Source organism: Protopterus annectens, chromosome 15.part0 (assembly GCF_019279795.1).
Source record: "Protopterus annectens isolate FY-2018-M chromosome 15.part0, PAN1.0, whole genome shotgun sequence".
In the NCBI taxonomy this organism is placed as follows: Eukaryota; Metazoa; Chordata; order Ceratodontiformes; family Protopteridae; genus Protopterus; species Protopterus annectens.
Window position 1 is genome coordinate 157,558,756 of NC_056749.1, and position 72,089 is coordinate 157,630,844.

The window sequence follows — 72,089 nt, forward strand, 5'->3', positions numbered from 1 at the left end:
CAGAAGTGAGAGAGAGAATAGAATGAATTTGTTTCAGAGAAAGAGAGTCAATGAAAGATAAAGACACTTTAGTAAAAACTATCACTAGTGACTCAGTGATAAGATAAAGAAATTTTAGTATCAAGTTTCACTAATGTCTGTTAACATTATTCCTAGTGTGTAGAAAGAGACTCTATGGAAATAATAAGGCTTTCTGAAACTTCTTTTTGAAATAACTTTAAAGAACTACCTAAATACAAAAGATATTGCTGGTACTGAGTAAGGCAGACAAATAAATATGTGATACAGCTTGGAGTTACTGGAAGTGTTAAGAAAGATTTTGCGCATTGAAAGTTTTGCAATAAGCTGGTTACAGGCTGAACCCGTAATGAAGAGTTGCTAATAGTGAGAGATAAGGGACATCAGGATGGCATTACTAGACTTTACTAATGAATGTGAAGCTGGATACAAGCATATTATAATGCTTATTGCAGACTATGAAAAAATAAACTAACAGGAAACTAGGATGACAAATTACAAAGCCTTTATCACACAGAATGTTGACATTCATTGAAATATGGATAGATGACAAAAGATTTGGCAACACAAAAGGTGGTTTAGGTATTATGACCAATATAAATCAAAATTGATTGACACTAGAGCTATTTACATCCTAGTATTAATAGCATATAAAGATGATAAGTTCTGATTACTGAATGTTTACTTGCTCAAGTAGTAAGAATGTGAAAGAGGACAAAAGGAAATGGAAACGCATCCCACTCCAGGTAATTAGACTGATGACACCGCAGGGCAGAATTCAGGGGGTGCTGCAATCCTGACTGCGTCATCCTTCACACATATGTGTGAACTGATGGAAGCCCAGGTGGATATAAAGTATCCGATAGCATCTATCAAAAAGAATGGGGGCCCTTTATTTTATATGAATTACAAAATTTACACATTTTGCATTATTTGTAACTATTTTTTCAAACTCCTGAAATACACAAAAATTGCCGAGACGTTCCCCGACTCTTGTTACAATAACAATAATCTTTACTAGAAATATCTGCAAGAAAAATACATCTTTCGGTCTGGCAATTCAAATATTCCAAACAACTCCAAGCACATTCTTATCATTAATTTTAACACTTTTTTTCTGCTAAACCGATAACAGCAATGTAAAATCATATTCATATCAAATTACTTTTACATTTTTTATATCACCAAATGCAATTTTGTTAAAAATTGCTCTCACAATACAAAAATATGTGTTCTATTATTTCTGATTCTTTTCAAAACAAGCAGAATCTTTGAGAAATTATTTTATACAACATATTTCACTTCACCATCAATGTATGTATTCCCAACCAACAGGCATAAAAAAAAAAATAAAAAATAAAAAACGACATTCCATCAGATTCCTAACTCTATTTTCCTTACTTTAATTGCATCAATAAAAGCTTCACTTAACCCTTCCCAGGGATTTACTGCATACTGTATTCACACTATATCATTATACCAACTATTCCCGAGTATCCACTAAATTTTTCTCCCACAACCTTATTTTTGTCTGATGCTCAATTATTTCCCTATTCATACAAAACCTTTTTCTCTTCATTTTACCTTACTCCCCCAGCCCCCATATTTTGCCTCATAACCCTATCCAAGAATTTGTTTCCTTCCACTCTCCCTTTCTCTTAATACCCTAAATAAACTCCTAGATGCAACATATGTTACAGAATTAATTAACCCCTATCCCATTCGTATTCTTTCATATGTAACACATCTCTCATCATTGGGTTCAACTTGGACCCCCACAAATAAGAAAAATAATTGTACTACCTCTTTCTCTATATTACTTGTAATCACAAATACTCTAGCTAAATAGCCAATCATGCCAAAAAACACTGAATTATATCAATCGACTTATTACAGTCAGATCCACCCCACCCAGCTCTTCCACTGATGAGTAAAAACAAGAAGATCTGAAGTCCCTTTCTATACCTACATTCAGAAATGCCGGCACAGAAAGAATGCAGGAACTGCTCTCCCCAGTAGCACCTCTTAATACTTTGCAAGTAGCACTGCAATGGTGGGGCTAAGCAGACTGTTGCCCTGGGTAGAAACAGTGGAAATAAAGTTCCTCCACAGTATTCCTGGGATCACACTCCACAACAGCTGGGATCATAGTGTGGAGTACCTCTGCTTTCAGGTTGACAGAAGTTACTTAAGCTGGCTTGGGCATATAATGAGAATTATACCCTGATACTTTCAGAGGAGATGTATGACAGATGGCTCTCTGTGACAAGCTCCAAGGGCAGACTAATAAAATGCTGGAGAGACTATGAATGTCAGCTTGCTTATGACATGGGGAATGTCCAGAGGATAAATAGATGACTGATTCTGGGAATATAGAAGTCTATACAGTGTTCAGCTTGCTCTACTGTGATCACCATCAGAATGAGCAATTAGAAAATGTATGCGTGGGTGCATGGATGGATGGATGGATGAACAGACAGATAGGCAAGCATATTATAGGAATACATGAACTGTGTCATTTTATAATGTTTAACAATGCATTTTCTCTGTATTTGTGAGCAAATTTAGGTTTATAAACAGGTCTTATGAATTTTCAGTTAGTTACTTAAGAAGAAAATAAATCTTAGACTTGAATGGACATAAAGCTTTCATTAAATTATATAGGAGGAAACTATGACATTTCAGTTACATCCAGATACTTAACTAAACCATCTCATTATAATATAATTTATGTTTTACTGAAACAGCTGTAAGGAGTAATTGCAGATTATTTTGTATTTCTTATGTGTCTTATTATTTGGGAAGATGTGTAAAAAGGATTTAATGATATTATATTTAATGCAAGCATTTCTAATGGCGTTTAGCCATTTAGATTAAAATGTATAGCAAAGGGAAATAACCACAAATATCTGAACTAATGAAAACCTGACTATAGTCACAAAAAGCACTTTGTGGAATTTCTGCCCTTTCTTCTTTTTCTCCTTTGGTTATTTTTGTTATGAATTAAAGCAGTAATACAAATATAAAACATGAGCTTTCCCTGTGCACTTCCCACTGTTTCAGTTAGTCATTTCCTGTTAGCAGTATGACAGGCTGAAGACAATGCTTTCAAGTATCTCTGATTAATAAAGATGTGTCACTAACGTCTGAGCTTTGCATTGCTTCAGCTGAAATGTCACCCAGAATTATAATTGTACTACTGAGTAAAAGAAAGCCCCAAGTCCTGATGAAGGATTTATGTGTGTTAAATAAAGATGCATGACCCTGCATTGTCAGACTGGATTCTGCCATATATCTTTAGCGTAAGTTCTTTTTTCAGCGTTATTGAAGCCATTACTATCCTTCTGTCTAGCATAAGAGGCTCTGTCCGTTCTATTTACTAATGCGTTTATCACACAAATAAAATTTCTATCCATTAAGATTTGACAGTTTTGCCAAATTCAGCATTTTGTCCTCCAGAGCCACATTAATTTTACAATCCGTGGCATGCACAGTACAGTAATTTATGGCAATGATTTACCTTCTCTTTAAAATGTTAAAGTTATAAATTTGCTGTCACTGTCAGTCACGTCATCCAGTAAAATGCCATACAGGATTTTGTGATGGGTATATTACCATTTTGCAGTTACTTCATTTCATTGTATTTCCAGTCAATAACTGTCTTCCTAAAAGTTATTCTGAACTTTCTGTAGTTCTCTAAACAATTTGAGGTTACTTTATGCAAAATTAGATCACAGCTAGGCCACTAGGTGTAAGTATAGTACTCCAAGTCACAATTTTAACTTTAGAACATAATTCATATAACTGCATTGTCAAGCCTCACTGAATATACAAATTCTGAATGCTAGGCTGATTACAGCTTGAAAATGTAATATAGTTCAGAAGTATTTTGTGACAATCAAAAGTAGGCAATCCTGTACATTAACATACTTGCTTCATTTGAAATGTGCATCCCTTCAAACTCCTTTTTTTTAAAGAGGAAATTCACAGCTTTAAAATGAGGAGTTTGCTACAATGTATAAAAATGCATAGATTTCTTCCAAGAAAATGCATTTTCTAAAGAAAACTTTATAACTTTAATTACAAATGTATGGTTGTGACCAGAAGCAGCCAGAACAGCTGTCAGACAAAATACTCTCAGTATTAAATACCAGCTACAATTAGTAATGAAGGGCAATTTAAACATAACTTATTTTATTTACTTGTTTATCCTTTGTTGACCAGGTTAGTCCTGCTAAGCTAGTGGCCTCTTTTTAGTGGAGGTGCTAAGTGGCATTTATAATTCTAGGAGAAATTTGTCCAGGGCATCAGGGGACTTCCCCTACTCTTTTTTTGATACCTTAGATGGATGCAAAAGATCTCACAGCATCTGCCACCAACTCAGGCAGATAAAACGCAGTTTAATAAAACCTCCAAAGGGCAACACAGGAGTGCAGAACCCCTCATATGCTGCACTGCAGTGTCAGCAATCCATCTGCCTGGTGTGGGAATAGAACACGCAGCCTTTTAAACCAAGGTGGGTGTGCTACCTGTTGCACTACTGACACTGTAAGTGTTATATATATGTAGGCTGATCTACTTCATATGTTCGGCACTTCAAAATGCCGAATTTCATATAGCTGAGACCATATGATCGACATTCGAAATGTCGAACATATGAAATACAAAAGGAAAAAACACTTACCTAAACACTGCTAGCAGGGTGGCAAGCCCCCCTGCACCCCCCCGTAACTTAAATATACCAACTTGGAGATCACACTACAGTGCAGGAATGGAGATCTTTCCATTCTCTACTGTACAGAGATGCCGGTTCCGCATTGTCGGCATTTCAGTTTTGATCATATGGTCTCGGCCATATGAAATTCGGAATTTTGAAGTGTCAGCAATGTGAAGGGGACCCATGTAGGCTTATACTAAATTAAATGATGGAGTTGTACACTACATGTTTCTATATAATATGAGGCATTTGCACTGACAGGATGCGATACAAAGCTCACACTGCATATGGATCAGCATTTAGGAAGTAACCCAAAATGGAAGCAAAAGTGTGAGAGTCAGTGCAGTGAATTAGGCTATGATCTGCTAATGATATATATATCATGCAATCCTTGGTGTGAACACCTCAACCTCCATTTACCTACTGCACAGCTCTGATCAAGTCAGTTAACCAGACAGTACTCACAGCTCAATGTTGAAAAGAGGTAATTACACAAAGTGAGTTTAAACTAAAAAAAGTAAAAGAATTATGTGCAGGGAAAATACACAGAATATATTCATCATCAGTATAAATATTCTTAAGGCACAAAACTATTACTGTCAGCAATTTCAGCCCTGCACTTGCAAAAGGGAAGCTGTGCAGGAACCTTCTAGTTTGAATGTTCTACTTACCAGGCAATCTTAACCAAACTTGCCAAGTTACTAAATATTGCTAGGCAACACTTGTAGATATCTCCATGGAAAGACAATGATGTAATGAAGACAGGTTGGTAATCTTAGGTCTGCAGAGAAAAAACAAATGCTGCAGGCATGAGGGGAGTATCTCACATTGTTAATCTTATCTTTAACCAATAACCCACGGCTGGGTGTGGGTAATGCTGGATTTACCCATGGTTGGTATGGTTTGGTCATGAGGGCAAAGCCCAAGTGACCAAACAAAGCCAACCATGGGTAAATCCAGCATTGTCCACACCCAACCATTGGTTATTGCTATTTTACAATGACATTATTTAAGAAAAAAATACTTTTCTTAAATAATGTCATTGTATAATGCCTCCATGCTGTCCTTCCACAATTTTCCAGTATCCTGGGACATTTCTGATGTACCGTGCATGCGTAAGGAACTTGTGTTCCCACACTTACACAGTACATCAGTGCTGTGCAGAGACAGCAATGGAGAAACAAAGATCTCCATTGCTTTTTTAAAGATATCTCGCTATGTTATACGAGTTCTTCAACTCATATAACATAGCAAGATATCTTTAAAAAAAAGCAACATATATATTTGTTTCTCCGTTGGTACCCCTGCAGAGCAAAAAAAAAAAAAAAAGTAAAAAAAATCAGGATATACACTAATGGAAAAAGTCTGGGCAACCGGACCTTTTTCCGTTAGTATATTCTCATATTTACAATGCTGGTTGGGCTGGCCAATCAACATGCTCGTTTTTGAATACTAATGGCCAGTCATTGTATAATTAGTAATCAACAAGCATTTATGCAACTTCAGATAATATTGCAAATTCCATGCCCTATTTTACTTTTTACTTTCTATTGTGACAGGCTAAATGTAACAGAGACTGATGAAAAATCAGTGTACAGGCACATACAAATCCCCTACAAGTGTAGACAGCATCATTTGTTTTTCCAGGTGGTGGAATCAGTTGATATGGCATATCCATGGGTACATGTTCCACCTCTTAGATCAGACAAACTCCTGAATGTCCACTGCTATGAACCCTTCTGTTACACTCACATGTTGGTACAATATGAACTCTTGCAGGAGCAGTTACATCTTGGTACACTCTGAACTCATGCAAAAGCACTCACATGTTGGTACAGTCTGAACCCTTGCAGAACCACTCACATGTTGGTACAGTCTGAACCCTTGCAGAACCACACATATGTTGGTATAGTTGGAACTCAGGAACTCACAGAGGAGTGTACACATGTTGATACAGGATGAACTCCTACAGGAGCATTTACTTGTTAGTAGTCTGAACTCTTGCAGGAGTGCTCACTTTAGTACAGTCTGAACTCCCACAGCAATGCTCACATGTTGGTACAGTCTGAACTCCAGCAGGAGCGCTCATGTTAGTACAGTCTAAACTCATGCAGGAATGTCTGCATGTTTGTAAAGTCTGATCTCATGCAGGAGTGTCCACATGTTTGTACAGTCTAAACTCATACAGGAGTGTCCACATGTTTGTACAGTCTAAACTCATGCAGGAGTGTCCACATGTTGGTACAGTCTGAATTCTCACTGCAATGCTCACATATTGGTACAGTCTGACCTCCCACAGGAGCACTCACTTAGTTAGTGCAGGCTGAAGTCATGCAGGATATGTTAGTACAGTCTAAACTCATGTAGGAGTGTTCACATGTTAGTACAGTCTAAACTCATGTAGGAGTGTTCACATGTTAGTACAGTCTAAACTCATGCAGGAGCGCTCACGTTAGTACAGTCTAAACTCAAGCAGGAGCACTCACTTGTTATTACAGTCTAAGATATGATCACTCCTGCATGATTACAGTGTCTCCAACATTGGTGTTTCACACCGTGCACCTCAAAAAAATGTAGATCTCTCAGTTATGAAAATACGAACATAAATATTAAAATACGAATAATAAGTGGCAAATGAAGAATAATTTCCCCACTGCAGGACATCCTAAAGTATCAGTTTAGGAGTCATTTTGTTTATAACTCCTTGCCCTTTCTAATAATGCCTAGTACTGGCAGGTAAGTCACCTAGTTAAAGAAACCAGTCCCAAAAAAGTTATGGACACAAAAAGGAGGTATGAGTGTGAACTGGAAAGTACAATAAAGGAGTTATAGTTTTCAATGACTTAAAATGGAATTTATTACATATAAGCATTTATTTAATTGTTTTACATTTGTAGCAGAACAGCTATAAACATGTAAATGCATTAGTAAACATACCTGTATTAAAGTGGGAGCTAAACAAGATATCCAGGTTGCATTAGCATAGTGTACCTTTTTAGGAGGCAGAGTAGTGAGTAAGTTATGGCCATAAAGATGATAGTTGTGGACATTAGTGTAAGCAGTTCTAGAGAAAGTATAGACATTGAATATTATTTTTAAGAACCAGAAAGGAATGCTCCAAGGTGTCAGTCATATCCAGAGAACAGGAGTTACTAGGATCATTTATTTTTTTGTCACATATTATAATTTAAGTGATAGCAAAGTTTGTAAATTAAACAAAGTCCTTCTTGTGTTGGTGGAGATTGCTTTTCCAGAAGAAATGATTGGCAGGCTGGAGGAGGATCCTCGGACATTTATTTTGGCTCGGTGGATAAGCAGTTAAAAACATTACAGGAGCACATTTTCAAATATAATAAGATCCACTTGGATAATGCATATCTGAGGGAGTGTTTGAGGAATGAATTAGTTCCAAAAGGACTGCAGAGTGGAAATACCCGGCCAGGCTCGTGAAGGACTTCGATCTCCACCGTGAGTTACTGTCTCTTTTTTTGTAGGCATGGTTGTGAGTTGCTTGAGGTCCTGATAAGGGACAATGATAGGAGAATTACTTTGTTATCTGAGACTACTTTTAGGCTTGAAACACTTGTTTGTTTGGACTTATTGTTTAATGTTAAAATTGAAGAATATAAAGCCATATTTACTGAACTAGACAAAATTATGGTTGAACTTAAAGCCAAAAAGGCCAAAAAGTTATCAAAGGACAAAAAAGGACTATGAAGCTGGTGTGGCCTATCCAGCTCCTCCTATTCATGCCAACAGACTTAATAGTAGGGTCAATATGGGGACAGTTGTTGTTTCCAATAATGTGGTAGACACTAATGGTGATTTGGAAAATGGGGATGATTCTGATGATACCACTCCTTTAGAAAATCCCCCTCTGAGGAGGTCAGAACAGCTGAGGAATCAGAGAGAAGGCAAATGGGGGACCTCTGGGGAGGAAAAACTTTACTGGGTACCTATCATTTGAGGGGCAGGAGGAAGGGGCAATGCTTGGTAACTGCAACAATGAAGGATGTGGCATTATAATGAACAGTAGTGGTGATTTTAAGATCTATAATTAAATACTGATTTGGCTGTATCTTGTGCCTGGCCTAATCTATTTGAAAAGGGATTAACTTTGGTTCTATCAAGGAGAGCTAACATTGATGAAACCCTAATCAACTTGAAATCGTATGTAAGGAAGTTCAATTTTGATTGTCATTTTTTTACAAGACAACAGTATGGTTTCACATTTATTAAATAGATGTAATAGACCAAGCACGTTCAATCCACCTTTGCATCCAATAGTCCAGTTGTTTGAAAAAAATGTGTGAATACGATATTAGGAGGTTACTCTCTCTCCCCATGGTTAACAGCTATAATTTAAATGTGGATGAAAGGAAGTTGCTTAAGGGGATTACAAGTAATAGGCAAATTAGGGAAATGAAACCGGACCAGGGTGGGGCCTTGTGGTGATGAACACCAATGACTACGTCAATAAAATGTTCATATTGTTATATTCTGACACATATGAGGAAGTGTTCATTAATGAAATGAATATAGCATTTTGAAGGTTAGATATGTTATTGGATGATCTCTCAGTAAATGGACAGATAGATGAGGCTGAATTTAACTTCCTCAGAGTAACACACCCAGGGACTCCAACCACTTCTGGGATTCCTAAAACCCATAAGAGCTTGATTAATTCACCTCTTCACCCTATTGTGGATGCAAAAGCCTCAAACATTTCCTTTTCTAAATTTATCGATTTTCATGCAAAGGGGTTATTAGAAAGACATCTGTTTATGCTTAATGAATCATGGGATTTTCTATCAAGGGTAACAGATTTAAAGATTATTTACTGTTTGTAACCATTTATATTAAAGATTTTTTCGCTGTTATCCCTCATGAAGTAGGATTAGGATGGTTTTATAGATTTTTGCGTGATTATTCTGATATGGAACACACTAGAATTTTAACCCTTATATTTCTGATGGAAGGAATTTTGCAAAAAACTTTGTTTGAAAATCAGTTGTTTAAACAGCAGAGTGGGGTGGCAATGGGGGCAGCATGTGCCCCTATTTTTGTCAATATGGTTTCGGCCTACTGGGAGAAGGCCATGCTATTCACCTCCAAATTTTCTGGTTGTTGGTCATTATATGGCCAATTTTTGGATGATATAATTATTTTTTGGATTGAGTCTAGGGAGAAGCTAGAAGATTTTTTTTCCACTTTTTAAATACATCTACTAGTTTTTTGGAATTTACCATGGATATACAAATTTAGCCGGTTAATTATCTTGATGTTTGTATTATTAAAGACAACCTAAGAAGTTTGAATCAACCTTGTTTGGGAAGCCAACTTATTCTAACACATTGTTGCATTTTAATAGTTGGCATCCTTTTCACCAGAAGAAATCACTGGTGAAAGGACAATGTGGCAGGCTAGCCCAAATAGTCAGCAATGATTTAAATTTTAAGATGGAATGCAACAAGCTTCAGGAGATGTTGGTACAGAGAGGTTACCCACAATTGTTTGTTAACATCCTTAATGAAGTTGAGGTTAAGAGACGAGCAGGACCTCTTTATTGGTGATGGTGGTTAGGGCTAATAATACAGGCTATGGGAATATGACATCAAGTAAGGACAACCACAACTCTTTTGGTAAGGCAATGGCGTTACCATTTAATTTTCATTTTGATCAGGTAAGGTCTATTATTTGTAGAAATTGGAATGTTGTTAGGATGGGCCTGGAGAATATTAGTAAGGCTGGGGAGAAGTCAATCATTGTGTATAAAAAAGATATAAGTTTCAAAACTTTGCTTGAGAGATCCATCAAAAATGAGAATAAGGGGGAAATGGCTAGATGCGGTCATTGAAGACAATGTAAATATGTTTTGGAAAGGACATGTATTCCTTTGATGGGCTATGGGACCATTGAACTTTCCTGGAGGTATTATTGTGATAGTAATGGTGTTATCTACATGGCCAACTGCCAAAAATGTGAAGGATTCTACACTGGTAAGGCAAAGAGATCCTTCAGGGATAGAATATACTATCAGTATAGTATTAATAAAAAAGGATGATAAGAATGCATTACTCAAACATATTAATATTAATTCCACTCATTATTATAAATTTATAGTTCTAGATCATGTAGATATGGGACCCGGGGAGGGCTTAGGATAAATTTTTAGAACTGAAAGAACTGAGGTGGCAGCTTAAGTGTCATACCACTGTGTTCCCTGGATTGAATAATGTGGTATCCATTAGTAGTACTGATTCAAATCCACCACAAACAGACCATAAAACATATAGAAAACACAGGAGAAGACTTTGGAGTACTGAATTGCAAATAACTGCAGTTAATACAATACCAAGTTTATTAAAAGGTTAAACGCTTTCGTCAAACAGTATATAGGACTTCTTCAGAACAATAACCATGCTCAAATACTTGAATTAAATATACCCTAAAACCCTCCTCTTAATTAAATTGAACCAATTAAAAAAAATTTTTAATTATCTTAAACATATACCACCAAACCAATGTGCACACTAGTAAACCTTCCTTTTCCCATAATAATGACATACTTGTAAAACAACATAAAATCAAAGCTTTAAATACAAAACATAAAAACAGCATATAATATACTTATTTATATAATTAAAAATATCTCCTAATAAAATTACTCTACAGTAACCTAATTTAAATAAGCAGGAAAAATGGATTATAAAAATGTCAAGAAAAATAGTAAGCAGCCTTCAATTTCAATATACTGCTAATTGATGTGTTCTCATTAAGACCAAGATATACAGTTGCATTTGTCCTCACCTGCCATCTAAATTCAAGAAACTCAAAATAATCTCCGCTTGATCCACAACTGGAGAGTGGCTACCTAAGGGAATTCCTTCATGTGGAAAGAATACATAAAGGACTGTGAACATGGAAATATCCCACAAGACTGGTAATAGACTCTGTTCCGCATTGTGAGTTCCTAGAGTTATTTAATAGGCACAGATTTGAATGATGGAGTGCGCATTGTTTTGGTGGTATATGTTTAAAATAATTAAAACGTTTTTTAATTGGTTCAATTTAATTAAGAGGAGAGGTTTAAGCTATATTTAATTCTAATGTTTGTGCATGGTTATTGTTCTGAAGAAATCCTATATACTGTTGGATGAAAGCACTTAACCTTTTTAATAAACCCGGTATTGTATTACTTGCAGTTATTTGTAGTTCAGTGCTCCAAAATCTTCTCCTGTTTTTTTTCTGTGAGGTTTATGATCCACTAATAGTGTCTTGAAGCTTAAAGCAATGTCTGCTCTGTAGAAATTCATTAAAAGCTGCTGTGTTATGACATTTATTTTATTAGATGTATATTATTAGTTTTTGTAGGAATGAAAAACGTTTCTATTTTTATGTATTGGATTTTCGTTGTAGTTGTGCTTTTATCATGAATATTTTTATTCAGTGTGTGTTTAATTTGGTAATTAGTCAGTCATTGGATTATTTCAGTCTTTATAAGTGGAAGGATTTTATTTGATACGTATTCTGAAGAAGTCCTTAGTACCGGGACAAAAGCGATTAATCAAGTAATAAAGTGCAGTCAACAGCTTAGGTTCATAGGTTCATAGGTTCATACTAGGCTATCTGCCCTAGGGCATTTATAAGCCTAGCCAGAGTGTGTGTGGCTTTCACCACCCCTTAGGATGAGAACACTATACCCATTAATTTGCTGTGCCTCTGTCCAGCAGTGATACAGAGATGATTCCCGGGGTAAACCTACGATCTCCCATCCACTCGTCAAGATTTCTCTTGAACAGAGTCAGTGAGGGGCTCTGCCCACATGGACTGGGATTCTGTTCCATAGTGTAGGGAGTCTCTGGGTGATGAATCTGTCCCTCCAGCACGTCCTATTTATATCCGTGTTGAGGTTTAAGTCTCTTGCTCTCGTGGCTCTGGTGGATTTGGATTTTTGAGGTGGAGCATGTCCATTAATTCCGGGTTGGACATGGCCTTGTATGTCAGGCACAGATCACCTCTGAGAAGACGGTATGCGACTGAATAGAGCTGGAGTTTCTTCAGTCGGGCATCGTATGACATATGTTTGAGCCCCTTTATCCTTTTGGTGAGGAACTGTTGGGGTCTTTCCAACTGCTGCAGGTGTCGGGTAAGGTACATTCCGAATGGGGCGTTGTACTCAATCATTGGTCTGATAAGTGAAGAGTACAGGGGTACAATGACCTCTCCTGATCTGGATGTGAATCCCTTCATGATCAGGTGGGCAATGTAGAAGGTCTTCCTAACCACTTTGGCAATGTGAGTGTCAAAAGAGAGGTTACTGTCAACATGGGTCCCCAGGTCCCTGATAACTTCTTCCGTGTTTAATGGATTACCACCTATGTGGTAATTAGGGGTTACCTTGTTTTTCCCAAAGGGTATGACTATACATTTTTGGCATTTAGCTTAAGGCCATGGCTCTGGCACCAGTTATCCATTTCTATGAGACCTTTCTGGAGGATGTCTGTGTCTGATGGAGTGTCAATTATGGTGCCCAGTTTGCAGTCATCTGCAAATTTTGTCAACCACAATCCCCTATGTTTGCCTGCACTTCAGAAAAATAAATGCCGAACAAGAGGGGGCCCAGGACTGAGCCCTGTGGGACACCGCTCGTGACCGGCTTAGAGTCTGACATGGCACCAGCAACTCTAACCCTGTGTGTTCTGTCCTTGAGCCAGTTTGCAACCCATCTTGTGACATATGGGTTTACATCTAAGCTGGTGAGCTTTTCTATGATGCCCGAGTGGGGTATTGTGTCGAACGCTTTTGCTAGGTCAAGGTAGGCTGTGTGAACTGCCTTACCCTCATCAATGGCCTTAGTGACTGTTTCTAAAAGTCGACCAAGTTCAAGAGGCAGGATCTGCCCTTGACAAAGCCAAATTGGGTAGGATCCAGTGTCTGTAGGTCCCCAATGTCTTTATTTATGAGTTCCATTATGATCCTCTCCATAGCTTTGCAGACAAGGCTCGTCAAGCTTATGGGGCGGTAATTTCCAGGGTCCGTAGAAGCACCGCCTTTGTGGAGTGGGACCACAGTTGCCGTATGCCATTCTTTGGGTACGTATCCTGTAGTAAGGCTAAGATTAAACAGCAGCCTTATGTGTGGGTTTAGTTCCTCATTGAGTTTGTGTAGCACACATCCGGGGACACCGTCCGGTCCCATTGATGCTGTGTTTTTTGCTTTAGAGAGAGCAGCTCTCACCTGGGCATCTGAGATGTTTGGGAGGCTAGACTCTGGTGGGATAGATATTTCTCCTTTTGGGGGGGAGGGAGGGGAGAAATTTGCATTGAACCTGTCTGCCAGTGTGTTGGCAATGTCTGTGGGTTCAGTGATTTTTTTATCATTTTGGACCAATTCTGAGCATATCTGGGAGTTTCCACCCAGGTTTCTAACATAGCTAAAGAAGGATTTATGATTGTCTTTTGTGTCATTAGCGATTTTTCTCTCAAAGTTGGCCTTGGATGATTTTATGAGTGATAAAATCATTGATTATGAGTGATAAAATCTCGACCTCCTCCTTATTTTTTGTTTTTATTCGTTTCTTTGGTGGAGTCATTAAAGCACAGCTATCTTCTTTCTTCCCCCTAGTCTCCCCCCACATAACAGATTTGATAGAAAGCCAATGATTTTTTTTATTTTTTTATTAACCTGCTACCACTTTTAAAGGGGACATGCCTCAATATGTAGAAGAGATTAGTACAGAAATGCAGTCTAGTACCTTTATATGGCAGAGGAAGGCAGGCTCTTCTTTTATATTTGCACTTTTATGAATGTCATTCTGTAATGCCATCATCTCAAATATGAAGAAAGATGCATAAATATGTTAGACTACCTATTCATCAAGGAAAATATAAGGAAGTGAAATACCTCTCAGCTGGATTCAAGGGATATAACTCTGTTTCAGTTACATTTATTTTCAATCCTTTGTGCTTATAGTAGTCTAGCATGATAGTATAAATGGATTATACACTCGCATGTAGATTTATAAACAATTAGAGACAGTCATCCACAAATATAACAAGGCTAACTTCTTAGAAAATTGCTAGCTAGATAGTGGAAGCGATATAGTGATCCACTGAGCAAAATAGGTGGTTTGGCCAGCAGACAGAGTGGTGGAGAAACAACATCATTTTCTTGAGTCATGGAAGAGCAGGAATGGTGGGAAACAGAGGCTTTAAGTGCTGTAGCTAAAGAGAATGATCAGAGAGACTGGACTGGACTGCACTGCTAAGGTGTCTAGGAAAATAAAATGTCATTAGCTTTTTCCATAGAAATTCCTGCAGAATTTGTCAATTTTTTTAGATCAACAATTAAGGCTGATATGAGGTGCTGAGACAGCATGGCGGACTGGATGATAGAAATTATGGTTTCATTATTAATCAAAGGTCTATTCTCCAATGGATAAATCAAGAAAAATAAAATCACTGAAAACTCTTTTTGTAGGGGGGACCACACTGCCAACTCCTCAACTTGCTTATATGCCAACAGTGAAGAAAACGCAATTCTGCATGTTTGGTAAAACTATGAAATTTAACGCAAAGGTGCATAAGTTTTGCACACCTCTGCCCATTATCACCACCTTGTGCTCCCTGGCAATTTGTTGATAAAAGTTGGCATATTCCTTTACTAAATAATAGGCCTGATCACACACAACACAAATACCTCAGGGTGCTGAACTTTCAAGTCCTCCTCCAGTCCTATTATTGTAAGACTGCCTCATCTCAAACTATTTACCAGAACATATTCTGTGCTCATTAGATTTCTTAAGATAGAATGCATAGTCCTTACCTCCTCTTCTTATTGCTTTACTTTGTATTCGAATGCACTACGGAGCTTTTAGTTGTGCCCCTCTCACCTTCAGCTTTCAACAACAATGCTCCAAAGTCAGTTGCAATGTTGCTGAGCCTACCAGTTCTCTGCTTGAGTTTCCTTTTCATAACAAAATGCATAACTACTGTCCTATGACTTGGCAATGGTAACTCCACTTACAAAGATAAAATGCATAATTTCCACTGCCTTCCAAAAGTTCTAAGTCCTGTCAAATCCATTTTTAATTTCCATCTCGGTCAAAGCTCTTACGTTATGCTACCATTTTCAATAAAACACCACACATACCCATCAGAAAGTGTTCAAAATGATGTGAATGCTGCTTAACAGCAACATCAACATGATCATAAATTTATCAAAGTAAAATAAGATGATACAAAGTTTGAAAATGTATAAACTATGAGACAAGAATGCAAGTCAAATTATTCGCAAGAAATGCTGAGAATTAGCAAGCAAAATATTTGATTTAATGGAAAAAATGTAGAATGCATTACTATGTCTGAAAATACTTTTGAAGCAGTGAGGATGAAAGGCAGCAAAAAAAAAAATAAAAGTATAAAAGTATGTGTAATTTACTTCATGACCTAAAGGCAGTAGGAAAGTGATTAGACTAAAAGCAGCTAGCTTTTACAAAATCTGAGAATGGTAAAACCAAATTCCCATTGTGAAAGAAAATAGATAACACATTACCTTGTACAAATTGAGGGACTGTCACACAGGTACAGAAACATTCTGAATACTGTCAGAGTGATATCAGTAACATCCTTAATGACTATGCTGATTTATTTCTAGGTTTAAGAACTTTATAGGTTAATAGGTTCATAGGTAAGTACTAGACTAGCAGGCCATTCTAAGCCTAGCCAGTTTCCTTTTTTTGTGCTTGAATTAACCTACTATAGCATTTAGTTAAAGAATACCTTTACCCATCCCATGGTAAATAATTATATATTACACCTAATGAGGTGCACCCCCCGCACCCCCTGCTAATTATATATACCAACTAAGAGACCAACAGTGGAGAGGGGGCAAATTCCCATTTTCAATATTATGAGTTTTAGATATTTTGATTTTCATTCCTTTGAACTTTTGATCTTATGACATAGATCTACCTAGACAGATATATGTCAAAGGGTGCATTACAATCAATGGCTGGCCTAATAAAGGCTTAGGACAATGAAATCTCTAACTACCATAGATAATGTGAGGGGACACGCATGGTATTAAGCATTTAGGAGATGCTTCAGTCCATTAGTAGTGCAGGTTTCAGTTCTGGGGTAAATTTTCTGTTTCCCATTCATAGATCCAAGTTGATCTTGAATGTGGACAGGGATGAACTTCGGAGTTACAGGTATTTCTGGCAGAGGAAACTGCTGTTGTGGAACAGACACACAATTCACATAAAACAAACCATTCTGTTGATGTTGCAGAAGAGGCTTAGATCCCTAGACTGAGTATTTCTGATGCCATTTGACTTGCTGATGTGCAGTAAATCCAGCAGTACTGGCTTAGAGGATGTCTTGTATGCCAGACACAGGTCACCTCTTACATGTCTGTAAGATACCATTACCATGTATAGTGACAGAGCACCTAGTCGGTCCTTGCAGGACATGTTGATTATGCCTTGTATCCTTTTAATAATGTATGTCTGTGGGCATTCCAGTTGTTGCATGTATCTAGAGATGTCTGTGTCATAAGTTCAAAAGTTCAAGAGACTGAAAATGATAATATATAAAGCTCAAAATATCAAAAACATTTTTAATGCAAAGACAAGTCCCACTGCACCCCTCATGTGGGTAAGTCTGCACCTTCCGCACCCCCTGCTAATTATATATACAAACTCTGAGATTGCACAACAGTGGAGAAGGGGCAAGTTCTGATTTTTGATATTTTGAGCTTTAGCTATTTAGATTTTCAGTCTTCTGTATTTTCGATCTTATAACATACACCCTCTTAAACAGATATATGCCAAAGGGTGAATTATGATTAATGATTGGCCCAAAAGGGGGACAACGACATCTCTAGCTCTAATCACAATCCTTTTGTTTATAAGCTGTGCAATGTAAAAGGAATTTCTTATAACAATGGGCAAGTTAGTCAAAAGTCAGGTCATCATTTGAGTAAGTTCCAAAAGCCCAATCAACTGTGTCAACTCTTACGGGCATATTGTTAATGTGATAGTTCCTTGGAATAGTTGACTTCCCAAAGGATTCAAGAATGCATTTTTTTGGCATTTAGTTTCAGTTCACGGTTTAGGCACCAGTTGTTTATTTGGGTCAATCGTTTCTGCAGCAAAGCTAAGTCATTTGGTGATTTAATAATTGCTCCTAGCTTGCAGGCATTTGCAAATGTTTTACTTCAGAAAAATATTCTGCTATGTCATTATTTCCTCCTGTGAAAGTACTAGAAGGGGAAGAAATAAATATTTAAGACAGATTTTGTCTATAATGCAGGAAAGAGGGACAACAAATAGCAAAAATCAAAACAAACTTCAGACAATTACTGCAGAGAGTAAATAAAGCATGGTGTGTCATTAAGTGGTCATTAAGAAGCAATTAGAGTCAACAAAATGGATGATTAGTCTGGTTAGTTATAAGAAAGAGGCCGAAGAGCAAAGTTTCTATCTACACTGAGCTGCAATGTCTGAATGAAGTGTTTAAAAGAAAGTATTGCCCATTGCTTAGACATGAGGAAGAGGTTTAAGCAATGCAATGCAGTTATATTCTGTAGCAGACAGCAAGTGCTTCTTGCAGATAACACTAGATGAGATTAGCACCAGGCTTTGTACTTTTAATTCTCTGTTAGGAAGGCAACTCAGTGATGTAGTCAGAGACAGTTGCTAATTACACCATTTCCGAAATGTTGACTTCGCTGCATGGCATCTGCGAGGAAGTACAGCTACTGCAGGGAGAGGAGTATATCCTATGCAGAATGGCACAACATGTAGAGACTTGCAGCAGACTTGCTTTCTGGGATTAGTGACAATCATGTTGGCATTCTTTGCTTGATCTACGAGGATTCTGGGAAATGTCCACCATGGCCACATTTTATGTTGTCTGTATGGTGTACTGTTATAACCCAGGAGTATACACACATCACACATTGTTGCACAGACAGCATCACTGTCTCTTTCCAAGGGGACAGAAACTCCCTAAAAGGTTTGGGGAATAGGTGCCCAATTCTGGGGGCATGATGGTGTATACACAAAAACTTTTTCTTTTGATAGTAGCACAGATGTCTGTGGCTACCAAATGGGATAGTGGACAGTGCTGTGACATTAGTGACTCATAAGGAGAGTCTTGCATACTTTTCTGTTTGTTATTTCATCAAGAGCAGAGGTGTCTCAGAGCAGTACCACTGGTAACTAAAGACATACTAGGTGCTGTAAACATAACAGGTGATCTCTTAGCAGGGGATCCCATGCAAAATAAAACATAAAAAGAAAATGATTCAGCTTCTGAATACACTAAGAAATAATTTCAGCTTTCAGTTTAAATACGAATCAATTTAAAGTAAAAGGGTCAAGTCAGACGTGCATTGGTCATATTCTGAAATCAGAAGCGTTCATGCATGATAGAGAAAGGCCAAATAACTGTGCAAATCACAAAGCCAGAAGACAAGCCAGCAAGAGTTTTCTAGGAATGATGGATGCAGTATGCTGAAAATGTTGAACCTAATATGCCTGATATATCCATGCTTTGAAGGAACTTTGTGATCTAGGTGTAACATGTAAATGGGAATTTGGAAAGGAATTAAGTTTTTCTAATGCTTAAGAGACTATATCTGAAAATACTATGATGTGAATTGGCCAGCTGTGTTGCAAATTGCTCTATGTTAGAACCTAGGACAGAAAAACAGCACAATAAGGGAGTGCCATAACACAGACATTCACAACATTGCCTATGCAGATTTATGCAGAGAAGCAAGCCGACCATCACCCTGCCCATGTGGGGGCTTGTGCCCTCCACACCTCCTGCTAATTTGTTACTTTTCTATATATATATATATATATATATAGAGAGAGAGAGCACTACATATAGGAAATGGCAAAAGCCTAAATCCATCTGTACTGCGATCTGACACAATCACCCATTTGCACTCTGTGATCTTTTTATGTTCAGTGTTACACCACTTCAGTATTGTGCTGTTTTGCTGTTTTTGGGGTTGATGTTATAAACATTTAACCTCCTAACTGCAACCTGTAGCAAATATATGCTTCATCATCCTGCACCACATTACTCATATGGGCTAATCCTTGCCCTACCCCACCCTAACCCCAGCCCTACACATTACAATACTGACACCCTTCTCCCTAACAGTACCACTAAAAAAGGTAAACACTACCACCAAAAGCAGGTTTCATTAGGCTAACTACTTCTAAAATTCACAATCAGGTTCATTAATCAAGCTTTGTTAGTGTGATCTGCTTAACAAACCAAAATGATAGCTTATACAGACTAATACCTGTATTACATGATCATTGACCTTGTATGCAAAAATTTCCTGTACATGAAAAGCATAACAATTCAAACAATATATAGAAAAATGAAAAACAGTAAAGAAAATTAGAACTTTATTTAAATGAAAGCAAAAGTTAAGTGCCCTTTGACGGGAATACTTGTACAAAGTAAGGTACCATCCATCGTAACAAGTAATGAAATAGACGGTATTGTAGCAAACTCTTTGATGTTTTAGTTAAGTCAGAGAAAAGTGTGAACACATTCTTCTGTCCCTTCTGCTGATTCTGATTGTAACCTAACCCATCTCTGCATATTTGGAGCATGTTTTGAAACCATTACTTGTGTTGGTTCCAGCACAACTTAAAGATAATGACTTTATGGTTCAATTGGAGTTATCTACAATGCCATCTCCTTCATTACTTGTTGAAGTGGCTGTCACCACTCTTTATACAAGTATTCTCCATCATAGGAGACTGGAGGCAGGATACTATTGAAAAAAATGCTCTAGCTATAAAACAAGCTATATACATTTCATTTTGCACCTTTTGGAAATGGCACTGAACACAAATATCTTTTAAGTTGATGGCCATTGCTTCATACAAGTAAAGGGATTGCCATGGGTGCAAACTTTGCCTCCATCTATGCAAACCCTTTTATGGGTTATTTGAGCTCTTTTAAGTACCCAAACACAATACTATACTTAGTAAGAGCTTTTGTCTCCTGTGTGAAACTTCTTCAGACTTAAATATTTAGCAACAATTAAACATTTGAATAGCTAAACATTTCAGAGTTAGAGGCATTTATGCACTTTTTGAATCAGAATAAATGGAATATCCATGGGGCTGTAATGTCTACAGTAATTTACAATCTATTTTCTAAAAATATACTTTTGCATGCTAGTAACTCCTACCCTCAACACATGAAAGACAACCTCTCAAACTTCCAATATTTGAGGCTCAAGAAAATTTGCAGCACTGATGAAAAGTTTGAGCATGAAGTGAATCTGTAGGACAAACACTTGGCTTTACAGGCATATAATCAACATGTCCTTAATACTTCCAAGTCAGTACTACGAGGAGGATCTAGGTATAATCTTGCACACGGTAACATGGAAAAATCTGACACCAGTGAGTCTAATTCGCTAAGGTTTAACATGATGTGGTATTCATTTTTTTAAGCTCAGGAATGTTATTTCCCTTTATTGGCATATTTTGAGGGGGATACATTTTTTTGTGTAGTTACGTATCCGATACATGCAGATTTAATTTATGTAAGGGCCATAAAGTTGATCATTCTTTCACTTGGTAGGGGAAACCAAGTGTAAAACCATTGAGGATGAATGCAGATACACTCAGGGGATGTTACCCATATCATAATTGCTCCCATTGTAGTAGAGTATGTAAAAGAGACCATTTTACATCTATCAATACTTCTAAAACTTTTGAAATCAGACAGCTGATCACCCATACAACCAAATGGGTAATATACATGGTTGTTCTTGCAGCGGTACATTTTATATAGGTCAGGCATGAAGACCATGAAAAAACAGAATTTCATTGCACATAAGTGATGTTAACTGGAAAAAACAAAGAAGTCCATTGTACAAACATTTAATAAAGCATAATACAACCATCTATACCTTCATAGGTTTTACACTGATTACAGAGGGCTTACCTAAAAGTAACTGGCTTTAGCCAAGAAGTGACATATGGTGGTAGCAAATGTATTGATTACTTTTGTTAGGCTTGCAGATAGTAAAACAAAGTTTTTACTTTTGTTTTGCAGAAACAGTTTCTTCAGTTATATTCTCCCTTGGAATAAATCATTAGTATTTTATCTCCATCTTTAATATGTATTGCTGGAATACTTTGGGCTTGTTAAGCAGGTCACACTGATGAACCTTGATTAGTGAAACTGGTTTGAGAGAATTTAGATCCAACTGACCTAATAAAGCTTACTTTTTTGAACATTATTTTGTGTGAGAGATCTGTTTGTTTTTGGATATCATTTTTGTATCCATGCACAAGTCTAGAAACATTTGCATCTTCTATGTTGCTATATGTTTGTGTGCGTCTGTGTGTGTGTGTGTGTGTGTGTGTGCACGTGTCTATGTGTGCTTGTGATCGCAGGTCCAAACAGCAAATGCTCATATGAGTGAGTGCTATTTCAGGCTGTGAATAAGCATGAATGCTTATATGAGCAACTACTTTTAATTGACATTTTGCTGACAGCCTTTTGTATGGGACCATGGTGCAATGGGATAAGGGAACTTGACCTCAACCCTCTGTTGTGCAGTCTCAGAGTTGATGAGTATAATTAGCAGGGTATATTAATATATTGATATATTAATATATATATATATATATATATATATATATATATATATATATATATATATATATATATTGGGTATTATAATTAGTGGACTGCCCCCTTGCAAAAAAAATAAAAATTTAATTTTCATTTGCAATCATTTTAGATTTGATCTAAAAAGATCAGTCTTTCTGCATTCACTCTTATAAGCATTCCATGTTTGATGAAGAACTCGTATCTCTCTCGCTATATACTATATAGGTATGTGTATATGTGAATATATATATATATATATATATATATATATATATATATATATGTGTGCAGTCTGAGACTTAATCATGATCCTAAAATGAAACAATTTATTAATTTATTTATTCTGTAGTTAACTGCTTAACTGAATTCAAGATAATGGAGAAGATGAACCATATCCCATCATTTATTCAATTCAAGACAAAGACTTGGACACAAATAAAGGCAAGCTAGAGTAGACACACACATGTACACAAGGATACAAGTAGCTTGGAAGATTGCCAGTTCAGTTACATAGCATATATCAGTTTTTAAAAATAAAATTTATTGAAGCAAAACCACATCACAGCAATGCATGGAATGATATCTAAAGGAACCTTTCCCTAATAAATACTCTATCCTGTTACATAGATCCAAGTTTAAAAATTATTTTTGAAAGCAGTGCTATCTACACGTTTACTATCACCATGAGATCTCCAACATCTAGCACAACTGCATAGCACCAAATAAAAGTACTTATGTGGGTACTCCACCTTATATTTGTATGTATATATTATATATACATACACACATTCTAAAGTGGACAGGTCCATCTGGATTCAGCCTTGGACAGAGAGAGTAAAAGTGGAAAAGTGTGTGTTTTCATGGAGCACATTACCCTTTCCTGCCATTTGTCAGCATTGTTCTAGCAACACATACTGTGACCAGCATATAGGGGATCTCATACCTCCTACATTATATCTTGCAGTATGTGTGCATAAAGCAAAGTTTGTCTCCTACACAGAAGGACAGTAAAAGTCTTTTAAACTGATGCCTGTTCCATGTCACGGGTGAACCACCCCAAGCATGAGCTATGGTCTCTGTTAGCATAATTCCTCATCCAGTGGGACTGTAACCTGTCATGTTATCTACTCTGTTCCCTGTAGGGTTGAGACCCTCCCACATCCCCAGAATGACTATTACTTATCATGCCATTGTGCTGTGTTAATACACATGCTCCACTGCCCAGTAACTGTTTCTGTTTCTTTTATGCACCCCTGCGAGCATGCTGCAGTCATAAGGTTGATATGTTGTCTTATCTTATATATTCCAATTCCTAAGCTGCTGTCATATAGTAGTCTCCAGCAATGTGACAATGGCTAGTTTTATTGTGGTAAAAAGGGACTAGTTGCCAATAAGTACATTAATGTGCTTTAATGGTAGTATTTATGGGTGGCACAGTGGTGCACCGATTAACATTGTAACCACAGCAAGAGGTTCTCTGGTTTGTTTCTTGGCTGGGGTGTCTTCTGTGTGGAGTCTACATGTCATCCCTGCATTTGCATGCATTTCGTCTAGGTACTCAAGTTTTCTCCCATATTCCAAAGACATACATGTGGACCATTTCTCCCTGGACTCCTACTGAAAATACGCTCTGTCCTAGTCGGACTTTCCTGCTCAACAAATGTTAAAATAAAATAAAATAATAAATATACAACATTTCTGAATCAGTGCTATAATGCAAGTCATTATTATCCACATTCAGCATTACCATGCTTGTTCCGCCTATGCCTGGGATTGTGAGGTCATGTGAGGAGTACATTTGTACATGGACTCTGTGAAGCTGCTTGTGCTAATGATGAGGGTTTCCACTGTTTATTACTGCTGCATAATGATGCATATCAGGCGATGTCCATTACATGTGCTGTGCACATGGGGGTGCCTTTTACTCTTCATTCTATTCTGTAGAATGGATATCATCTCTTCAGGTGCTGGATGCAGCAAGACACTCACTTGTTGTCACTAGGAGATGGAAGTCTCTCTCATATTGATTCACAAGAGCTATAGGGAGCATGTTCTAAGGAAGTATGATGCCCCCTGGACACCATTGCTTTCCTGAACACTGAGTGATGCCACTATGGGGACCATTGCCAGCACAGATACAGTGATCTGAATGGGTGCCATTTTGACTTCCTCCATAAGCTGAAGGCAGAGAATAGTGAGATGGCTGCAACTCACTGTTGTAAGAATTGCAGTATATGATTTGACACTGTCCATTCTGAATGGCATCTGTTGTTGTCATTTCCTTCTATTGTTCAGAATATATTTGGATTGACTTTTGTTTTACACAAGTAGAAGAGTTTGTGTTTAATCATGTAGCCCAACCAATGAGAATTGAGAGATTCTCCAGATGGTAGAATAAGTGGACTATGTAGATCACTGTACTGTGTAATTAAAATAATATTGTACTGATTGTTTGCTCTTTCTACATCAACTGCTTCGCTGCAGGATTGTGTGTAATGTTAGTCACCTAGGTCTGCAGTTGCTAGTCACCTGTTGTTGGGTTACCAGTAGTCCCCTAGCCTGCCTTCCTGCAGGGGTGATGAAGGTCATCATATGAAAGAGGACTTGGAAGGTTCACTGGTTGCCTACATAGTTACCTGTCAGGAAAGAGGAAGATTAGTTCTGCTCCTCAGAGTGTTCTGGAGAAGTTCTCCTGGATAATGTGACAGCCAATATGGTGACTGATCATTTCCAAAGTGGGATGGCAGGTGGATTTATGCCCTGTTACCACCCTAGAATGTCTTCTTTATGGCTGATGTAGTCCCATGACTGTCTTGCCCATCCACTGGAACACCATAGTTTGTTCCTTCTAGTGATGTCAGCCACAGAGGTGAAAGACATCTGGGTGCATTACCCTATCACTTGGTCAGTCAGACCCTCCATATTCCCCTCTATCCTCCATCTTTGTGTTCCCTTTCATGTCATTCCCCTTACCCTTTATGCTGTCCATTCCTGCCTCTGTATTGATCTCTCCAGTGTCACCTCATCACGTCTTCATTGTAAATTTGTCTACTATCCTATCTCTCCTATAACCTACTTCTTTCCCACACATGCTTCTTGCTAGCCTTGACCTTTACTCATCTTAAAAAATGGGATCTGTAACTATAAAAAATATTTACTACTACTAGACAGTCTGTTTTCCTTTGATGTTACCCGTTCATTTGCATCTCTTGTTCTTGCCCTATTTCTGTCTTTTCTCTCTCTCCATCCCTTTTCCTTGCACATCATGAACTGACTTGGCACTTTGCTGTGGTAGCCTCATATGAACTGCTAGTAGTGTCCATGTTGCTATAAGACACGTCATTGTGTGTCTAGACATGCTTATCATTGAGCTGGCAACAGGACTAACATGAGGAGTGCTTCGAAGGCCGATGAAATCTGCTCCCTGACATGTCAGCAATATGTTGCCTATATTTCATGCATAATCAGCTCTAGACCATGTTCCACTAATCCATCCAAGTTATTTAGCATAGCATCATGACATTTTAATCTTTTTGCATACATGCCTTTTCTTATCCTGATGTAGCTCAAAGAAAATAAATTATTTTATAATGGTTTACAATAAAGTTTCAACTTGGTTGTACTGAGATTAAAATTAAATCTTGGACAATTAAAGCAAGTGGTAGTGAAACTAATATAAAATATATGCTGCAAATGATCTACTAAAAGAATTTTCCATTTCTATGAAAGGCATGCTCACATCTGGAAAGGTATTCCAACACCAGTGGAGTATGTATTCTTCTTAACTTTTTCATTGGTAACAGAGAGTATGATGCTTGCCAAAGGTTGTCTCTATGGAGAAGTACATTACTCAGTCTTTATTTTCTTTGTGAGTTCTGTTTATAGATAATATCAACGACTTTATTTAAGTAGATCAGATTAAAAGGTGCTGATGACATCTAATGAAATTAACATTTATTTCCAAGCTCTAATAAAAGAATACACACATGCCCAGGAATGTATTCTCAGTTTTGAATGCATACACTAAATCATACACCCATCAGGTCAAAGGCAGTCCATAATAACACTGCAAGTCTTTATGCGATTTTGCCCCGCTCTAAGAAAAATGATCACTGTGTAAGGCCACCTTGCACTGTATTATAATCTATGATTAAAAAAGCATTTTGGGTCTTACAATGCTTTTGCTGTGCTTAAGAATGCACAAACAGCAGGAGTTTGTGCTATATAAATGAAGATCAACACAGTAAAAATGTCATGTCACAAGCCTACAATCATTTCATAGATTATTATATTTTAAAGCATCCATTGGAGAATTGCAAATTATATGATGATTTTATTGATTATGTGAATGGAAGACAGGTAAACATGTCTTTGACTTCTAAAAGTAGCTATCATTTTTATTTATATTAAAATATTGGTCTACTAGCATTAAATAAAAAATATTTTAATATGCCGCTTTAAGCATATGTCAGTTGCTACACTGGGCTGTTATAATTTAATGTTAGCAAAATTTCACCATAATACTCTGATAATAATCCATTACATTTGTTTAAATGTTATAAAATGTTGCCTTGAAAAAAAACTGTTGCTTTGAGATATTACATTGTAACTAAAAAGTTTAAGCAGTTATTAACTTGTTTTTCTCCATGTATAACATTTAAATAAAGACCCAGTTACTGTTGCAAAGCCATATTAAAACTGACTTTTTATTATCATTAGAATGCTTTTTATTAAAATTGCTTTCTGGTTCTGTCTCATTCCTCAATGCACAGAGCTGTCCAGGGTGCTGAAGTACTGTGTATTGTATGATGATTGGTTCCCACTGGTGAATTACTTTTGTAGTTTACTTTTTCACACTGGTGAATTAATCTTGTCTTTTACTTAAAGCTAAGAAGCAAAAAATGAAAATATAAAAAAGATTAAAAAAAAAAATCCTTTTTATTCAGTCGCTCTGAAAAGTAAAAAATAAGGAAGAGTGAAAATTTTGCAAAAGAAGCACAGACAAGCTGATTTCAGAAAAGCATTGATTTTGCTCCCCTACTCCCAATTTCCACCCACCCTCCTCCTACACTATAATTATTTTCCGCACTACTCCGCCCATTATTCTATTAACAAATTCCATCACTCCATTGTCACACCAAAACTCAGTACACCAAATTCCACACTAAAACTTTCCTCAAATACACCACTCAAATCTCATTTTACATCCATCACTAACATTTTCGCCTCTCCTGTTTCCCATACTGCCTTTTCACTTGCTTATCTCTTTCCACTATTTTATACCCCTTTCATACTTCTAAATTGATCTGTCACTCCAGAAAACAGATTAACCATAAATCCCCTTGTATTGCTCATCCCTACAATCACCAACTCTAAACATTCTCTTTTAGTACTCACTCACGGCAATATCTCAGATGTGCTGTTCCCTCACACTTACCCAACTTCTTCCTTCCTACTTACACCCTATCAACACCCCCTACCCAACAGGTATTTAGTAGAAAACATACTGTCCCCACATGTCCGAATAACAGTCACTACAACTTCACTATAGTCCCCTCACATTTTTACACATCAAATATCAACCTTTTTAAGAATACTCTACTATCCCTGAAATGATTTGTTGTGCTATCTTTGTTTTTTTCTTTTTTTATTCTTGTTATTCTATAGTGAAGTTGTAGTGGGTGCCAGCTTTGCTTTTTTGCTAGTAATATACGACAATTCCTTCATTTGCAAACCAAACATCAAACCAAAGCACAAATACAAGCAAACAAACTCCTATACTTTCTTTTTATGCTGTCTAAAATCTTATGACGATATCAAGCCTAATCCAAGTCCAAAACTAAAAAGCATTCTTAAACACAGGAATTCAACTAAACTCCACAATACGTCTGCTCAACAACCATTGCTAAAACATCTCACTAGCCTTCACTTATATTCAGGTAACCACAAATGTATTCATGACAAATTCCCAGAATTGCATGCCTGGATAGCTTAGTACATTCCAGACATAGTTGTCATCACTAAATCCTGGCTCACCCAAGATATAATAGGATAAGAATAATGAAATCATTCCAAGTGGATATAACATTATAAGGCTTGACAGGATCAGTAAACAAAAAAAAATAAATATTTCCCAATACCCAATGAACTCATGCTATAATGCTCAAATATCTATGTTGTCTTGTAGGAATAGCTCTTTTAAATGCTGAGGTAAACAAATACATGCATTACTGTTATTGTTAGCAATGATTATCTTTAATATTATTGGTATATCTATTATTATTATTAATGACATTGAGTATTGCATGCAAATTACATTTGTTACTATGTCTTTATTGTATTTACTACATCTGCTTTCTTATATGACTATGTATTAATCTTGCTATTTCCTGGCATATCATATAACAAAAATATTGAAAAATATAGGACATTTAAAACATACCTCCTGGCTTCAACAAATGGCACACAATTAAAGTTTGTTTTCTTAGCAAATATGTAACATACCTTTGAAACACAGGGCCTATCATCTGCCTAACATCTCAACTGACTATCCTATCCTCTGCAGAGTCAGAAAGGTACCATATACACATAAACCTACATGAAACTAGATGCCACTCTGTCTCTCATATATTAAGGTAGCAAGAGGTGAAAAAGGGGTAATAAACTCACAGGATGTAAAGAATCTGGGCAATTCTCTCCTCTTTCAAAATGTGTTATTAATCAGAGATATAATGTAATCTAATAAGATAAACAACTAACTAAAAGGCTGGACAACTACAGAGACTGAACAAAGAAATTGTAAAAAAAACCCTCTGTCCTGTAAAAGCATATAATGCAGTTGAAGTAAAGTCAGGCATTTTGAGGCAGCCATTTGTGAGCCAGTCATTTTGGGTCAGTAAGACATTCATCTTCTTGCTGCAGTCATACTTCAAAATATCAGCATACACCAACACAAAAAAAAAAAAAAAACCAGCAAAAAATACACTCCAAAAAACACCAATAATGATGTCAACAAACAGAAATACAATAACTTAGAAATGCTACTAAATCCAGATTCCAATTTAACAAAAAAACTACTATATAAAATTACAAACAGCAAGTCAGAACAACCTTAAGATATTCTGGTCCACTATCAGTAAACTCCTGCATACAATCTATGTGACCAACCGCATCCTAAAACAGATACACCAGGAGACTCCATCGATAACTAATTTAGCTCACACTTTTTAAATTCTGTTACCTCTCTCTTAAACCCACACATTTTCTACAATGAATATAATGTTATGCCTCCAGACCCCAAAGCTTGCTCCCAACCTCTCAAACCTTAACCCATCCCAACCACCACTATCAGAAAACTACTTAAAACTTTGAAACCCACCACTCTTGCTCTAGACAACTTACCAGGTATACATGAAATTAGGTGGAGATAATCTCACAGATCCTGCGTCCACCTTAATAAACTGGTCTATAAAGGAAAGCTAGGTCCCCGCTCTGTGAAAAAAAAAATACACATAGCTTCCTACATAAGAGTGGAAACTCCACTGACCTGTCCACTTACCATAGCCATCCTGCCTCCACTGTCTAAAATAATTGAAAAGTGTATACAATCCTAAGTGCTTACCTGCATCACTGAAAAGTCACTACTTCCCTCTACACAGCATTGTTTCCATCTGTATCACAGCACCATCATTGCACTACTAGGCTTCCTTTCTCACAGTAACCATGGTAGGTCTACTCCTTTTTAATATATTCATTAATAACCTGTATTCAGCAACCAGTCAGGCTGTAAAGATAACCCATCAGCTGGCAACCCTCTATAGATCCAACCCTCTCTGACAGAGCAAGTTGGGATAAGCATTGCCTTATCTCTTCTCAGCCCTACTCTCCTATATGCAGCTCCCAAGATCATCAAATTACGATCCAATCAACTTTCCTTACTTGACCAGTGCTATAATAAAATTACAAAATATGCTGTCAAAGGCACATCTTTGTCTCAAACTAAAGCAACTTCAGTGGCCGGAATTAAGGCACTATTTCACCTGCTCACAACATGTCACAACACATAAGCTCATATATGACCCAAAGAAATGCCCAAGTCTAAACAATATTCTCCAGCTATACAGTCCCAAACATCACTATGCTGGTATAAAATGTTATTAACTGTAGCTAAATCATACTGCTGGAGGCACACTATACTCCTCCTGTCTCTGTCTAAAACATGGAATTCCATACCTGTCTCTCTCTCAGAATATTAGAAAACAGCAAGGCTTTCAAACTATACTTAACAAGGCCCACCTAAAAAATACTTGCCTGTGCTCTTGCAACTCTCAAGGGATAACCTAAATACTGCCTCTGTTTCTCTCAACTTCTTTTTCTGGTCCTCTCTACTCACCGAATGGCTGTCATACACATCCTAGTATATAACCACAATCTGATTTACTGCTCTTAATACTTTAAAGAACCTCCAACATTTATTGTCAACCTCCCAATTTACAAAAAAAATATTTCTGCGATAAAGCTTTGTAAAAAATCGCATTCTATGTCAATCATAAATAATGTTTTCTTTTTTTTTCTTCAAATGCAAATCCTCATATATTTCACACCTCATATTGAAATAGTAAACAGTTGAATAAAAGTGTAATACAGACTGTAACTAACATATACTGACCTAAATGCATTTATGTTTATTGCCTTAAAACATTAAAAGGAATAAATTGTAAGACAATAGCTACTGTAGAGCTTCTCTCCCCATGCCTCTGCTAAAAAGGGGCAGTTTGTCTAGTCATTCAGTCCGTCCTGGCAAACAAGTGCAACAAATAAGGATTGTTCGGAACAAGTTTTAGACAAAAGGAAAGTTTGGCTCAGTCTTGTATTACTTTGGGAGAAAGGTATTAAAACGGCAACTTTGTATCCTGCATTTCCCCGATGGCTCCCATATCTTTCATCAGTCATATAACACTCATTACTTTCTCAAAGAAAAATCTGCCAGGGACACACCAGATAGTATGGACTGTTCCTTCTTCTTTTCTTGAGGGAAAGGTCTAACAATGGCTTTTTACTAGTATCTTCTGTCCCGGAGATGCCCAGCACATTGACAGGGGATGTACACCTGGTTATGACTTTACACAGCCTGGCAAGACAACAGAAGCTACAGTTCCTTTCTTGTTACAGTATATTAATAATAGAAAAGGGTATGTGCCTGACCCCAAGGGTTATGTGTATTTACTATGTATTGTAGCACATTGAACTGTAGTTGTCTTTTGTTCAGATTCAAACTACACAGTATAATGTATTGTTAGATAGTTCTATGCTTCAAGATCAAGCATTTATTTTGCTTTAAGATCATATACTAGGAGTCTCATAGCTATAGTTGCTTCTGTCATTTCTGGTTGTCTCAGGGCTGAGACTTTAGTTAATATCTATTTGCACCCAACTATGAGAGTTTGAGCTCCACATCATAAAGCAGTGGTTGCCGCACTCAGCTGCAAGCAGTGGTCAAAGAAGGCTCTGACGTTAACACAAACCAGGGTGTGGACCTGGAAGTTGACTGGAGAGAGTTCAAGGAATTACTCAGCACTTCAAGAAGAGGAGGAAAGAGGTGGAACTGAAGAAGAACGGCAGCACCTACAAACAGCATGTGTGAGAACCACAGAACAGACGTGGCTGAGCCACGTATAGAATAGGGTACATAAGGAAAGCTGGTGGTGGAATACAAAAGTCTACAAAGTCATCAAAAGAATTAAAGAATGTGCAGGAAAAAGTGGAAGATAGAAAAGATGGATCAGGCTAGGAAGGAATACTGCTCGGCCAAGAAAGAAGCTAGGAAAGCAGTTGCAATAGCAAGGACCAGGGCATCAGAGGCACTGTACCCACTTCTGGGAAGTGACTTAGTAGGCAGCAGAAAGAAACTATATCAAGTTGCAAGGCAAAGACAGAAAGATAAAGGAGATAGTCAGATACCCTTCATAGGGAACGCCAGCAACAACCTGCTCACTGGTCCACATGACATCAAAAGCAGATGAAATGAGTACTTTCATCAGCTTCTGAATAATGAAAGCTTCACAGAAGCTGTACTGCCCCATACACAGCCTATGATGAGAGAAGAAGAGTAGCCCACCCTAGAAGAAGTAAGACTAGCACTAAGGAAAATGAAGTCAGGGAAAGAAGAAGGCTGAGGTGAGGTCACTGCAGATATGATAAAGGTGTTGGGTAAGATAGGGGAGAAATGACTCCTGAGGGTATCCATAGCAGTGTGGAGAGAAAGGCATATCCCAGATGACTGGAGAATAAGCATACCCATGCCAGTGTACAAGAACAAAGGGGACATCCAGAACTGTGGGCAGTACAGAGGGATCAAACTGTTGTCACATTGCATGAAAGTTCTGGAGATGGTGATTGATAAATGGATACACGCAGTAGTAGAATGTAAAATGGGAGATGAGCAGTATGGATTCAGATCAGGATGCAACACAACTGACCCAATGTTTGCAGTGAAACAGATAGTTCGTAAGAAGCTAGAGATGAGGAAAGAGTCCAACTGGTCATTCCTAGACTTGGATAAAGCATTTGACAAGGTCCCAAGAAAGCTGATTTGGGCAGTAGCATTGTGGTTTGAAGTCCCAGAAACATTGGAATTAGTACAGGCTATGTGCAACGACCCAATGACTCAAGTACGAACAGCGTTTGGTCTCACAGAGAAGTTCCCCTATGAGCCCACTGGTGGTGGACTACATTTTTAAACTGGTCAGAGGTGACAGATGAACATAGTTGCTGTATGCAGACGATGCAACATTACAGGCAGATTCTCAGCAAGAACATGGGCAAAGAATAGGAGAATGGAAAGCAAAACTGAAGGCACATGAGTTGAAACTAAGTACAGATAAGACAGTTATAATGGCAGCAAATTGAGGAAATTGGGGAAATCAGAAGAAGCTGAGAATTGAGATAGAAGGGAAGATAGCAGAACAGGTTAATAGCTTCAAGTATTTGAGAAGGGTGGTTGTGGAGAAGGGAACTCTGAGTGAAGAGGTCAGCTCTAGAACCAGCCAACTGGTATAGAGTGTCAGGTGTAACATATGACAGAAAAATGTCAAAGAAGCTGAAAAGTAAGGTGTACAAAACAGTGGTGTGACATTACTACTGTATGGTACAGAAACCTGAGCAGTAAAGGCACAGCAGAAGATGAAGCTAAAGGTGATGGAAATGAAGTACCTGGGAAGGGTGGTAGTATTCACATTGTGGGACAGATGAAGAAATGGGGACATAAGAGATGAAGCCTAAGTAGCTCCAATTGCAGAAAAGACAGAGAACAGATTACGGTGGTTTGGCCACATGTGCAGAAAACCACAAGACAATCTTGTGAAGATGATTTGGGACAGACAGGAAGAAGGTACGAGGAAACTTGGGCATCCAGCAAAGAAGTGGATGGATCATGTGAGAGAAGATCTCTGACAGCCAGGCTAGAGTGTCAAAGAAGGCAGGAGTGTGTCATTGAACTGAGAGAGACAGTGACAGTTAACATGATGCCACGACCCATGTAGAAAAATGGGAAAAAGTGGGTTGATTGATGATGATGACGATGATCATATGTGAGTGTGAGCTGCTAGAGCCGTCTTTCAATACATCCAGGATAAGTGGATGGGGTCACTTAATCTAGTGCAGGTTTTAAATGTAGAAATGATCCACAGGACTGCTGTGCCAGGAATTCCCCTGGCCCCCTCTGTGTTTTTTTTTTTTTTACCTCTGGTAAATATCTGAAAACTTATTCAAATGGGAGATGTCTTTAAGAGATAGGCTAATCCATTACATGCTTAGACCCCTCCTGCTTCCTGCTTGAACAGAATCAAGCATAAGATGACATCTCACCTTTGAAGTACTTTGGATATGTGGTCACAGGATATTTAATTAACCCACAACCCTGAAGTACACACAAAATGATGAATATAGTTACTCTGAGTACTGGTTGCAACAGCTTATTGCACATTTGCTATTTTGATGGTTTGCAACTTTCTTTACTAATTTGTTGTAATTGTGTTTTAGACACAATCCATTTAATTCTAACTAAAGGTGTGGATGAAGTTCACCTGTTGTTTTTGTAGTCCTCACTACTGTTCATACAATTTATAACCCATCCATACATCCACGACCCCTTTTTCCCATTTTTGCACATAGGGTTGGGGTTCATCCATATACCAGGATCATATTGCATGGTTTAGCTGCTTGACAGGGATGAAAGGCTTTTCTTGTCATTAACAGGCATGGAGTTACTTAGTGTAAATGTAAACATAATACATTACCATAACAAGTGAGTCCTATTATGTACCTGGCTTAAAACTACTGTATCTGACATACAAGTAGTTTAAGAAACTCAGTTATTAAACTTGCACATGCAAAATTGGAGACACGGGGTTATCAATCAATTTCTTATGCCCATATTGCAGCTAAGAAAAGGGGTATAGATATTCTGATTAAGAAGAACCTCCCACAGATACAGTTGTTAAGTGATTTTTATCTGGAAGGAGTTGTGGTGGCAGGTGCTGTTCTATGAATGTGGGATAGGCTGAAACTTTACTTGACATCTATTTGCACCCAGTGTGATAGTTTGAGCTGCTAGAGTCATAGCGCTATCTTTCAATACACACAGGATAAATAGACGGAGTCACTTATGCTAGTAGCAGATTTTAAATATATAACTGATCCAAATGACTCCTCTGCCAGGTGTCCCCCTCTTGTTTTTCACCACAGCTAAATATCTGAAAACCTGGGCAGAGGGGAGATGTCATTTCTAGATATGAGAATTCATTACGTGCTTACAACCCCACAGCACCCCCATAATTCCTTGTGGTTGGTACATGGCTTGATACAGATGTCATCTTGGTTTCTTTTTCCTTGCTCTTTATTTTTTTCTCTGGACTTATTCTTGCAATATTTTGCAAGGCAGTTTATTTAGATTTATGCTACTAATATATCTCATATAGGCAATAAGATTTTATTTACCAATGGGCTCATGACTTAGTTAGAAAAACAACATTTCTCATGCCACAGTGTATATATTTCAAAGCTAGAAATGATTCTGATGGTTTCACAAATTTATTTACCTAGCATTATTGGTATTTTAAGTGATATATATATATATATATATATATATATATATATATATATATTATCAGATGAAGAAATGTGACATACGATAGGTATGAGCTATAGATGCATTTGGTGTTACTTAATGAAACATTATACTGCTTTACACAAACTCCAAACACTCCTCTCAACACAATGGATCTCGGTGGCAATCATGTCAGTAAGTTAATTAATCAAAGACATGTGGGAATAACGTGTAAATGCAGCTCTCCCTTACTTAACTAAGTACATGATAACTGTTGTCAAGAACAATGCAAAAAAAAAAAACTCCTGCTGCATGGGAACAAACAGCATTCCTGATGATGTCCTGTAGGCAATCAAGGAAAACGAAACTGTACCTCATGAATCATTTTAAACTAAAAGTAATTATGTGGGTATATTCATGGTGTATGGTGACAGACTGTAATAGCATGACTTCAGAAAAGCCAAGTTGTATCAGGCTCAAACAGTTTTGGATGCATCATACTGATTAGCGATTTAGTGAAATCGCTAACTCTCACAGTGAAGATTATATTGAGAAATAAGGAGGACGTGCTTCTGTTAGCTATGAATCATTAGTGTTTTGGAAGTAGCAAACTTACTTTGTGTACCATGTGACATTCTTCGAGAAGGTATTATCAGCATTCAACAAAGGAATGGCACCGTGTATCCTACTTAAATTTACCTTCCAAAGGCACATGAAACTATTCCCATAAGGAAATGGTGCCAAATTCTGTATGTTAAATAGCAGTTCATACTAAGTTCAATGCATAAATATTGTCTAACTAACACATTGCAATAAGTGATGGTAGCAGATTACCTCCACATGCTATTGGGGGATACCAGTTTTATCCCTGCGGATCTCTACTGTGTCACAATGTTTTGGACTATTCTTCTCAGAAATAAAAAGAGGAAAATAGGTTCTGGATAACTAAATATGTTGATTGTTGCAGACTTGTTAACATATTTAGTACAGATGTTGAAGTCCTTCAAGATAGCCTACAAAAATGCATACTTGCAAAAAAAGCAGTGTGCTACATTTTAGCATGTCAGTGAGGAAAAGGTGATGCAGACATACAACAGTTATTTACCTTGAAGAAGAAATAATATAGTTCTGTTTAGAGACAAATTCAGAAAGTACAGTTAGCATAAAAAGAATTTGCCATTTACTCCCCTTGCTCTTTACAAGGATCCTACACTACAAAGAGAATATAACTACTTAAGTAATCTGAAAAATACAGCTAAGGACTGCAAATTTTGGTGAGGTGCATGATTTATTAATACTTGTCAGAATGGGTCGTAGTATTCAGTGAAACAGACTCTTATAAACATGCCTTACTTTATGAAAAGCTGAAAATATTTGTAGAGCAAATGAAATTGCTATTACAAACTTAAAAATGATTTAAAGAAGGAAGTTTTATTCAATAAAATGATAAGTCAAATTATAAACATAGTTAGATAAAATCAGGATGTTTTGCAAGGATAATGTATATGAAACTGAGACGTATTTAAACAGTGAAATAAATCTGAAAAACAGCCACTAGTCCACAAGATAAATTAAAATGTAAACCTCCTTCATCAGGTACAGCCTTAAAGATGAGAGGAAAAGTCCAGCATTTATTAAATTTGGTAGTATATGGGCTAGACAATAATAGTCTTCTTAGATGTGTAAAAGAAAAAGATTGAGGATGTTGTTGAACAGAAACATTAAAATGAGCTTTTTGTATTTCTGTTAATATGGAAATAATATGATGAAGTCTGAAAACATCTCTCAAGGATTTATGCAAAACTTCACATCATACCCTTTGCACCACTTATCAGAAGCTAAACAACCCAACCTATGAAAAAAAATTTAAAAGTTAAGCTAGGAATGGTATAACTAATTGCTACTATAAGAATTGTGCATGCATAGAATCAGAGACAGCAACATATCAGATCTGCAGTGCCATTGCAATGATAAACTGCCTGACTATACTGATTTATTTAAAGAAATAGGAACTTTGTGAGGAGAATATCACATGAAATAACTCCTGATGCAGAGAAAGTCAATAGGTGCTCTATGCAAAGTCACAGCAGTTCTCAAGAGGAAGAAGATTCTTTAAAAAGTAAGGTTTGTATACAAATATACATCTTGGCAGAGGATGGAGCCTAAATTAAAGATGTTAACTGTATTCAACTACTGTCTTACATTAAGGGGTGATATCCCACATGAAAAAAAAAGAAATAAGTACAAATCATGTCTTTCAGACAAATAGTCCAGGAAATTATAAGTTAATTTATATGTAAATGCATATCGTAAAGTGCCTAGGTAAAAAGCTAAATATTTGTTGACGGTCCTCAAATAGTATAAGGAATACAAGGAAAAATATAGCACTTAAAACAGAAGCAAATGAAACAATGTTAAAAGATTACTTTCTATACAGGCAGTAGTAATATTAGAGGCATCAGTATAAATAGACAGATTTAGGCCATGGTGGTGCAGCTGTTAGTGTTATCGCCTCACAGCAAGAGGCTCTCCGGTTCGATTCTTGGCTGGAACGCCTTCTGTACGGAGTCTGCATGTCCTCCCCATGGTCGAGGGAACCTTAAAGACATGCTGGTAGGTGCGTGAGTGGGTGCATCTTCTTTGAAGGTTGGGCACTGGGCTGGCAACTCGACACCGTAAAAATCCACAGCCAATCATAAGTGGACCAGTGATCCACTGTGGCGACTCCTAACCGGGAAAAGCCGAATGACATTACTATGTTACTCTGTGGCATACATCTAAAATTCCTTTTAGAATATTGCATTTGTTTTTGGAAGACATAGGCCTATAAGAGCACACATAATACAGAACACTGACAAACTTACAAAATTCTTAAGGTTTGAACCTTAGGTTACATGTGGGCATAGTCTGAGAACAGAATAACATAACTTAAACAGAAGAGAGGTTTAAGCAGGGTCTTAAAGTAGCTATGTAACTGCATGATGAGACCTTTTAAGAAATGTACTCAAAATGAAACACTCTGAAAAGTTAACAGAAGAACAGCAGTTACAAAGTGTATATATATATATATATATATATATATATATATATATATATATATATATATATGAAACTGGCAGCAGATGCTTGCATCTTACTGAAAATGGCAAAGCATTTTTCTATGGCTACTTGTAAATGCACCTAACAAATATAAGAGGAACTCTGCATTAAAATGAGCTCAAATAAACTAAACAGGTGAAAATAAGGCAAATTACTGGTGTGTGTGTGCATATTTATATATTTTAAATATATATATATATATATATATATATATACATACACATGTACATAGTTTGATATATATTTCCTCTCTCTCTTTCGCTCTCTCTCTCTCTATATATATATATATATATATATATATATATATAGGTCTCCTTCACATAACTGAATGCTCAAATGTTAGAAATTCATATGGCCGAGACCATATGATCGAAGATTTAATTGTTCGAAAATGTGAACTAGACCAGTAAAAATAAAAAAACACACATTAAACTGTAGATAGCGGGGGGGGGAGCTTCACCCCCTGCACGCCCCCACACCCCCCTACTTAAATATACCAACTCCGAGATTGCACTACAGCGAGAACAAGAGAAATCTCCCAGTCTGCGCTGTATGCGATTTCCCGTTCAGAATGTCTATATTTCAAAACTTCGAACATATGGTCTGCGATCATATGGGTTTCTAAGTTTTGAATTTTGGCATTTTGAAGGGGACCCATATATATATATATATATATATATATATATATATATATATATATATATATATATATATATATATATAAAATCATCTTTTAGCAAGGTGAGGTTATTTCATAATTCTAAAACAAATTAACTGTCCTGGGTATGCCTGATTTTGTTAAAATGAAATGTTTCTTTTCTTTTTCAAGTTTTCTTCTTTTTACATGGCAAGTTAAGAGACAGATCAAATGTTAATTAAGTAAAAAGTTAACAGTTCCAATTCCAAGAAGCTTTAATCTAGGGTACTTCACATTATGCATCAATGCTACATGCATGTAAAACTATAGTATGAAACTTTTTTTTCTCTTGGAATCCTCTTAAACATAAATTGTATTCAAAAGACCATCCTTGCCTGCAAACACAAATAGATCAGTCAGTTTATACATTATGACTAGCTAATGTGGGTTGTGTAGATAAGTGAAGTATATTTCAAAGACATAAAACAATATGCATCAATGCAATTATTCGGTATCTTCATGACCAGCAATGCAATAAAAGTATAAATCATCTAAGCAAAACTATTTACAAAATATAAAAGTGTGTATATGAAGCATATTACCTAATAAGAGAATCTTGTAAATAAAATGTTTTATGGCAAGTATTAAAATTAGTAAATAAGTAATAGTATGCAATAATTATACATAATATAGTAAATGTAGCATTCAATCAAATAATTACTGGATTCCTTTACAAGGGTTACAGTTAAACTTTTAACAAACTGAAGAAACAGCATGTGCAGTTTTTTTATCTTAATTTTGATTGTGATGATTTTAAGCTTATGTAGTTGTCTGCACTATTTACCTACGACTGAGATTAAAATTTAGGAGAGAAAAAAAACGGTCGGTTGTTTAAATTAAGAGAATCTATGACAATAAGGGAAGTTAGTGCTCAGGCTTTACTGACCAAACGTTTATACTTGCTTTATTTCTGCACCAAATTTCCTGGAATCTAACACTCCATTAGGAATGATAAAGAATGTAATTATTCTCCAAATGCATTTTAATTGTTTAATCAACCTATCCTCAATTGTCTGTTATTATACATGGAGCAAGACAGGCCTATTTTTGTAATTGCTTTACACCACACAGCACAAGTCTACAGTTCTACGATCACATTATAGCTTAGGTGCCCCTGAAGACCATTGCCCTCATAAAACAAATTATCCAATAATATTTAAGCACATTATGAGCCGTGAATTGAATACCATAATTTCCATTTTCAGTTATTTTTTTCTGTTTTTTTCGTTGCTTCTCTTTTTCCCCATCTGTTACACAAATTGTTACATTACAAGGTAAAAATGAGACACTATCACTGTTCTTTCCTTATTTCCACTAGATTTCTTATCTGTGGTTCTTGTTATCTCTATCTAGTATAACGGCAATTAAGTCTGATGCAGTATCTGGACTTAAATGAATATTACACACTTTTGTTGCTGTCAGTATACAGCCCAATCAGCAAGAATGATGCAGTGTAAGATTTAAAAATCTTTATATGATGCATATTTCAGTAAAGTAGGTTAATTATTATATATTTGTACTTGTGTGCTTCAGTAACATTGGAGGCATGCACACATATATATGCACCTGTTTGTGCAAGCACACATTGCATGCATACACACACGCGTGCACGCACACAAATACACACACACAGACAAACACATGCATGCACACAAGCACGCACACACACACACGCATGCACACACACATACACACACACACGCGCACACGCACATACACACACACACGCGCACACACACACACACACACACACACACACACACACACACACACACACACACACACACACACACACACACACACACACACACGCACACCACAAGTAATCCTTACTGTCATTAATCAGTGAGCTCATAACACTTTCTTCAGGCTCGTGGCTGTCCAAGTTCACTGATGTTTGCAAATTGAGAACAATCATTTGAGTCCCCCAACAATATTAATATACGGTTGAAAAGACTGACACAAATGAATGATTGGTGCCAATGCTGAGGTTTGAAGCTAAATGCAAAAAAAAAATGCATAGTTATTCCCTTTAGGAAAAATGCTAATTACAATATAGACAACAACCTCCTAAGAGGAGACCCAGTATTATGTGATGGGGTACTCAGGTTGATAGCAATCTGAACGCCACATCTCATAAGTAAAGGCATGGCATCTAGATCTAAGGACGTTATAATTCCATTGTACTCAGCCCTCATCAGATCAATACTTCAGTACAATGTGTCCTTTTGCATATACCTCACCAGGCACCCGCAACAGCTGGAGAGACCACAGAAGTTTCTGACTCTGAGAATACAGGTTATACAAACAAGTCCTATGTGGAAAGATTAAAAGTGCTGTTACTGTATTCTGACTCCTACAGTCTAATAATGGTTGACCAGTATCTGGCTTTCAGGGCAGTGTCTGACCTGGCCTTGATGGCAATGCTTTACATTTGTAAATCAAACTGCACGAGGATCACTCTCTCTAGAGATCTTAACCTAGCCTCAGAAATGAACAAATCATGTTAGAGAGATAGACATGTCTCCCAGAGACCAACCTTCCATGGAGGAAGCTTCCCATTCATGTGAAGCAGAGCCCTCTCCCTAATCCTCTTCAAGCACAACCTAGATCAATTGTGAATTCACTCCTGGGTTGGTGTCCATGTACCCCATGGACAGAGGCAGTTGGTAGTAATTGTGATACCATAGGCTTGTACCTCTGTGAATTTCACTCACTGAACTATTGATAATTGAGTTAACTCAGAATAAATATGGCTAGGCTTGTATAGGTTCTTTGTTCATTACCCTAGTAACCTCCTGTGAACCTATGAACCTACTTACAAGTATTTCTCTCTTCTGTTATACTCATATCTTTCACACACTTTTTGGAAGAGAAAGCTTTATCATGAGTATAAATATCTGGGAAAAGATAACAAATGTCTTTTTTAAATTAAAAAAAGGAGACAGAATACTAGAGGACAGGATAATTCTGCAAAACTAAGCTTGCATACAAGCTGCTCTATATCGTGTTTTGTCACCTAATTTCTTATGGTTTGCTCTTAAATTCTAGTATGCTTACAGTATTTTTTGTTTGATGTTTACACTTTATTACTTGTTGCACTGCAGTATAAATTAAGCTTCCAAGTGCCATTAGTCCTCACTGAAGCATGTTTTAAGAGTGATCCTTGTATATTTTTCTCTTTTACTTTTTTGATCAAGAGCTAAATGCAGTTAGCACAATTTCCCTTGTAGCTTAAGTGTTGGCTAAGATAATATGAGAGTATTTAACACAAAAAAACAGTAACGCAAGCAGCCTGAAATGAAGTTCCAAATCCAAGAAACAGTTCCCAAACAGTAATTTATTTCTAGCAAATATTGAATGTTTTTGTCCTAACACAGAATTTCTTCAAAATGAATAGTAACATCAATTCTTACCCTTTTATAATACCCTTAACTCAAATCTAATTACAATCTAACAATTACATCTTAAATACATACAGATTTAAAGATGAACCAACATAAATTAAGTGAATTTGACCTTAATGCTTACCAAAGTGATACTGGTGAAAATAACACTCAAAAAAAAAATCCCAGTAACCTTGAATCGTTGGATGTTAAAATAAAGTCTTTATTTCACCACAGGACCACAAGACCAAAAACAGGAACAACGAAACCATGGAACTAAGCGCTTTCACCCTCTCGTCCTAGGGCATCATCAGAGTACAAATTACAGAAAAAACATCATCCCTTAAATACATAATAAATAATGTGTGTCAACTAAAGGAATTATTACCTGTGCGTACACACAGTTTATTTGGTTCAGTTAACATTGTCTAAAAAGCCCGTATTTAGTAACGGACTTTACATCAGCATCAGCTAGCTTTTCTGGCAGATTGTTTGCACAAGAGCTGTAACATTTTACGGACAACAATAAGCTGTGATGTGTCATTTTAACAAACATTTATTTACACGTTTACAGAGTCTTTTAATGAGTGCAATCTAACTGACACTGGTCAAGGAATATAATACTCATTCACGGAGTTTATTTCAGTGTCAGCTTGCTTTTTTGTTAGACCTGTTACAAGTGCTATATGGACAACTAGCTTTACTTGGTTACTTTTTACGTTTTTGGTGACTTGTCAGCTGGTCGTTTTCTACAAATAAAGCTCTTAGTTACCAAAAATTAAAGCAACATCAATCAGTTTCTTGGGCTTATATATTGCTTTGACCAGCAATCCTTTAGGATAACCTACTTTATCTATTGGGATTGTATTCAGCTGACTGTTGACCTTTTTAGCAATCAGTTGCTGATCACATTTCAGCACCAGACAGGTTTTTGTGCCAAATTCTGCTTAGAGCTGTAGGTTTTACGACCATTAACATTCATCAGTGGGGTTGTGCTCAAGTTTACAGTCAGTGTCTTCATCCTTTACACCTTCTATCATGCAGCGGTTATTGCAAGAGCACCTGGACATCACTAATAAGCTCATTAAAGCACTACATGATCAACAATATAATGCAGGGACTGAAGGTGATCTGTTCATCACTGAATCACAGGAACAACTTCTTTCCCTGCATTCAACGCCTAACACCAGTTCACATGGGCGTGGTGTAAGACAACGTTCCAACAGTCCTCTCAGGCAAGTGGTGGTGCAAGATAGAGGGTGTGTAGCTGGAGCACCCTTGAAAACTGACTCCAACATTGACAATAGACGCCATAGTGGTCCAAATCAAAATCAGACATCACGATGGGGTCTAGATAACGACATTAAGATGGATTTACTATTTGAGCATAATAAATTCAGAATGGAAAATATTTTTAAAGATATGGACAGATTCATTAATAAAGGCCTGGAAATTAAAAATATTAAGATTGCGAGAGATAGCCATAATTATAGAAACAATAGAGCGTATGTGCACTTTAGAGAGTACAAAAACATGAAACGTATTAGTCAGAACCATGTTAATTTCAGTGATGAAAGAGTTAGAAATCGGTTTAATTCAATTGATAATCAGGACAATACACATCGAAGTAATGTCAACAATGATAACAAACATTAATCATAACGATGAATGTTTAGAGTCAGATTTTTTAGACCAGCCCACATTAAGAAGGTCGGAAAGAATAAGGGAGAGACAGGGCAGTTACAATCAATATATCCCAAGAAATTACAACAATCGAGGCTCGAGAATGTCCAGATGGTGACATCAACTGCAATTAATCATAATATTGATCATGAAAACATTGACATAGTGAATAATTCACCTACTGAAGTTATAATCCAAGTACAACAATTGATTAATATTGGAAATTCTAACACTATGAGTTTATGACAACATGAGGCAGTAACTCAGAATTCGTTTGACTGCCAAATTGTCACACATTTGGGTTTTAATTTATATAACTATACTAAAAAGAATTTTGACAGTAAGTATTTGGACTTGTTTAGCAAAGGGTTTACCTTTGTTCCTAATTTTAAGTTAGATATTGGTGAAGTTTTAATTAATTTAAAAACATACACAAGGCTTTTAAACTTAAAACTATTTTTTCAAGACTCAAATGCTCTGTCTCAGAATTCCAACAATTTTACATTAAAAGTGTCGGAGTGACGTCGGAAGCCGGCGACCAACAGACACGAGATAAAGGGGCCAAGGAAGCAAACGCTAATCTGAGAAACGCTAACACTAGAAACAACAATTCTAATTACAACAGGGACCAAGATAGGGGCGACTACATCACTTTCGATAACTACAGAGATTTGGATTTTAATCAATGGCTCAACAAATCTTTCATGCGGAGTGGGAAAGATAAAGAAAAGCCAAATACTAAGGAACAGGTCAATACAGTAACCTACAAAGAAAAATGTAAGAATTTTAAGAAATTATTACTCAAATACAAATCTTTGACTGTAGAGAATTGGTACCTTGAGAAATGTGTTAAAGAAAAGATTGTACCAAAAGGACTCAGAATTAATAAGTTTCCCAATAGTAGTTATAATGATAAGACATTTTTTAAAAAAGTGTGTGATATTTTCAATGACTGTGGACTGTTGATTTTAAAAGCAATGATGCAGTACAATATTGAAGTTATGGAGAGTTTGAAAAGTGACAGATAAAATTCATGTTGACATTAATAGTGATTTATTGCATTCTTTAGAGGAATATAAGAATGTTTATTATAGAACCTTACATGATGCTGATATGGCTACAAATATTAATATTAATCGTAAACTAAAGAAACTAGATAGGGACATTGCTGTGTACGAGAAAGGTAATGCATATAACCTTGGGAAACCCACTATCAACCAGAAGTTCACTAATCATTTTAAACCCTATTATCATAATAAGAGCAATAACTACTCTCAACAAAGAGGGGCCTTTATGGAAAGACGTTGGGAACATGGTGAGGTAGATGGGCTCAATCAATCTTACTATGACCAATATCCTAACCTTGAAGGGGCTGGTAATGTGGTTGGTACAAATGTCCCTTTAGAAACAGAAGAGGTGAGGAGATCGGAGAGGTTGAGAAATAGGAACCAACAGGCTTCTTATGCATAGGCTACATCTGGGAACAATGTAGGCTTGGGGAGGGGGTATCGAGAGCAGAGTTTTCATTAACCCCCGACCCTGAATTACTACAGATTCGAACTACTGATTATATTATAGAGGCTGACGACAATACTAACAATTTTAGCGGCATTTTAAATACCTACAACAATTTTAATATTTTTAATTACACTGATATCAATATTAATAAAAGTTTTTTTGAATTATTTACAAAGGGTTTTACTTTTGTGCCAGTAGATAAACCTAATATTGAAAATTTTATTTTGGATATTAAATTATTTACACGTAAATTAAATTTTAAACATTTATTTAATGATAAAGCTGAACAAAACCAGATAAATCCATTAACTAGACGTAGTATATATAATCCACCCATACAAAGTGAAATTTTAAATTTTGAAAGGTGTATAATTAATAAAATTAGGGATGGATACAAGACCAGGGATATACTGAAAAACAATTTGAATAAAGATGAAAATAATTTATTGTATGAACTAAGCAATAATGACAAAATACGTGTAATGAAGCCAGACAAGGGTGGGGAATAGTCCTCATGGATAAGTGGGATTACATTAAGAGAATGAAGGACATTTTAGATAAGGATAAACAATATTGTTTGGTCACCAAAAATGAGATTAACATACTATATAGGAAGCTAGACTTAATTCTAGAGGACAACTTATTTTGTGGTATGATTGATTTAGAACTATATAAGTTTTTAACAGTACCCAAGCCAGTTGTACCTGCTATATTTGGTATACTGAAAACACACAAATCTGTGGTGGACCCCTCCATGAGACCCATAGTGGCTTCACAAGGGTCTAAAACCCAGGCCATGGCCATATATGTGGATACTATGATCAAGGAATTTTATGTGAAGTATGATCACATACTTAAGGACTCATGGGATTTTTTGACTAAAATAAATGATAGTATTTACAGTGAAGAAATGTACTTTATAACAATTGATGTAAAAGATTTATTTTCAGTCATCCCACTAACTATTGGTATGGAATGGTTTGAGGAAGTTTTAACAGAAATGAATTTTCTTACACCTATTCAATATAGGATTGTTTTAGAATGTATGGAAATAGTGTTGAAATATAATTTTGTGTATTTTGAAGGTGATTATTATCACCAAAAAGAAGGGGTGGCAATGGGTTCCGCTTGTGCCCCAGTGTATGCCAATATAATTATGTTACACTGGGAGAAACAATATGTTTTTAAGTCTTTGTATTATCAATACATTGTTAAGTACTTCAGGTTCCTGGATGATATTTTTGTTCTATGGAATGGAACCAAAGATTGTATTATTGAATTTTTACAATATATTAATCATACCACCTCTTTTTTGAGTTTTGTACACCAGATAGAAAAGGATGAAATACACTTCCTTGATGTAAAGTTGAGTAAAGACAAACAGAAAAAATGTTATAAATCTAATGTTTTTAGGAAGGAACATTTTTCAAATGCCTATCTTCATTTTGGCAGTGACCATCCATACCAATTAAAGAAAAATGTTGTGAAAGGACAAATGATTAGGATGGTGAGAATGATATCAGAAGAGGTGGATTTTTTGAAAGAACTTGAACATGTTGAAACAATGTTTATTGAAAGAGGGTATCCTAAGGAACTCATTACACCAATAAAGGAATATGTAACACAGGGTAGACGAACCAGATATAAACCACTATTATTTAAGATGGACAATGTAATGGTCAATAATGGGTTAAACGACAATAACATTAACATTAACAACTATAACAATGAGGTGAATGGTGAAATAAATACATATAATACAATTATAACTAATTTTACACCATACCTTACTGTTACATACTATAAAGATATTGGTTGGCTGAGGAAAAGTATCTATGAAATATGGAATATGTTTAAAAACATGGCTGTTAAAACAAATGTATTTAAGAGTGAGTTGAAGTTCAGTTTCAGGAGAAATAAGAATATTAAAAACATTTTGGAGAGAAATAAAACAGAGAGGGGTGGGACTAGTAAAAAGCACGGAACTTTTAAATGTGGTAGATGTGCGCAATGCCCATATATTGCAGAAACAAAAGAACTGACAATACCTAATTTATCCCTAACCTTAAGGGCAAAGAAGTACAGTACTTGTTATTCTAAAGGGGTAATTTATTTAGTTATGTGCAGAGCTTGCCAAAGATATTATATTGGCAAAACTGAGAGACATCTCAGAAATAGAATATATGAGCACATAAGCGATATTAATAGGCATAATGAGAACAATGCCTTATACAGACATGCAATAGAGTGCAAAAATGCAGACTACAAGTTTTGGGTGCTTGAAGTGGTAGAACACATGGAATGTGGGGGTGATTGGGAAACCAAAGTTGAATATAGGGAGATGATTTGGCAACTCAGGTTGGATGCCTGTAGTAATTGGGGTCTGAATGACCACATATCAATCACCCCTGCATTGAAAATACTAGCAAATGACCCAAAAGTGAAAAAGTCCTAAAGTGGAAATGTTTTATAATGTTTTATAGTGTCTTAAAACGCTTTAAAATGTTTTGAAATGTTTTAAAATGTTCTAAAATGTTTTCTTAAAAGGTCTTGTAAATGTTTTAATATGATACAAAATGTTTTTTAATATGTTATGGAAGACTGTTTAGTGGAGAAATGTCTATATTATGATGTCTACCACTGGAAATTTACAGAGTCCAACCAAAGGGCTTAGCAATCAATACATGTATATACTCAGCACATAGAAATATTTTCTTAATTTGACCTAACATTAGTTATATTATGCTGTTGTATCACATACTCGGTTCAGTTATTTTTATCTTTATAATAATACACTAACTAATGTACTTTTAATGTATTTAATAAACATCGAATTATTTATACAATTAATCAATTCATTATAATATTTTTAATAAAAATTTTTAATAAAATATTTATTATCCATTTATCTACTTATTTATATATTTATATTCATTATTTTTAGGTTACATGTAGCACATAAAAGTTTTTATAATAATTCATTTATACTATATTGATATTTATATTATTATATTGATATTTAGATTCATATTCAAGCTGTATTTATTGTCTTTGAGCCTTGAATATCTCATAACACAAGTAATACATCACAATTTGCATTCGTCCTATTTTGTTTACTTCATGTATTACATTATACAATTGTATTTACATTATTCTTTTTACATTTTTTATATATACATATATACATCTACCTATTTTTGAATATTTATTAATAGAACAGTATGTTTGAACATTTTAATATGTGGCATTTGAATACAGCAGGAGTGAGTTTAACATGGAAGTGAATGTCCCCTTTTTAAACTGTGTTGTATCTGCATATATTAATCAATCAATTTATTAATCAATTAACTTAATTACTATTGGGAACTATATATAAAAAGTTGCTGTTTTAATTTAAAACAGATTCTGATGAAGTCTCCGCAAAGGAGACGAAAGCGCTAAATCTGACTGTATGTTGTTGTTGTTTCTTGTTTTTTGTATTAAAGTCTAAAATTATTAATTTAAAACATTCTCCGCCTCTTTATGGTGTATGCTGGCGGTTTACCTTTGTAAAGGTTTTACCTTTGTTCCTAATTTTAAGTTAGATATTGGTGAAGTTTTAATTAATTTAAAAACATACACAAGGCTTTTAAACTTAAAACTATTTTTTCAAGACTCAAATGCTCTGTCTCAGAATTCCAACAATTTTACATTAAAATGTCACAGCACCTTTATTCCACCCCAGAATTACTTGATACAAGTTTTTGAAAAACTTTGTGAAATACATATTAGAAGAACGTTGAATGAGAAGAATATTTTTAAACATAATTTAAAATCAGCTGAAAAAAATTGTTTACAGGAATTACCAAGTTCTGATAAATTCAGAATCATGAAACCTGACAAAGGTGGGGGGGGGGGGTGGTTATTATGTTAAATGTTGACTACGATAATAGGATGCTTACACTTTTAGAGGATGAGGCAACTTATAAAAAGGTTAGTAGACATGAGGTAAATAAAGCCTACAGTAAAATTGATTGGTTAATCTACGAATATTTAATGGATGGAAGGATTGATTCAATGGTTCATCAATACATTTCTGTGGAATTCCCTAAAATACCATCTATTTTTGGAATTCCCAAAATTCATAAACACACTGATAACCCACCATTTAGACCAATTGTCTCGGCAATAAGTTCAAAGACCGAAGATTTAGCAGCCTACATTGATTTTAAATGTAAAGATTTGTTAACGAGACTACCACACATTGTAAGAGATTCATGGCATTGTCTTGACTCTATAAGACAATTTATTAATAATGTTGATGTTAACTTCGACTTTGTGATGGCCACTGTGGATATAATCAATCTTTTCACCGTGATTCCACATCAGGAAGGCATTGAGCGGTTTGAAACATGCCTTAATACACATAAACACAATAACAGAACTGAGAATCGATTGATATCTGAGATGTTAGAATTAATCTTGGAGAATAATTTCATTTATTTTAATGGTAGTTATTTTAGACAACAAAAAGGAGTGGCTATGGGTGCAAAATGTGCCCCTATTTACGCTAATCTTGTTCTGGCAGCATGGGAATCCAATTATGTATTCACTAGTAGTTATTGGAGTAAGATCTTACTATATTTACGTTATTTGGATGATATTTTGATTTTTTGGAGAGGCACTGAGGCACAATTTAATGAATGTATTATATATTTAGGACAAACAACTGATTTTTTAAAATTTACGAGTCACATTTCTAACAATACAATTAACTTTTTGGATATTACAATTACCCTGAAAGACAATATATTTGAATCCAATATTTATAGGAAGAAGACATACTCCAATTCATTTTTACACTTTGACAGCTGTCACCCTGACCATCAGAAAAGAAATTTGGTAAAAGGACAGATGGTGAGGTTGTCGAGGATAGTGAGCAATGATGACATGTTTAAAATGGAACTTGAAAAATTAAAAAACATGTTTATAAGTAGAGCCTACCCAGTAGATTTGGTTAACAATATAGGTCAGGATATTTGGATGAATAGATTGGTTTTATATAAACCTATTTTAAGATATGGATTAAATTCAAAAGAAGTTTCTAAATCTAAGGGTATAGGACATGACACTTTGGTCATTCCTTTCAATGAAAAATCAGACCAAATTGTCAAAGCGCTATATGATTCATGGAATATTGTCATAGAATCTAATAAAGAATTGGTAAATATTTTAGGTGATAAACCCAAGGTTACGTTTAGTAAAGGACAAAGTCTTAAAAGTATATTTGAAAATTGTATGAACTTTGACTTATTTATGAAATCTAAGATGAACAAATGTGGTGCATGCCGCATATGTAGATTCATTAATAATGGACCATACCTCTCAATTACTAACTATGAGAAGACCATCAGATGTCCAGGAGTGTGTGACTGTAATACAGTTATGGTAGTATACGTAGCCACTTGCACAGCATGCCAAGCTTTCTATGTAGGGAAAACCAACAGAAAATTGAAAACAAGAATTATAGAGCATGTGAGTGATATTAGAAATCACAAGCAGACTAGTGCTTTATACACTCATAGCATTGGTTGCCTTAATTTTAAAAATTTCCTGTTTTTTGTCATTGATAGAATTGTTCACACTAAAGTACAACAAGGTGGTAACATTAAAAGCCTATTAGAAGCCAAAGAATGCCTTTGGCAACTTAGATTAAATGCAAGTAAAGATCCAGGAATTAATGATCAAATTTCTATTGCTAGTATACTAAAGCTTAAATCACAGTTTATTTAGTAATTTTTTGAGCCACTAAACTTTTTACATTACATTTACTCAAATTCCATTAAATTTATTAAAACTACCACATTTATTTATAGTTATATATAATATATATATATATATATATATATATATATATATATATACATTCAACATATTTTTTAACATATTTTATAACTATTCACAACTTTTTATATAAATTGATTATTACCTGCAGTGTAAGTAAATGTTTCATAAATTATATTGAATAAGTTATTATGATTTCACATGTCAAATTTTTAACTGGTCTCAACATCTGTTTTAAGGTAAATTATTTAAGTTATTGAATATTTATTAAATATTTATTAATATATATAAAAGATCTCTTAATTAAATATTAAATACAAAATTTTATAACATATTTTTAATATTATTAATCAATTGTTATTGTAACTGATTATCATCTGACAATATTTAATACAATATCAGAAATTGCTTATACATTCATTTCTTATACTTCCTATATTTTTTATATTTTTATATTTATACTACAATTATTTATCTATTTATCAATAATTATTAACATAGTAGTTTTAAATATAAAAATATACTTAATAGCATTTAAATAAAATTAATAATTTTAATTTTAATTTCATTATACAACATTGTAATAACATCAGTATAATTTACAATTTAATTTGGAATTTTTATGTTATAAATTTCACATCTTTTGTCACATATTATACATTTAGTATGGCTTTACTGATTGTACATATACAAAAGAAGTATATTTTTAATTTAGATATTTATATTATGTGCAATACTGTCAGTTTTATACATTACACTCTAGTTCATGTATATGTGTTTTCTAAACTAGTCATTCTACTATTTACTAGACCTGTTACTTTAAAAGACAAGAGTTTTTATTATTTTAATTAGAACATTGTATAATTGATTGATTATATCATTATTTAATTAATTAATTAAGTAGTATCTGTATTTAAGGGATGATATTTTTTCTGTAATTTGTACCCTGATGATGCCCTAGGATGAAAGGGTGAAAGCGCTTAGTTCCATGGTTTCATTGTTCCTGTTTTTGGTCTTGTGGTCCTGTGGTGAAATAAAGACTTTATTTTAACATCCAACGATTCAAGGTTACTGAGATTTTTTTTTGGTTACCAGTTTGTACTTCGTGGTTCGTTATCTGAAAATAACACTCAAAACACAATGAATTAGTAGTAAAAACATTGAAAGTTTCCGGGTCATGAGATTATTTCTCACAGACAAAACATTTATAAAAAAGCTTTAAAAATATCACTCATTTGCAGACTTCATATGTAATAGTGGTTGTAATGAAATTTGCTCATTTAAACCAAGGTACTGAAAAGCATTGTCGTTTTTTAAATAGTAAGATTGTGCCATGTTATGTCATATAGGGAAAACCTGAAACTGCTGTACCGGAAACATGGTGGTCAGTGAACAATTTGGACGTCTTTTCTACAGATTCATTGACACGAGTATCAGCAATATCTTCTATATTTTACAGTACCTTAAACAGCAGGTGGATTGAACACAAGGAAGACAGATAATTTAGTTCCAAGACTAAAGTGAAAAAATTATCCTCTTAACCAGATGTTTTCACAGATTTCAGATCCTTTTCTGATACAAGCAAAGTAAGGCACTGAAGTCATTGTTTTCTATGCTGGGTTGAAGAAATAGCAAGGTGTACCCTGTGCTGCATATAATGTTAACATGTCCATCAACAAGGGTTTTAAAGAAGATGTTTGCTTTTTAAAGGAACAGTATGGCAAGTGTCTTAAGACCTTAGAGGCCAGAAAAATGACAAGAATCAGGACAGACTCTCAGACAGAATAACACAAAACTCAAAATCTTTTTTCTCAACACTGTTTAAGTCTCTAGTGTAGAGTCAGAAGAAAAAGTCCCAGCCAGTCCAATGAGGACTTCATAAGTCTGATGGATTCGGCAAAGCAAGTGTTGTATTCAGGCAACAGACACAGAAGTAAGAATGATGGTCTGGCATAATGGTTAAGGTGTTTACCTTGCAGAATCAAGGTGCAGGGTTTGATTCTCACATGGGATAATTGGCTAGGCTTAAAATGGGCCACAAGAGCAGTTAGCCCTTATGAATTATTACTCTTCTTTAACTCTGAGAAAGGCACCCAGATTCCCTCAGATTTCCACAGAATGACTCTGATAGGGAGGAAGATATCTTCCTCAAGCTAAATCAAATATTGTTGAATTGTACCCAAAACACACACCACAGGCATAAGCTGGAAAATAAATACAAACTCAGTCATGAGAATAAGACTATCAGTAAAGGTGGCAGTACTGGCCTATGGCAACACTAGCATCTTTAAGTTCTGCAACAGGAACACGCTGGATTTCCTAATGGTACACTCCCTCACACTCTTCTACATACATGGCTACCAGCCAAGCAGGAAACGCTGGCCCCAAGCTTCAAGAGAACTTGCTACTCTGATAAATCTAACTGCAGTGTCTTAACTCCACCCTTAGAGTCTTTGCTAGATAACTTGAGTGCATTTGTCTATGTAAGACAACTGTCATCCCATGTTCTCAGATAATGGAGACATGGCTCTGGAGTTCTATGATGCAATCCCAGCAGCTTCATATACAGAGTGGTTTGCAAACTGAGTGAGCTGATAACAGCTCTGTTATAAATGCTACATCTAAAGAAATCCCAATACCTCCAGACTACATGCTCCAGAGACCTCAACCTCATTACCACAGTCAACAGAATGTGCTGGAGGGACAGGTTCATAACCCAGAGACTACCCATGCTATGGAATAGACATCCCATACATGTCAAACAGAGAATCTCACTGTCCCTCTTCTAGAGAAATCTTGATGAATGGATGGAAAATAGAAAATTCACCCCTGGGATCACTCCAGTGGTTCTACTTGACAGATGCACTGGGAACTAAGGCTCCAGGGCCATTAGCCTAGTACACACCTATGAACCAATAAGCTGCGAGTAGAGTCCTTTGCTATGCACAGAATTGTTTGTGTCCTTCACAGAAGTGGAGGCCACTAAAATAGTAGACTAGATGAAAGGAATGGAGCTGAGTATAGTATCATAGTCCAGTGTGCTGATGCTGCAGCATATGCCAGTGAGATGTACAATGGGCCCTGGTTACAGTTTGCCAGTCCAGGTTGTTGATGTCATGGCATGTTCCAGAATGGTGGGTGCACATGTTCCCTGATTACAGCCTCTCAGTCAGTACGGTGATGTCACGGCATGTACCATTGTGGTGGAGTGGGAGTACAAATTCCCCAGTTGCAGCCCCCCATTCCTGTAGGGTGAGGCTGTAGTACATATACCCTAATGCAACCTCCCTTTCCTGTAGGGTGAGGCTATGGTACATATGCCTTAATGCAACTTCCCATTCCTGTAGGGTGAGGCTATGACATATATGCCCTAATACAGCCTCCCATTTCTGTAGGGTGAGGCTATGGTACATATGCCCTAATGCAGCCTCCCATTCCTGTAGGGTGAGGCTATGGTGCATATGCCCTAATGTAACCTCCCATTCCTGTAGGTGAGGCTATGGTGCATATGCCCTAATGCAGCCTCCTATGCCTGCAGGGTGAGGCTATGGTGCATATGCCCTAATGCAGCTACTCATTCCTGTAAGGTGAGGCTATGGTACATATACCCTAATGCAGCCTCCCATTCCTGTAGGGTGAGGCTATGGTACATATCCCCTAATGCACCCTCCCTTTCCTGTAGGGTGAGGCTATGGTACATATGCCCTAATGCACCCTGTCATTCCTGTAGGGTGAGGCTAAGATACATACACCCTAATGCAGCCTCCCATTCATGTAGGGTGGGGCTATGGTACATATGTGCTAATGCAGCCTCCAATTCATGTAGAGTGAGGCTATGGTACATATGCCGTAATGCAGCCTCCCCAGTTGCAGCCATCCAATCCTGTAGGGTGAGGCTATAGTACATATACCCTAATTCAGCCTTCAGTTCCTGTAGGGTGAGGTATAGTGCATACACCCTAATGCAACCACTCATTCTTGTAAGGTGAGGCTATGGTATATATGCCCTTAATGCAGCCTCCCATTCCTGTAGTGTGAGGCTATAGTACATATACCCTAATGCAGCTTCCCATTCATTTGGGTTGAGGCTATGGCATGTGCCAGTAAAGTGGGCATGCTATAGATATGTCTTAAGTGCAGCTTCCTGGCCCACAGATGTGATGCCATTCCATATGTCAGTGTAGTCAGATGTGCCTGGAGTGCAACCTCCCAGCCCAGTCTGGAGATGTCATTCTATGTGTCAGGGTTGGTTGGGAGTGATTGTACCATGAGTGTAGCCTGCCGTCTGAGTCTGGTGATACCAGTACATGTGCCAGTCATGGCGGGGCAGTCTGAGATGGGTGCATGTGCCTGGAGTACAATATCTTTAGATCTTAATGAAATATGCTAAGTGATGCTATCCAGAAGTAAATTCCAGCTGCCATTCACTGCAAAGTTCCACCTCAAAAAGAGAAAATGTCTCTTCAAATGATCAAGTGAGAAGGAGTGAAATGCTTCTATAAATATTACTTTGTTGGCACTTAGACCTCAAGAGATTCAGTTTAATCACCATTTGAATATGGGTGATACAGATCTAGCATTCCTTAAAGAAAAATACTGACCTTGCTAAGCATGCATGCTAAGGAAGGAATACGAGTAATGTATTAATGTATGCAGATTACTACAAGGCCATTTATATTGTGAATATCCTGCATATTTAATTTGATATTTTAAACTGTAAATACATTTTGTGATAATCCAGGCAAAACAAAATCGTAATATATATATATATATATATATATATATATATATATATATATATATAAGCAGAAAATTACTTATTATGACCTACGATCTATTGCATGACAAATTATGCTTTCACGTAATTCAAGGAGTATCTCCTGTACTGTTTGTGCAAGATCACTGAACAACTGAGACTGGGAATTTGCCCTTATTCTGTTTCTATATCATCTCAGAGTTAATATACATATAATTAGAAAGGAGCAACGGCACTTGCCCCTTACAAAAAAATGTTTTTTTAACCTTCTCATGATTCTGTTTTTTTTAGATGTGATATAAAAACATTGCTTTTTAGATAACCAAATGAGTGTGTGTTTGTGTGTGTGTGTGCACGTGTGCATGCATGTGTGAGAGTGAGTGTGTGTGTGTGTGTGTGTGTGTGTGTGTGTGTGTGCGCATTTGCGTGTGTGCATGTGTGTGTGCATTTGAGTATGCATGTATGTGTGTTTGTGAGTTTGCATGTGTGCATTTGTGTGTGAGGGTGTGCATGTGTGTGTGTGTGTTTGCATGTGTGTGTGTATGCATGCTTGCATGTGTTGCAGACATGGGAAGACAGCACACTGGTTGTCCCTGCATTATCCTGTTTATCTCACACAAAGCTGACTAATGTGCATGTTGTGGGAACACCTGTTTTATTCAACCCCACAACTGTAGCCCTGAGAATGCCTCTCAGTAATATTTTAACTATGACACCCAAAGTACCAGCTAGCCATGCTGCCTGTGAAGGCAATTCTTTACTTGTACATACCTGTGGGAGTCTGTGGATCAGCTACTCCAGCTGCACACATTCACAGATTTGTTAGTGCCACAGGTCTGATGTATCAGTGGAGAATTCCTGTGTCTATAGCATGCGTGTGGCTTGTACTGTGTTCTTGTCCCTTTAAATTGTATTGTTGTGTATACATATGCCAACTCACTGTATGTATTTATTAGCCTACTGTCCCTAGCAGTCAACGGCTTACAGCTATGTCCCCTGATTTTATAGATGTCATCATGTGGTCCATGGCAGAGGCTTGAGAAAATCATCCAGCACAGAATACTGTCTTGCTGTGGGCATTCATGGCTTATGTACATGGCTTGTTGAGGAGAGATTCTGTTCACCAGCCTCTGTAAGTGTACATTTGGGAGACCACAGTGCATATCAGTTCTGTTAGTAGTTGAAATCACATAATGTGTGTAACCAAAATGATAAAGAAAGTATCACAGCAGCAAAGAATGCTACCCATTTGAGTTTGTGTTTGTGTGTGTGTGTGTGTGTGTGTGTGTGTGTAGTGGGTACAAGGTCACACAGATGTGGAGAAAAGTGCAGCACCAAGGATCACCAAGAGTGTTTTTGAGAAGAGTGAACATTCAGTGAAAAGGTGTTTGGTAACATGATTGCATCCCTGCTGCATGACATCCATGAGGGCATCACCCAGCACTGTTGATGTCTTGTTGAGACCCTGAAGTACAGACACGGTGACATAGTAGGTCCCATGATGACTATGGTGGCACACATTTTTAACATACCTATCTCCATGCAAAGAACTGCAAGTGCCACCATTATTGTCCTCTTCAGTAATATTCTTCATGGTAAGCACTGACTATGTATATGGGATGGCCACACTAACAGGACATTGCAGGACTAGAGGTATCACAGTGCACCACTCTAGATCATGAATAGATATGATTGCCAACTTCCATGGGCAGGACACCTCACACATGAATTCCATACCTTTTATATTCCTGCAGCAGTATGACATTACTGTCATGCTGGTATTCCTCTCCTGCCACTTCAGGCCAGCACATAGATCTCAGATCATGTTCATGTAGCACCCGCCCTAGTCAATGGAGAACATTATCTATGACAGACTGCCCTTGCAAAGAGTTTCTCATCTCCACCTCTGTCAATTTGCAACCACGTCCAATTCATCCATATGTCATGTGCCCATTTGTAACTGTGCAAATTATGACAGTCACCCATTTCACCCTTTCTTTTATGTGGTGTATGTGGAGCTGTCTGATGCACAGTGTATCTTGACCCTACACTGCCCAGAATATAATTTAACCAACACTGCATGCATCGTGTTTGTTCTGTGTGACACTGCTCTGCCACTTTGTGCTTTTAAAAGCCCACAGAACAATACTAGATGCCATCATTTTTCCTGTGCTGCCATGTGCTGTGTCCTACAGAGGGATGACATCACTGGATGATGGCAGTGTGATGATTGTTGTACGTCCTGCTGTGGTGGGTCCAGAGGTCCTCAGGGCGGATGGCTGATCTACCTACCTCATTTTAGACAAACAGCATACTGTATACCCTATACGTATCCAGATGTTTGAACTTATTTTTCAGTAGGCTGGAAACACACAATATGTTGTTTTATGGTGGTGAGTGGGTAGCGTTATTTCACAGTTTGGCCATACTGTAGGGGGTCTGTATGGATATCATCAACCAGAGTTCCAGTGAGTATCCTTCATCACATCAAACACAGTTGGATCATATAGGGGGTGGTGAGACATGTACACACTGTTGCAGCCATACTTAGGCCAGCTGGTGCTCTGGGCAGTCCCTGACAATCTGTCAACCCAAAGTTGAAAAACAAAAAAAAGTTGCAACAGTTATTAGCACACTTTGAGGTTCTAACTGCAACTGTCACTGCAGTATTGGTGTTCATGTGTATTGTCATGATGTACTTGCAGGTTCATAAATGAATGTTGGCACTACACTCAAGTTCTATCAACAATGGCCAGTCGTACTACCTTAACATATTGCACCTTCTCACTAATTAGTTACAGCAATGCACACTGTCTTTGGTTATATACATGCCAAATTACACACTGCCGATATGATAGAAAGGCATACTTTGTATTGATATATGACAATCTGTGGACCACAGGTGGGGCCATTATTGCAATGTATGTTAAATGCTAGCATCCAGAATGTCAGAGATGTGGGGGATGTCAGAGAAGTCAAGCATGGTGTTAGCTCTCTTCCATTTGTGTGTTGAAGAAAACTTATTCTTATCTACATGTACAACTAGTGTATCGAGAAATGTACTAAACATTCAAATGCCCAAAGCCTAAGATACATCCAAAGTGCCCCTGTAGCTATTAAAGTAAAAGGAAAACATGCTCCAGTGTGGCAGGAGATGCAAATGAACATGATGTCAGCAGACTATTACTTGTCACCATCTTGGTGCCCTCTGTAGTAAGAAGTCTGGGCATTGTTACAGACCTTGTTAGTGACATTACATGTCAGCAAATGCCCATGTGATATCTCTGTTTAATGAGAAAAGGTCAGTCAGCTGTTGGTATTTTAGCTGGTGGTACTATTTTCATTTGAACTACCTGACACTGCATTGTGCTACAGATAAGGAAATAATATCCCCTATGGAATGTGAGTGCTGTTACACAATGACTGGGGTTGCTCCTAACTTCTTTATCAATTGCACTTCCATGACTGCGGTATTGGAATTCATTTGCGTAGCCATGATGTACTTGCAGCTTCATAAATGAATGCTGGTACTGCACCCAAGCACCATCGTCACTGGTCAGTCATGCTCCCTAACATTTTGCACCTTCTCCTTAATTAGTTGCATCTCATGATAAACTCATTGTATTGCATTCCTTCATATGGCCCTCGCAGATCCATAGTGCAAGCTGCTACTATGAATTTCAACATACCTGCACATGGCCACTTCCCACACAGATGCATGTTCCATACTACATAACTTCTGTATGAAGTCTAGCCATAGTTTCCATCCAAGTCTTGGCATACACGCTGCTTTCTTACTTTTTGTTGCTGGCAGGATATGGAAAGTGGGTCATGGTTTGATTTCCCTAACAAAGGCAATGGAAATGACTGTGCATCTCTGCCTGAAGGCTTATCTTGATATCAGACCCTTGTGGAAGTGACGGGTGGTCCAGTGCCAATATTCAGTTTTACCTTCCATCCTCAGCATGTTAACAGATGCATGCAGAAGAGGGAAGTAAAACAAAGACAAATACTCCCACAGCAGTGTGATACATTTCAAGGACACCTCCACTCCATGCTGTATCCAGCCCTAATCAGAGCTAGTCTGTGAAGTTAGGAGGCCTATGTAGACCCAGCAGTTGAGAAGAGGTGGCGAGATCACATGATGGTCAACTACATGTAAGAAAAAGAGAGCAAAAAATGAAGTCAGTTTTTTAAGCAGTCTTTCGTCTAATAGAAACATACTACTGGTCACATTTTTGAGGTCACTGTGACTGACTGAATATCTTTTCAGAACGTGTTCTACTCATTCACAACAATCAGCTGACGTTTGTACTAAAGCCAGTGTGGAACTGGACAAGCCATGCAGATCTAAAGAATTTCTCAAATATGATGCCAAAAGAAGTTGCAGCAACTTCTTACTACCTGTCATCTCTAATCTGCCTAATCTAAATCTTATACAACCATATGCCACTTCTAAAGTCCTCCGCTCCACTAACAGAGTACTGTTGGACACCACAAGAGCTAACAGCTCAGCTGATGAATCTTTCTTTTCAAACATCATCTCTAAAATCTGGAATAAACTACCAGCCCCCATTACCTCCAGCTCCTCCACAGCACAGTTTAAAAAGCTTCTTACAACACACTTGGCCAACTCCTGACTTCGTACCTGTAATTCTCAAGGCTAAAGTTACATTTGTATAGGTAGCCGCTGCTTACTGACTGCTAACCTACTCTTATCCTTGACACTACTTGTACTGCAACTCATTCAAAACAAGTTTTTCTGTAATATCATTGCTATGATAAAGTATTCACATTAGGTCTTTATATAACAGAATTGTGTAAATACTATCTGTGTGATCATGTTATGATCATGTAAGTTAACTTCTATTATGTCTGAGTTATTCTTTTTGTAATGGAGCTTTTCTCTCCAGGCCTCCGCTGAAAAAGGACATGTGTCCAGTTGGAGTTTCCCAGTAAACAAATGTAAAATAAATAAATAAATAATGTACTCTGTCTCTTAACTATTTCACCCCCATTACTGCATAAACTAGGCAGGTACAGAACAGAATATCTAAATTTGCTGCAGGTCACCATAGTAGACTGTATTTCTATCAATCAGTACAAGACCTGCACTACCTGGAATTTAACCATAAACTTGCTGTGACACAACTGTGTCTAGCTCACGAACAAACTCCTCTCCACTTCAACTACTCTACTAAAAATGCATCCTTACATGTTGGACCTGTCTTTGAAACCTTAGAATATCTTCTGGTCATGTCATCACCATTCCGGTGTCAAGCAACAAACATGGTGATTGAAAATTTACTTCATGCATTGACAAACAATAGTATACGATCAAGTACAAGGTTTAATGTCAATAAGTTATAATCTCAATAAATTTTTCTTTGAGCCTTCAATATAAACCTATTTTGATCACACCTGGAACTGCTTATGTGGAATAATGTAACTCCTGGAATTTATTACTTCTCACTGGAAGCAGCTATTTCTTCATGTGTCCTTCATGTCTCATGATTTATGCAAAATAAATAGAATAACGTAGTGTTACTAGTGTTATCTCCACCATGTAGGTGTTATGTCGACCATGTAGAACTTACCTTGAGCATAATGTAAAGTTGTACCTATCCTTTGTACAGTAGTTATCTGCTGAGAATGTTTATAATTCTTCTCACAAAAAATGTCTAGTTTTGTAACTGATACAAGTCATACATTCTAAATACGTTTTTACTAATATATTGCATTTGTGTTCTCTGTTAAGCGATTTCAGCATAATTTTATCATTGCTATATAATTCTGAATTTGATTGCCGATTCATCTCGCTGTATGAAGATATCTTCACAGAGTTCCACTCAACATGTGATTGTGTTTATTTGTTGATGATTGCCTAGAAATGTTCAGTTGCAAACAATCTAGTAACCACTATTTCCACATTATCAGATTAAACCTTTCAACAGGTTTTGTCTCGAAACTGAGGCAAGCAGGCTGCAGTGGTCCCTATATAAAACAGAGGGCTTACTACTGATCTCAGGAATGAGACATGTAAGTCTCGGTTTTGCACAGGGTAAGAGAAACAATCATTCTGGAACTTGTTCAAAGGGACATCAATACTAAATTGTGTAAACTTCTCTGAGGATGTTATGGCTTCCTGAGACATGATGTCAAGCATATTCATAGCCTGCCTTAATATTATGAAGGCCTTTAAAGATGAGAATTTATAAACATATTCACTGAGCTCGGTGTCAACCAATACTATACACTATTCACATCTGGATCACAAATAGAACTTAAATGGTAAAAGTGGAAAGTAAAATCTCTTCAACAGTTGAAGCTATCATCGGTGTATCTCAGGATAAGGCTCTTGGCCCATTTCCTTTTAACATTTTTCCACATACACACACTGAGAGATATCTTATAGTTTACTTAAATTTGCTGGTTGCAAAGTAGATAAATTGACCTCACCAGGCACAACAAATCTCCAGATAGTTTTGGACACATTCTTTACCTGGTATACAAATAATGGCTTGATCTTCAGTGTTAGCAAATGTAGCACTGTAACTTTTTGAAATCAGGTGGTCCTTTCCTTGAAACTACCTAATCAAGGGAGGAACAATTAAAATACATTTTCTTATTAAAATTATTATTAAACGTGGTAAATAAGGCTTTCAGTTTGATATATAGGGTACTTAGGTATATGAATAACCACTGTTGGGGGGGGTGATCATTTCATCTTACACCTGACTCATTCAGACAGTCACAAGGTACAATGCCACTTTTAATTTCTTTTGTTTAAACATGTGGTTTAAAAGGAAAGATTTCAAAATATCCTTGATAAAAAGATAGATGTACTCGGCAACATGGAATACTCAGATGGGTACAAGTACTATAGCACCTCCTTAAAAGGTGGTGGTGGTGGATGAGTCTCCATGGCATAAACAAATTATTTGAGAAACACTGTTTAAAGCTTTCATTTAGGATTGCCAGGCATTGTACAAAGCTAGTTAAGCCTTAAAATATCAATTACTATTAGTAACAAACAACATAATTTTTTCCTCTCAGTGGTCACTTTATCTTTGCAACTAACTTTTCCTACCATTCAAATAGCACAAATCCCTTGAAAAATTTTAAGGGAGACTTGAATAAATATATCAGTATGAATTCAATTTAACAAGGGGTAACAGTAATGGAGTTCTAGAAAGCCATTAGGCCATAAATGTATTTATGAACCTATATCCCAATATGGTATGAAAAAATGGGATACCATAGTTTTACATATCCAAAGTTTAACATGATATATGCTGTCTTGTACTGACTAAACACATTATATTCTCTCACCAAACTGTTATTTTTATTGTGCAAACAATTTATTTCACCAACTTCAAAAATTTAGAGTCATTCTATATTGAACACTACAGCCATTGCCACTGATGGATATGCACTTCTACATAACTACCAGAGCTATTAATGTGCTTATGAAATGCAGATCAAGAATTCATTACCAACAGGGTCCATCTATTAAACACTTTTGCAGCCAAATGAGCAGCAAAGAAATGCGTAATCCACACCAGTGATATTCATCCAGAATCTTGGTGATCTTTGCCACTACAAGAAATGTTATTCTTTATATAATGAAAGAAATGTTTCTCAAATGATCCTTGTTATATAACTTTCTGATATAACAAATATGTTTTATTGTCCCTCCTGTTTTCACTGTGCATGTATCTAAACACATACATCTGTTGCTTCTTGTACAATCACACACATATACAAAATACACCTACTCATTCCAAAAAATGCACACAGACCTGAAGACACACATACACTTGGAGACGTGCATAAAACACACACACACACACACACACACACACACACACACACACACACACACACACACACACACACACACACACTCTCATGCACTCGTTTCACTTCAGTTGATTTTTATGATCCACCCCCCCTTCATCTACCCAAACTACTGCAGTAGAGCTACTGCCCTCATAACTCATGCATTACTCCACAGAACCTCTGCCATTATCTTTTACCTTTTCCTTCATTCAGAACTCTGATTTGCTCTTGCATTGTTCTTCCTTGCTAGTAATTTCACTTAAAAAATATTTAATAATATGCTCTCTGTGAAGGAGTCCTGCTTATAACTTTTTTGGACTACCACAGATTTGGACCTTGTATCTACATACCTACAAGCACCCACATTCTGTAAACATGCCCTACTCTTTCTCTCTCCAGATTTAATACAGTTTTCCCCAGTTATTTGCTTTTACGGCAATGCTCAGCGATTGTTTAGAATCTTTTTCACATTATAAAATTGTTTTGCTGTTTTCATGTTTGCATGATTAATCACATTGGTGATTTTTCCATGACAAACATGCAAATGAGTCACAGCTCTCCTTGCCTAATAAAAGGTTTTCATGAACAGAAATACAAAAATTATGATATGGTCTCCAAAAAGCAAATGTTTGAACAATGCTGGAATGATCAATTATAAACAAAGTTTACTCTGACAATCTTCTTTAATTCTTAATTTACAGAATCCGTCCTGAATATTATGCATAGGGAAAATAAAGGCCATATTCTTGTGTCATAATAATCACAGGATTTATAGCAGCCATGTGGAAAAATTGTATTCTGCAGCAGTAAGTACTCTTCTCAGAGTCTGTATCATGTACTGTCTGCTCTTTGACCTCATTTCTAACTTCTTGCAGACCCATGAGGATTTTGTCAGAACCTATGGCAGCAGCTGGAATAATATTTGGCACTAGATGTCATTTTAGGTTTGGCCTTTGAAACTACAATGTATGGAGATCTTTAAACTTGAAGTCAGATTTTTAATTGGATTATAGGGGTCAACAGCAGGGTAAGGGGGCTGAATAAAAGAACAGTTCTTATCCCATTGTGGATGCCACCTACACTCTTGAATGAGCTGAGACAACAGATACAATCAGTTCTGGAAAAAAGACCTGATGGAAGCAAAGCAGGCAAGCAGAAAAAGAAATTGCATGTTACATGATGAATTAACCTCTAGCAAGTTGCATACTGGATATGTAAATGTTGTGATAAGCCAAGAACCAATGCATTGGGATAGTAAAATTATAAACTGAGTTTAAGAACAGAATTAGGAGAAATACTATAAAGAAACTGATTAATTTCTGTTGAATAACTGATGCAGAAAAGTTATACATCTCTGACTCTTTTTCTGTGCATCTTCAGCAATAACATAATGTGTAGTTTAATTTAAATACACACAAAAGAAACTAAACTGATATTCTGAACCTTGCAGACCGATGACATAAGCATTCAAAGTAATTACTTTTTTTAACCTTTTGTTTATGCTGTATTTTGTTAAGTAGGATTTGTGTAACAGAGGGATGCAAATTATGTCAACACCTAGGAGTAAAAATACTGGTGTAGTGAGACCTTGGGCATGTACTAAGAATACATAAAAAAAAAAATGATATAAGAATAGTAAACACGAAAAAATACGTTCACACAGATTAGCAACATTTTGGGATTTTTATTCTCACTTAATATTACAAGACCTGTGCATTAAGAATGTGCTGGCCACCGGGTTAATTTCTTGCAGGACACAAACACTGTCAGTTTAAACAGGAATACAGTAATCTAACATATGCCACTAAGAATTACAATGAATGGTGAGCTATGGGTAGCTGCTAAGGACACCAAGTTATGCAGCCTGAGCTGGTTTATCACAGATGTTGATGCTTGTGGTATTATGAAAGCAGTTTCCTTTGTATGTTGTGGCACTCAATGAAAGGTTTAGGAAAACTCCATGATTAACTTTTCTGAAAAAAGGAAAAAGCCCATTATGAAGGCCATTAATATCATTAATTGGTCTGTGCTTCTGTGAGTATTGGTATGTGTGTGTGGGTGTGTGTGAGGGCATGTGTGTGTGTGTCAGTCATACACTCATAAAATCAAAGTGTACAACATTGTCAAAAAGTGGTTGATCAAAAAAAATTGCAAAAGAAAAAGCAGTACATTTTGCAGGGGGGCAAGGTCCCATATACCCCCACCTCCCCCTGCTAATTATATATACCAACTGTAAGATCACTATACAGTGATGAAAGGGTAACCTCCCCAACACCTACTGTTTGCAATTTTGCATAGAAGACAAGCTGGCACATTCAATCAGCTGTATGTCTTTTTTTTAATCGCCTAAATGACACGTGTGTGTGTGTGTGTGTGTGTGTGTGTGTGTGTGTGTGTACATACATGCATATGCACACACACAAGATATATATATATATATATATATATATATATATATATATATATGCTACTTTTAAATTTTGAAGTTTCAAAACATCAAATTTCTTATGGTCAAGACAATAAGATTGAAGTTTTGAAACTTCAAAATGTAAATAAAAAAAAAAAACTTATTTTTTTACATTTTTGCGCACTGACACCCTCTGCTAATAAAATATACCAACTCTGAGATAGCACTACAGTGAGTAAAATGTTGAATATACAATTACACTCATTTTGATCTTATAGTCTCAACCATAAGAAATACAAAGTTTTGAAACTTCAAAATTTAGAAGTAGACCCATATATATATATATATATATATATATATACATACATACATACACAAAACATACATACATACATATGTACAAATGCACAAATAAATAGACATTTATTTTTTATTTATTTATTTATTTTATTTTACATTTGTTGACTGGGCTAGTCCAGCTGGATATATGTCCATTTTCAGTAGAGGCCCGGGGAGAAAAGCTCCAAAAACATAGTATTATTTATATTATATGACAGTTTTTACAAATGCAGGTGCATTACAGATTTCAGCAATTCTTCACATTTCCTTACATTACTGCTTAAGGAATCTTTATACGTGTCATATTTGGATAGTTATAAGAAGATATTTGTAATGACATTAAATTAATATATAAAAGCACACTCTCTTTATGGTTAACAGAAAAACAACTAGATTAGTACAGGAATAGTGGTAAGTACCCAATGATAAGTGAGGAAGTTAGTCAGGGTTAGCACAAGGGCATAACCAATGTGTTTTAAGTTATAGTTTCAGTTTGTTTTTGAATAGTGTTATTGAGGAAACAAGGTCAGGACACTGGAGAGTGAGTTCCAGGTTTTGCCCAAGGTATTAGAGAACAAAGAGTCACAAACACAAGATATATATATATATATATATATATATATATATATATATATGCTACTTTTAAATTTTGAAGTTTCAAAACATAAAATTTCTTATGGTCAAGACAATAAGACTGAAGTTTTGAAACTTCAAAATGTAAATAAAAAAAACAAAAAACTTAGTACAACTAGTTTATTTGATGAGGGTAGGGTCTTAAGGTTATTGTAAGGGGTGATAAGGTTGGTGAGTATTTGGGTATTAGTAGGTTGATACAAGATCTTGTTGGCGACTGTTAATTGGTTAAATAGTAGTAGGTTGGGCAACTCTAGCCATCCTAGTTGTTCAAGATTATGACAATGATGGGTTCTGAAAGCAGAGTCAGTGGCAAATCTGGCAATATTGTTGTAGGAGATAGCCAGCTTGTTAAGGTTATTTTTACACAGATTAGTATATATAGGGGAGGCATAGAGGAGAGGAAAGTAGAGATTAAGTGGGTATGGGCAATAGTAGTCCTGGCTTATGGAGTCAGAAAGGGTTTGATCCTATAAAGGCAGCCTAGTTTTTTGTTGACTGTTTTAATAGTACTGTTAATATGAGTATCAAAGTTAAGGTTATCAATTAATACCCCTAGAAGTTTGGTAGTGGAATCAGGAGATATGATAGCACCATTGTTTGATATAACAGTAAAGTTAAGTGGGGAGGCCCTACGGGTGGGAGTGAATAGTAAGAGTTTTGTTTTTTTGGGGTTCAAGATGAGGCAACAGTGTAGAAGCCATTTTTCGACTGTATTAAACACATTTTGGGTTAGGGTCTGTACGTCAGATGAAGAAGTGGCTGAGCATATTAACGTGGAATCATCTGCATATTGAATACAGGTAGCTTGAAGTATTACAGATTGTAGGCCATTAATAAAAATAGAAAATAAGACAGGGCCTAATATGGAGCCTTGAGGGACACCAAGGGCACTGGGGTGGTGGGTAGATAAATTGTTCTCCCATAGTACAGCCTGCTGTCTATTGTTTAGGTAGGATTGGAACCGGTGTATAGCCAGTGCATCTAGTGAAAGGTTTTTGAGTATGTTTATGAGTAGCTGGTGGTTAACCATATCAAAGCTTTAGAGAGATCAATATAGAGGACTGAGGAAAGAGTGTTATTATTGCGATTTTTGTTAATACAGTCAGAGAAGGATAAGAGGGCAGAGGTGGTGCTGTGAAATGGCCTACAACCATGTTGACAGCTAATAAGTTGTTTTGGATTAGGTAGTTTAACAATTGTCTATGAATGCATTTCTCCATGATTTTTGCCAGAGGAGATAATATAGCTATGGGTCTATAGTTTGATAATTCATTGGAGTTACCACCTTTATGCAGGGGGATAATATGTGAAATTTTCCAGATAGATGGGATAGTTCCTTCAGTTATAGTTCTATTAATCAGGATGGAAATGGGATAGGCTACAGCTTTTGCAGCTTTTTGCAAATATTCTGCAGGTAGTAGATCAACTGAGGGGGTGGCTGGTTTAAGTTTTTGAATAAGGGTACAGACAAGGGATGTAGGAACAGTTTGAAGGTGAAATGAGGGGGTTGAGCAGGATATAGAAGTAGTCAGAGCTAAGCTGTCAGGAGATAGTTGATTGGCAAGAGATTGAATGGTCTCTATAAAGAAAGTGTTAAAGGTATTGGCAATTTGTTTGGGATTATCGTGGTCAGTGCCTAATGAGGTTGGTGTGAAAGAATGACCTGGGTGCAAGAATTTGTTAATGCCTGCCCAGAACTTTTGAGGTTTGTTTTGATGGGTTTTTGGAGGTGAAAGTAAACGTTTCTTTTATCCAACAGTATGGCTTTTTTGTATCATGTCTTAGCTGTCTAAATTTTAATTGATCTGCAGGGCTTTTAGTAGTATGCCACTTGCCCCAGACTTTATTTCTAAGGAGGATTTTTTGTTTGGTTGCTTTTGAGAGCCATGGGGCAGGTTTAATCCTAGTTCTAACTGTATGTGTTGGTGCATGGTAGTCCAAAATGGCTAAGAATTTAGTATTAAAGCATTTTACTGCTTCCTCCAGAGGTAGGTGTTTCAGGGCTGACCAATCACATGCCCTAAGTTCATTTTGGAAGATGTCAGGGTCAAACTTTCTGTTGCTCCTTATTGTCCTATAGGTGGTTGGGCTAGGAATGTCAATCTTATATCTGATTATGAAGGTGAGTGAGTGGTCGCTTACGTCATCGGGGAGGTTCCCTACCTTGTAAGTTTGGTGATGACTATTTATGAAAACACAGTCCAAGGTGATTTCCTTGTTATTGAGTTTGTTGATCCTTGTGGGGGATGTAATGGTTTGAGTAAAACATTATAGGTTAATATGAGTAGTAGGCTGTTCAGTGGTACAGCTCCTTCACCTGATATTAAAGTCATGAGTACTTTGGTTTCTTGTGGATAACAACCTAAGGATATCTTCAAGGGTGTTAGAGTTATTGCCGGGGAAGATAAACACGGATGATATAGATGGATTTACATTTATTGAGCTGAATCTTGGAAATAAGGATTTCAGCATTGCTAATTAGAGGTGGTTTAGAGTGTACAGAAGTCACTTGTAATCCAGATTTGTATAGGATAGCTACTCCCCCCATCCTTCTTAGCTTTATGGTCTAGCCTCAAGATATTGTATCCGGGTGGAATAACTTCATTATTTTGTGTTGCTGATTTGAGCCATGTTTCAGTGAGACGTAGGATGTCAAATGAAAGTACATCCAAGAGAGCATGTAGGTGGACAACCTTATTATTTATGCTCCGAATGTTGAGGTGGGCTATCAAGAGTCAGTTAGGGGGTGTGGTGAGGTGTTGTGTGTTAGTATTGTATTGGTGCATGTGTACATTTAATTTACAGCAAGAGTTTAAAATAGATAAATTGTCAAATAAGCTGAACAAGACAGCAGCAGGTGACATTGATAAGAAACAGAATAAAAAATATTAATCTCAGTATAGTTAGCCACACAAATACATTTCAAACTGTAAGCTGGAGGCTGTATGCATTCTGCAAAATAAACTTTGTGCCCATGTACACCAGGATGTGACAAAACAAATGCTGCTAAGAGAAATTATAGAAGAACATTGTCTTGTAAATAAGCAGCAGGCATCATACAGGCATGTAAACACCAGGCACAGCTATAGGCATCTATCTAATAAAAATCATTTTTTTCTAAGGAATATATCCTCAAGGTTTACTCTTAATAAAACATTCATAAGGACAGAAGATTGCAGAATGAGACGTTTGATTAAATAACAACTAGATATACAATCTTTTGCTTGTTTAATAAGTGGTGAAATCAGCTGCAGATGTTCGTGTTCATTGCTGACAGACTAAATCCTTAAATGTGTTTTTATGGGTATATTCATTGACAAAGCAGAATTAAATGGCATGAACTATTTGCGCAATTAATCTCAAAAGATTTACAGTGAGAATTGTTTGCCCCAATGTTTCTTTGTAAGTTGTGCATTGACTGCTCAGGGTTTGTTATTATTGTACAAACTTCAAATTGCTTCATCAGACAAGCTACAGTAAGGTATTATGTATCTACAGAAGTTACTTATAAAAGTGAAGTGTAAAAATGTTTAAGAAACTCCCACAAGGTATGTTTTGTATACAAATTATTCATATATGCTTTTTCAAGGTGAAAACATACAAAAGGCAATCAGTTTAAATGGAAAAGTATTCCAAAATCCTTTAAATAGCAAGTTAGAATGCATTTACAACTGACTGTCAACAGACTGTATGCAATTCTTACAAAATGTGTTATATGAGGTTGAATTGCTAGAAGACATAGCCTTAACAGTGGCAAACAAGTGTTTACCATTAGGGTAAACTTTTTGTTACTGACTGACGTGTCAGTTGAGTGACTTTGTTTTTCATTGCTGTTATGGTAGTGTTTTATCCAGTTAAATGTTGCTACAAATCATGTTGGGGTGTACTCACAATTTATATAGAACAGTCCTCTATTTCTGCTGATTTTATTAGCATATAAACCACAATTCATTCTATTTCCTGCAGCTGCTGGAATGAGTGTTATGTCCAGCCTGTAGATTCTTCTTCATGTTCTTTTAAAGACAGCACACTAAGTGTGTGTGTGTGTGTGTGTGTGTGTGTGTGTGTGTGTGTGTGTGTGTGTGAGAGAGAGAGAGAGGTACTGTACTGATGGCCCCATAGTCACTTTAAAATAGGTGCCCCTATAACTTATGTTTCATGCATCAGGTCCAGAGATCTCCTGTTCCTGATTATGTCTTTAGGGTGTTACTTGGCGTTTACTTCCCTACCATATCCCACACCAAAACAACATCATATACCTCTCGTTTAAACACAGCTAATTAAATACCAATGAACACATTGTAATATAAATAACCCAACAAAAGATCAAAATGTATGTACACATTGTAACCAATTAATAAGGTTTACTCTAGTCTACCAAGACCCTCTCA